Source organism: Cucurbita pepo, chromosome 16 (assembly GCF_057944985.1).
Source record: "Cucurbita pepo subsp. pepo isolate OVF chromosome 16, ASM5794498v1, whole genome shotgun sequence".
In the NCBI taxonomy this organism is placed as follows: Eukaryota; Viridiplantae; Streptophyta; class Magnoliopsida; order Cucurbitales; family Cucurbitaceae; genus Cucurbita; species Cucurbita pepo.
Window position 1 is genome coordinate 2,414,607 of NC_141813.1, and position 72,089 is coordinate 2,486,695.

The 72,089-nt window shown below is 36.6% G+C and overlaps 5 non-coding genes across 5 annotated transcripts; 1 reads left to right on the plus strand and 4 right to left on the minus strand.

Annotated features, from left to right (window-relative positions):
• The first annotated feature begins 18,655 nt into the window (after nt 1–18,655).
• Nucleotides 18,656–18,737, plus strand: TRNAS-GCU (transfer RNA serine (anticodon GCU)). Its single transcript has one exon. It is a non-coding gene; the product is annotated as a tRNA-Ser (tRNA).
• A 27,373-nt stretch (nt 18,738–46,110) lies between these two features.
• TRNAS-GCU (transfer RNA serine (anticodon GCU)) lies at nt 46,111–46,192 on the minus strand. The gene has a single exon. It is a non-coding gene; the product is annotated as a tRNA-Ser (tRNA).
• A 1,405-nt stretch (nt 46,193–47,597) lies between these two features.
• TRNAS-GCU (transfer RNA serine (anticodon GCU)) lies at nt 47,598–47,679 on the minus strand. The gene has a single exon. It is a non-coding gene; the product is annotated as a tRNA-Ser (tRNA).
• Nucleotides 47,680–54,792: 7,113 nt separating this feature from the next.
• TRNAG-CCC (transfer RNA glycine (anticodon CCC)) lies at nt 54,793–54,863 on the minus strand. The gene has a single exon. It is a non-coding gene; the product is annotated as a tRNA-Gly (tRNA).
• Nucleotides 54,864–55,352: 489 nt separating this feature from the next.
• On the minus strand, nt 55,353–55,424 carry TRNAG-ACC (transfer RNA glycine (anticodon ACC)). Its single transcript has one exon. It is a non-coding gene; the product is annotated as a tRNA-Gly (tRNA).
• Nucleotides 55,425–72,089: the final 16,665 nt, after the last annotated feature.

Below are 72,089 nucleotides of genomic sequence, written 5' to 3' on the forward strand. Positions count from 1 at the left end.
CAAAAGGCTCTCTGTGGATTAAAACAATCACCTAGAACATACGTTTAGTCGAAAAGAATCATACTTTATCAAGAAAGGATTCAAAAGCAGTTCCAATGAGCAGACACTCTTCATCAAGAGGAAGGGAGGTAAAATTCTTATCTTAAGCATTTATGTTGTGATCTTTTATTTTGAAAAATTGGAGTTTAAATGTTCCATGAAGAAAGAGTTTGATATGACTGACTTAGGTCAGATGAGATTTTTCCTTGGAATAGAGGTAATACAAAGATTAGATGATATTTTTATATGTGAAAGAAAGTATGGTGCTGAAGTTTTAAATCGATTTGACATAGAAAATTACAATTCTATTTGTAATCCCATTGTTCCAGGACAGTAAATTGGCAAAGATATAAATGGTGCAAAAGTAGATTTAACTTTGTATAAACAAATAGTGGGAAGTCTGGTGTATCTCACAGTTACTCGTCCTAATCTCATGTTTGTTGTAAGTTTGATTAGTCGTCTTTTTTGCAGTAGCTAAAAGGGTTTTAAGTTACTTGAAAGGTACGGTAGATTATGCTGTATTTTATAGAAAGGGAGGAGTTAGTGATTTAATTGATTTACTGATAGTGACTATGCCGGAGACACGGAAGATAACAAGAGTACTTTAGGCTATGCGTTTATGATGAGTCTGCAGTAGCTTAGTCTTCACGTAAGTATCCTATAGTCCCCTTATCAATCATAGACACTAAGTTTGTTGCTGCTAGTGCCTGTGCATGTCAAACTGTTTGGATGAGGAGGATACTCAAAGAGATTGGTCACTCTCAAATAGAAGGAACAAAGCTAATGTGCGATAGATAATACTTCAACTATTAAGCTATCCAAAAATTCAGTTCTACGTGGAAGTTCCAAACACATAAGAGTAAGATTTCACTTTCTTGGAGATCTTACAAAAGAAGGAATCGTTAATTTATTATTTTTTGGTCCTCGAAATCAACTTGCTGATTAGTTGACAAAACCTCTCAATTTAGAAGCATCTCAGTGTGAAGAACTTGGTGTGTAGAGTTGACTTGAACTAATTCTTGACCGAGAAGAATAAATTCAAGGAAGAGATTATTAGAAGAATTTGATTATGTCAAATACGTTCAAATAAAGATAGAATATTAGACAAAGATCTATGTCAGGAAGGCTCCAGCAGCGATAGTTAGAGGGTCTAGACTCTAATACTCCTAGACTAAGAACGACTCGAGGAGTCAAAATAGAGCCGCCAGAAGCATGAAGTCTATGATAAGTAACCTAGTTGCCTTAGGAATCTAGTAGACCTCCTCAGCTCTCAGATATGACTAAGTGAAATTAAAAATTATGGGCTTAGGTGATCGATATGAATATCTCCCTAGCAGCGCCTGCATGAGAGTCAAGATTCGGGTGCTACAATTAGTATGGTTTATATGTTGGCCTTGGTTAGTACATTTTCAGTAGTCCTTGCACCCCAGGACCGTGAGCGATCTGAGGTTTAGATTTGTATAAACCTACAGTTTGGTTTAGCTAGAGAAGCTAACCCCAAACGTCCTAGAAACAATAGAAGGGATTCAACTGCCTAGATGCCACAAAATACGATTAAGTTATATTAAAGAACTTCAAAGCCACTTGGGTTACTATTGAGTGTACAGTTAGGACAAGCCTGGCGCCGTGATCCCGTTAAACCAGTCTCAGAGAGTGACTAGGGACCACACGAGTAGTTAATCAAGACACAACTCCTATTGAATGTAGAAACGAGTCAAGTAAGTTTTTTGGTTCTTAATCTCAAATTAATTAATTTTAATTAATTAATTAATGTTTTTATGATAACAAACCTACACTTAATTATTAACAATTATCAATATTTTGAATTGTGTACCGTGTAAAGTTGGGAATAACGATTTCAACCCATTTTTCAATCACTCAAATTAGAGCTAAAACGAAGAAGTTACAGTCGAAACAAAATGCCTGACCAATTAAAGTAGGACACTTAGAACTTTGGAAGAGTGACAGATGGGGGAGTTTTTAATTACTTTAGAAGCCATGTTTTATACCAACATCATATATCATTTGAATTATAAAAATAAAAAAATAGTTACTCACATTATTTTTATATTATATTATTATTATATTTAAAAAATATATATATATATATAATTTGGAAAAAAACTTTGGTCCCCTTTAATGGTACCATTTTAAGATATGTTTTTTATTCTATTGTGAGGAAATAGTTGTGAGTGATCAAATTGTAAATCTACTCTTTTAGATGGTTATGGTGTGTTCCTACAAAATCCAGATACTTGTAACAATTTGATCTTGAGCCATAGAAAGAATTGAGTTTGCTTTAAACTCGTAAAAAGAGAGGAGTGTAGCGGTTGGGCTCTGATCTAAGAAAAGAGACGAGAAAGGTTTATTCAAATTCTCAAGAGGCGCTTAGGGAGTGGAGTAGGTCGAGTTTAATCAAACTACTATAAAACTACGGTGTTATATTTTCTAACTCTTTCCTGTTTAATCTCGAAATTGTTATTGTGATTTATTGCATGTTCTAAGTTTTTCATAATTGCTTATTGTTATTTCTTGAACTATTTTATTGTATTAATTATCATTCCTACTTTTTTTTTTTAAATCCTAATAAAAAAATTAATCACCTTAACTACTTTTATTGTTAAAAGTCTATTGACCCCTCTAGGGTTGTTATACCCATCCAACAATTGGTATAAGAGTTGCTCTTATAGATTTTTTATGTAAACTTTATTGTTAGAGCTTATGGTAAAACTACGTGTTAATAATGGTTTTTGTGGAAAACAATTAACCTCTAGGCCTCCTATTTGATGGAACAAATTATACTTATTGTAAAGCTAGAATGAAAATTTGTTTGCAATCGGTTGATTATCAATTATGGTTAAATGTTAGTAAAGACCCTTCCATTCCAATAAAAATTGTTAATAATATTGAAGAGCTTAAAATAGAGGATGAATTTGATGAGCATGATATGAAAAAGTGTTATTTTAATACTAGTGCTACAAATGTCTTTATTGTGCCCTAAGTAAGGATGAATTTAATAGAGTATCTAAGTGTTCTTCAGCTTATGAAACTTGAAAATTTGATGAGCATGATATGAAAAAGTGTTATTTTAATACTAGTGCTACAAATGTCTTTATTGTGCCCTAAGTAAGGATGAATTTAATAGAGTATCTAAGTGTTCTTCAGCTTATGAAACTTGAAAAACTCTCCAGGGAACAAATCAAGTTAAAGAAAGAAAGATTAGCATGTTAGTTTATAATTATGAACTATTTAAATGGGATGAAAATGAATATATATGTGATATGTTTACTAGATTTACTCATATTCTAAATGCTTTGAAAAATCTTGGAAAAGTATATTCTTCTTCCGAAAATGTAAGGACAATTCTCAGGTCTCTACCTAAAAGTTGGGAAGCAAAGTGTAACGACCCAGATCCACCGTTAGCAGATATTGTCCTCTTTGGGCTTTCCCTTTCGGGCTTCCCCTCAAGGCTTTAAAATGCGTCTGCTAGGGGAAGGTTTCCACACCCTTTATTTGTTCTCCTCCCCAACCAATGTGGGACATCACAATCCACCCCCCTTCTGGGCCCAGCGTCCTCGCTGGCACTCGTTCCTTTATCCAATCGATGTGGGACTGCCCCAAATCCACCCCCCTTCTGGGCCCAGCGTCCTCGCTGGCACTCGTTCCTTTATCCAATCGATGTGGGACTGCCCCAAATCCACCCCCCTTTGGGGCCTAGCGTCTTTACTGGCACACCGCCTCGTGTCTACCCCCCTTCGAGGAACAGCGAGAAGGCCGGCACATCGTTCGGTGACTGGCTCTGATACCATTTGTAACGACCCAGATCCACCGCTAGCAGATATTGTCCTCTTTGGGCTTTCCCTTTCGGGCTTCCCCTCAAGGCTTTAAAACGCGTCTGCTAGGGAAAGGTTTCCACACCCTTATAAAGGGTGATTTGTTCTCCTCCCCAACCTGTGGGACATCACACAAAGGATCTCACAAAGCTTCCTTTGGCTGAACTTGTTGTTCTCTCCTGACACATGAGATTACCATGAAGGAGCACGTGATAGAGGAATCCAAAAAGAAGAAAAGAATAGCCCTAAAGTCCATCACATTAGAAGTTGACTCCGACGATGAGAATCCCCTGATGAAGATGGTGTTGTCTATTTCACACATAAGTATAAAAAAATTCATCAAAAGGAAGAAACAATTTAAGAAACATTTCACCAACCAAAAAGAGTCAAAAGGTGAAAAGAGGAAAATTTATAAGATAATATGCTATGAATGAAAAAAGTCGGGTCATATAAGAACGGATTGTCCTCTCCTCAAATCATCTGAGAAATCCAAGGAAAAAGCAATGAGGGCTACTTGGGACGATTGTGATGAAAGTGCATGTGGTGAAAAAGTAGCAAATTTTTGCTTCATGGCTCATGGTGACAAAGAGGATGAACAAGATGATGAGGTTGTTTGAAAGCCTCCAAGAAAAACAAGTGGTACTTGGATAGTGGTTGTTCAAGACACATGACGGGAAATCAATCCAAGTTTGTGAATTTTTCCAAGAAGGATGGTGGCTTAGTAACCTTTGGTGATAACAAGGAGGGTAAAATAATTGGTGAGGGTACTGTAGCTAATGACACTTGTACTCTTATTGAAAATGTACTTCAAACTGATGGTTCAAAGCACGACTTACTAAGCATTAGTCAATTATGTGATAAAGGTTTTAGAGTTATATTTGATCAAAATAATTGCATAATTGAAAATGTTAATATAAAAGTTTTATTCATTGGAAATAGAGATAACAATGTGTAAACTAATGGTTTAAATTATTGTCCTACAAGATAAATGTCTTTCGGTTTTGCACGATAACTCTTGGCTATGGCATAGAAGATTTGAACATGGTAGTATGTACTTGATTTCAAATATCTAAAAAAAATTCATTAATTAGAGGTCTTCCTCCATTTAAATTTGAAAAAGATAAAATTTGTGATAAACAAGTTAGGTTTCAAATCTAAAATGTGATTTGTACTAGACCTCTTCAACTATTACATAGACTTATTGGCCCTCCTAAAATAGCTACCTAGGGAGGGAATTATATGCTAGTTGATGATTTTTCGAGATTTACATGGTTTTGATGATAAAACATAAGAATGATTATTTAAAAAAATTTGCTGTAAAAAGAGTTCAAAATGATTATTTTTTTTTTAATTACTAAAATTAGGAGGGACCATGTAAGAGAATTTGATAGTGTAGCATTTGTGAAGATAATGGTTTTTCTCATGACTTCCTCAACAAAATGGTGTGGTTGGAAGGAGCAATGGTACTTTACAAGAATTTGCTAAATTAATGTAATAATATTTCTAATAAGTATGAGATTCGAACTCTCACTGGAAATCCCATGTACTTAGCAGGCACACGCGCTAACCACTCGTCCAAAGCGACTTTTTTTTTTTTTTAAGGAATGAATCTTGAAGAGACACTAGGGACAACAACGGTGAACGATTAATGAGGAATAAATTAGAAATTCGAGACCTACATGGTAGCTTAGAGCGCAATAAAGGGTAAGCCAGAACTTTCTATAGACCAAAGGAAAGTCGTGGAAACCTAGTAGAAGAAGGAAGCAATGAGGGCCTACAAGTAAATTGGTTACTAAGTATATTTTTATACTTACACGTTTCTCCTTTTTTTAGATGCTTGGGAGCTCTACTATCACAGAGGGATGTCGACCCGGAATGTATGTTAGTTGTATTCGACCTGGGACATCAATTAGTTTTATAAAAATTAATCGTAGTTGAATTCTTTTATATCCCAAGCCCTTTTTCCGAAATTTCTTACACAGGTGTTGTATGTTTTTTAAAGTGTGAAATTTTTTTCATCATCCCAAATCCATGGTTGGAGTGGGAAACGTACACGTTTCTCCTTTTTTTAGATGCTTGGGAGCTCTACTATCACAGAGGGATGTCGACCCGGAATGTATGTTAGTTGTATTCGACCTGGGACATCAATTAGTTTTATAAAAATTAATCGTAGTTGAATTCTTTTATATCCCAAGCCCTTTTTCCGAAATTTCTTACACAGGTGTTGTATGTTTTTTAAAGTGTGAAATTTTTTTCATCATCCCAAATCCATGGTTGGAGTGGGAAACGAAGCATTGGGTGAAAGTGGACAATATCTTTTAGCGGTGAACTTTGTCTAGTACAAAAAATTGAACTTTTTTCATTGCTTAAGAGATTTGAACTCTCACGGGGAAACCCTATGTACTAAGCAAGCAAACACCTTAACAACTTAACTAAAGCGACTTTTTTGTTTTAGGAATGAACCTCGAAGAGACACTAGGGACAACAAAGGTAGATGATTAATGAGGAATCAATTAGAACTTCTGGACCTAAACAGTAGCTTAGAGCGCAGTAAAGACTAAGCCCGAACTTCCAAGGTAACAAAAGGAAAGTCGTGGAAACCTAGTAGAAGAAGGAAGCGATGACGGCCTACAAGTAGGATGGTTACTAAGTATATTTTTATACTTACACCTTTCTTCTTTTCTAGTTCAGGTACTGGTCAAGGTGGGGAGATGCTCGAGAGCTCTACTATCATAGAGGGGTGTCGAATCAGAGTGTATGTTAATTGAATTCGACGTGGGACATCAATAAGTGTATAATATTTTGGGTTGATTTTGTTTCCAGTTTGTATATAACTTGAAATTTCTAACACAGGTGTTGTATGTCTTTTAAAGCGTTAAAATTTATCTTTTCCATATCTTTTAGCGATGACCTTTGGCTAGTACAAAAAAAATGAACTTTTTGTCGCCTAAGAGATTCAAACTCTCGCTTGAAAATCCCATGTACTTAGTAGGGACACGCCTTAACCACTTGACCAAAGCGGCTTTTTTGTTTTCTTGGACCGAATCTCGAAAGACACTAGGGACAACAAAGGTAGATGATTAATGAGGAATCAATTAGAACTTCAGGACCTACAAGGCAGCCTAGAGCGCAGTAAAGGGTAAGCCCGAACTTCCTATAGATCAAATGAAAGTCGTGGAAACCTAGTCAAAGAAGCAAGCGATGAGGGCCTACATGTAGGGTTGTTACTAAGTATATTTTTATACTAAATGTTTTTCTTTATCCATGGGCAATGAGTTTTGATGTATTAGGGGTATCCGTCTTTATAGAAGCTTTAATTTTCGTGCTTATCCTAATTGTCGGTTTAGTTTATGCATGGTGAAAAGGAGCATTGGAATGGTCTTAGTTTTTGCTGCAAATATGTCTTATTTAAAAATAAGATATGTATTGGGATATTTCCCTTCAACTCCACGAAATTTTATTAGTTATTTTTCAATAATAGTTGGAGGGAATTCTTAGAGGGTTTAAATTAATCTTTTCAGGAGAATTAGATGGTCTTCCCGAACAAGCCTTTTATTTGGTAAGTAACATCGATGAAGCTACTGCGAAGGCTACGAACTTAGAAATGGAGAGAAAAGTGAGGAAATGACCTTAAATCTCAGTGTCTTGACTCCGAATCGAATTATTTGGGCTTGAGAAGTGAAAGAAATTATTTTAGTTCAATTAGTTGTATAATTTTTTTGGTTGATTTTGAATTCTTTCGTATCCCAAGCCCCTTTTTTCTGCTTGCAAATATCTTGAAATTTCTGACACAGGTGTTGTATGTCTTTTAAAGTGTGCAAAATTTATCTTTTCATCGCAGTTCGATTTCTCGAAACCTCTAAAATGGGGTCATGACAGATCCAACATCGGTTTGAGAGGTGAAAGAAGCAGTCCTTATAACAAGGTAGTTGTATAATTTTTTTGGTTGATTATGAATTCTTTCGTATCCCAAGCCCCTTTTTTTCGGTTTGTAAATATCTTGAAATTTCTGACACAGGTGTTGTATGTCTTTTAAAGTGTGCAAAATTTATCTTTTCATCGTAGTTCGATTTCTCGAAACCTCTAAAATTGGGTCATGACAGATCCAACATCGGTTTGAGAGGTGAACAAAGCAGTCCTTGTAACAAGGTGTGAATACCTGGGCCCAAGTGGGCAACATCTTTTATTGGTTGACTAGTACAAAAAAATGAACTTTTAGTAGCTGGTAGATTCAAACTCTCATGGGAAACCCCATGTACTTGCCTTAACCACTCGGCCAAAGCAACTTTTTTTTTAAGAACGAATCTCGAAGAGGTACTAAGGACAACAAGGGTAGATGATTAGTGAGGAATTAATTAGAACTTCAAGACCCACACGGTAGCTTAGAGCGCAGTAAATGGTAATCCCAAACTTCCTACAGACCAAAGGAATGTCGTGGAAACCTAGTGGAAGGAGGAAGCAATGAGGGCCTACAAGTAGGTTGGTTACTAAGTATATTTTTATACTTACACCTTTCTCTTTTTCTAGTTCAGGTACTGGTCAAGGTGGGGAGATGCTCGGAAGCTCTACTATCACAGAGGGGTGTCGACCTGGAGTTTCCGTATGTAAATAACTTGAAATTTGCGACACAGTAAGTCTTTTAAAGTGGCTAGTACAAAAAAAATGAACTTTTTGTTGCCTAGGAGATTCAAACTCTTGAGAGGAAATTCCATGTACTTAGCATGGCACAATCCTTAACCACTCATCCAAATCAACTTTTTTGTTTTATGAACCAATCTCGAAGGGGCACGAAGGACAACAAAGGTAGATGATTAATGAGGGTTCAATTAGAACTTCGAGACCTACACGGTAGCTTAAAGCGCAATAAAGGATAAGCCTAAACTTCCTATAGACCAAAGGAAAGTCATGGAAACCTAGTAGAAGAAGGAAGCAATGATGGCCTACAAGTAGGTTGGTTACTATTTCAGATACTAGTTAAGGTGAGAAAATTCTCGGGAGCACTACTATCACAAAGGGGTGTCGACCTGGAGTGTATGTTAGTTGTATTCGACTTCGGACATCAATTAGTTGTATAATTTTTTTTTGTTGATTTTAAATTCTTTTGTATGCGAGGCCCACACCTAGCATTCCTTATAATAAGGGTGTGAATCATGAGGTATGAAGTAGAGGGAAACCAAGCATTCCTTATAATAAGGGTGTGAATCATGAGGTATGAGGTAGAGGGAAACCAAGCATTCTTTATAATAAGGGTGTGAATCATGAGGTAACGGGCAAAAGCGTCACCTAAAAGAGTTGAACTCTCGCAATAAAACCCCATATAATTAGCAAACACACGCCTTAACCACTTAGCCAAAGTGACTTTTTTGTTTTAGGAATGAATCTCGAAGAATCACTAGGTATAACAAAGGTAGATGATTAATGAGGATTCAATTAGAACTTCAAGACCTACATGGTAGCTTAGAGTACATGGTAGCTTAGAGTGCAATAAAGGGTAAGCCCGAACTTCCTATAGGCCAAAGGAAAGTCATTGAAACCTATTAGAAAAAGGAAGCGATGAGGGCCTACAAGTTCTCATTTTCTAGTTCAAAGACTGGTCAATGTGGGGAGATTCTCGGGAGCTCTACTATCACAGAGGGGTGTCGACCTGGAGTATATGTTAGTTATATTCGACGTGGGACATCAATTAGTTGTATAATTTTTTGGTTGATTTTGAATTCTTTTGTATCCCATGCCCTTTTTTCCATTTGTAAATAACTTGAAATTTGTAACATAGGTGTTGTATGTCTTTTAAAGCGTGCAAAATTTATCTTTCTGTCGCAGTTCGATTGCTCGAAACCTCTGGGTCATGACAGATCCAACATCGGTTTGAGAGGAGAACGAAGCATTCCTTATATAGGGTGTGTATACCTCTATGAGATCGTGAGGTAATGGGCGAAAGCGGACAATATCTTTTAGCAGTGGTCTTTGGCTAGTACAAGAAAATTGAACTTTTTGTCACATGAGAGATTCGAATTCTCGAGGGGAAACCTCATGTACTTAGCAAGCACATGTCGTAACCACTCGCCCAAAGTGACATCTTTGTGTTAGGAATGAATCTCGAAGAGGCATTAGGGAAAACAAAAGTAGATGATTAATGAGGAATCAATTAGAACTTCGAGACCTACACAGTAGCTTAGAGCCCAGTAAATGGTAAGGCCGAACTTCCTATAGACAAAAGAAAAGTCGTGAAAACCAAGCAGAAGAAGGAAGTGATAAAGGACTACAAGTAGGTTGGTTACTAAGTACATTTTTATACCTAGCCCTTTCTCCTTTTCTAGTTCAGGTACTGGTCAAGGTGGGGAGATGCTTGGGAGCTCTACTATCACAGAGGGGTGTCGACTCGGAGTGTATGTTAGTTGTATTCGACCTGGGACATCAATTAGTTGTATAATTTCTTTTGGTTGATTTTGAATTCTTTCGTATCTCATGCCCTTTTTTCCGTTTGTAAATAACTTGAAATTTGCAACACAGGTGTTGTATGTGTTGTATGTCTTTTAAAGTGTGCAAAATTTTTCCATTCGTCTCTGTTTTATTTCTCGAAACCTCAAAAATTTTATTGTGACAGATTCCTATGTGTTATATGTCTTTAAACTGCACAAAAATTTATGCTTTCGTCGTGGTTTGATTTCTTGAAAACTCAAAAATTTGGTTGTGACAGATCCCTCATCAGTTGGAGAAAGGAATGAAGCATTCCTTATAAAAGTGTGTAAACCTCTACGAGATAGTGAGGTAACGAGCAAAAGTAGACAATATCTTTTAGCGGTTGTGTTTGGCTATTACAAAAAAAATAAAATAAACTTTTCATCGCCTGAGAGATTCAAACGCTCGTGGGGAAACCCCATGTACATAACAATCACACACCTTAACCTCTTGGTCAAAGCGACTTTTTGATTTAGCAACTAGTCTCGAAGAGGCACTAGGGACTACAAAGGTAGATTATTAGTGACAAATCAATTAGAACTTTAAGACCTACACGGTAGCTTACAGCGCACTAAAGTGTAAGCCCGAATCATATAAATCAATGAAAATCGTGGAAACCTATTAGAAGAAGGAAACGATAAAAACCTACACGTAGGTTGGTTACTAAGTATATTTTTATACTTACCCCTTTCTCCTTTTCCATTTTAGGTACGGGTCAAGGTGGGGAGATGCCCGGGAGCTCTATTATCACAGAGGTGTGTCGACTCGGAGTGTCTGTTAGTTGTATTCGACCTCGGACATTAATTAGTTGTATAATTTTTTGGGTTGATTTTGAATTCTTTTTTATCCCATGCCCTTTTTTTTGCGTTTGTAAATAACTTGAAATTTATTACACAAGTGATGTATGTCCTTTAAGGTGTGAAAAATTTTATCTTCTCGGTTCGATTTCTTGAAACCTTTAAAATTGGGTCACGACATATCCAACATCATTTGGAGAGGGAACCAAGACTTCCTTATAATAAGGGTGTGGATACCTCTATGAGATCGTGAGGTAATGGGCCAAAGTGGACAATATCTTTTAGCGATGGTCTTTGGCTAGTACAAAAAGAGGAACATTTCTTCATCTGAGAGATTAAACTCTCGCACGAAAACCCATGTACTTAGCAGGCACATGGCTTAACCACTCGTCCAAAGTAACTCTTATTTTATTAGGAACGAGTCTCTAAAAGGCACTAATGACTACAAAGGTAGATGATTAATGAGGAATCAATTAAAACTTTGAGCCCTACATGGTAGCTTAGAGCTTGGTAAGGGTAAGTCAAAACTTCCTATAGACAAAAGGAAAGTCGTGTAGACCTAGTAGAAGAAGGATGCATGAGAGCCTACAAGTAGGTTGGTTACTAAGTATATTTTTATAGTTACCCCTTTATCCCTTTCCTTTTCAGGTACCAGTGAAGGTGGGGAGGTGCTCGGGAGCTCTACTATCAAAGAGGGGTGTTGACCCAGAGTGTCTGTTAGTTGTATACGACCTAGGATATCAATTAGTTGTATTTTTTTTAGGTTGATTTTGAATTCTTTTGTATCATGTGCCTTTTTTTTGTTTCTAAATAACTTGGAGTTTCTAACACACGTGTGGTATGTCTTTTAAATTGCGCAAAGTTTATCCTTTCGTCGCGGTTCGATTTCTCAAAACCTATAAAATTGTGTTGTGACAGATCCAACATCAGTTGGAGAGGGAAACGAAGCATTTCTTATAATAAGTGTGTGGAAACCTTTATGAGATCGTGAGGTAACGAGCCAAAGCTGATAATATCTTTTAGCAGTGGTCTTTGGCTATTACAAAAAACAAAAATAAATAAAATAAAATAAAAAAAAATCATCTCACGAGAGAATCGGACTCTCACAAGAAAACTCCATGCACTTAGCAGCAACACGTTTTAACCGCTCGGCCAAAGCATCTTTTTTATTTTATGAACATCTCTCAAAGAGACACTCGGGATTAAAAAAGTAGATGGTTAATGAGAATCAATTAGAACTTTTAGATAACTCAGAGCACATTAAAATTTTCATTTATAAATAACTTTAAATTTCTACCCTAATTTTCTTGTCTAATTAGAGACGTCACCACATACATGTCTTTAATAACATATGCGAAAATTTAAAATAAAATATTTTTAAACAAAGCCGTGCAGTTACACTTTAATTTAAAAATATAGAATAAAAATAACTTAATATTTGAATACCAAAATGAAAAGCCACCTATCAACTACTAAATGAAAAGTCAATGCATACTATTGCCCTATCTTGACTTCCATGGTCATTTCAGCATCCATCGTCATCCATGCAGAGAAGTTTTACCTTTACCTGAAAAACAAGGGTATCACGTGCTTGAGTATTTTAAGAAATACTCAGTAAGTCATCGTTAGGGTTAGTAATGCAATTACACCCCTATAATGATGTGACTTATCCTTTAAACCTATCACATGGTCTTGAGCTCTTTCCAATTTAGAGTAGGGTTTGATTTAGAGTAGGGTTTGATGTGTGGTATTTTCCCACACACATAGACCCACTAGGCGGGCTCGTATACGCACCCCTTGGGCTTTTCTTGGTCGGGCACAATGCTAATGCGTCACCAGACACCACAAAAAAGAAAGTCTCACATGATATCATGGCAAACATAAATATCGAAGGTATGCATCCGTACTAATATAGCATAATGGGGAAGTATCCCAATGCACCTCACATACATACATGCATGAGGTACCCGTGATTTACACTCATAACATTAACATCATTTCATTTCTCCTTTCATCCATGACATAGTACATACATACATCAAGTATGCATGGCAGTAGTCACATAATACATCAAATATCTTTACCTGGCAAGATATAACATGACATACATAGTATTTCATTTCATTCACAATATGGCGTAATGGATATCACATGCATACAGAGGCTAACATCATATGTCATTACATAGAACACATTCAAATAGTATAAATAATATGATGCATGTAGGGTCCTTCGAAATCCTTCATGAAAGTTCGATTTTGTCCTTTGAAATCCAACTGAACCTATGTGAGTCATTACCTCAATTTCAAGTTCAAACTTCTACCTCTACATTTTAGAATTACCCTTGTATTAGATTTCATGCTGACATTAGAGAATTTGCATGAGCTGAGTTTTGGAACGTTGGAATGTTTATATATGTTTGTTATATGTGACTAACAGTTTAATTGTTTCCTTATCTTCCATCTCTGATTGTTTCATTTTTTTTAATTTTGTTTGAAGTTATTTTTTTGATATGTTTTAATCCATTCGTACTTTTTTCTAAAAATGGCTACCGATCATGACCTAATTTTCTAAAACAAATAGAAAATTGTTATCATTTAATTTCTAACTCCAACCTATCCAACCTAACTAACTGCAACTAAATTAATGTCATTTGGAAAATGTAACATATGTCTAATGACCTCTCCAAATGAAATCTCTCCTCCTTTTTGTGGAATTAAATCTATGTAAACTTAAAACTCTTTTATTTCGGTTTCTTTTCTTTTCCTTTCTTTTTTTACTTTTTATTTTTAACGGTTGTTAGAGTCAAGTTGCAAGTCAAGCACATTAATGAGTCGTACGCTTTCGGAGGGCCTTGTGGGCTAAAGGTATTGTGATTGGTGGGCCAAATGCGTGCCGTGGATTATGGCTGCTCAAGACATTAGACTAAGTGCACATGCAGTTTGGGTCATGGATGTTGAGGGTTTGTCATTAACCAATTTTCAAAGATTCATAACTTAGGACTGTGATTGAAAAGATGAAAACAAAAACAAAAGCAAAAGCAAATAAAAATAAAAATAAAAGATTAAATCCGATAAAACTTAAATTGAAATAAAGACGACACTCAAGCTAAATACAAAATAAAATCCAAGGCTTGTTCAAGAAGTTTATTATAAAAGGGGAAATAGGTTTGCAATACAATTACAAATCATAAAATACTACAAAACAAAGACAAATTAACGCTCCACCACAATCGACAACTTAAAAACACTTTAAAAAGAAAGGAAAAAGGGGCGAGTATAAAAATATACTCAGTAAGCAACCTACTTGTAGGTTTTCATCGCTTCCTTAACATAGTAGGTATCCACGAGCTTTTCTCTTGGCTCTAGGAAGTCCGGGTATGGTCTCTTGTGCTATCAGAGTATCTGGGGTTCCTCGACGTTTCGAGCATGTTTCTTTTCTAAGTCTTACCCCATTGGAGTCTGTAAAGGTCCTAAAACCTTTCTATTTTTTGACCCTGATAGCTTGCTATATGTAGTGAATGACCGGTGACCTAGGTTGTGGTGCGACCTCATAAAATTCTGATGAGATAATATGGTGAATTCTAGTTTGAACATGATCGAAGGGAGGTTGTTGGTGCATCCATCAGTACCATAGAGACACGTAAGCTTGGAGGATGTGAGATGACTTCTCAAGGATTGTTCTGATGCACCCCATGAGGCACAAGAACGAGGTTCTCCAAAACTTTGTGGAGTGGAAAAAATTGTGGAGAATCGAATAGAGAAAAAATTTGAAAAGCTCAGATCAAAAAACGATGAAGAATACACTTATGACCCATTCCTTAAATTATGTCGAGATGAATGAGTCGTTCGACACTTTATGGTCCCTGATGAGCCACAACAAAATGGAGATATTGAGAGGATGAACCAAGACATTCATATAGAAAGTTTGATGCTTGTTGTCTTAAGAAGTTTGATGCATATAATTCACTTGTGCATTGTTTACCTGTTATAGGAAAAAGAGCAAAAGCTCTGCTTGAGTATGGTCACGAGCTTCTGGAAAAAAAAATTTATGATAATTTGCATGTATTTGGTTGTCCTGTCTTTTATCATGTGACAGATTCAAAGTTAGTGAAAAAAAAAAAAAAAAAACCCAATATTAAGAATGAGAAACAAAAGTTTCAGTGCCTGAGTCAAAGAAGATTGTCAATATTCGGGATGTTACATTCAATGAGTCGAGAATATCTTCGAAGATGATTAAAAATAATTATGAGGCATCGAAACCTATAGAGAAGGCGGTGTTCTCTCCCAAAGTAGTTGTTCCTTATTAAGAATAATGACTCTGATACCATGTTAAGAATGAGAAGCTATGATACTATGATAAGAATAATGGCTCAATACCATGTTAAGAATGAAGCTCTGATACTATGTTAAGAATGAGAAGCTCTGATACCACATTAAGAATGAGAAACAAAAGTCCGAGAAACATAGGTGAGATCGAGCTTCTCATACTTAACACTCCTATTGGAAAACATACTAAGTAGGCAGCGGATAGTCTTGAAGACTTGGAGCAGGAGGAACAAAGCCTAAAAAATGAAATAGTAGAGGAATCTTTGTCCATCACAAGAAATAAACCACGAAGAAAAATACGAAAACCTGCAAAGTTTCATGTTACGATAGTATATGCTCTCTCTATAGTTGATAGAGTTTACAACGGATTACAAAGCTTCTATTCAAAGCTTAGATAGCTTACACTGACAAGAGGCTATCAATAACGAGATGGAGTCCATGGAAATAAATCAAACTTGGGAGTTAGTTCAACTTCAAAAAAGTAAGGAAGACTCTTCTGACATTTGTTATAAGGCTCGACTTGTGGCTAAAGGCTATGAGGGAAGAGATTAATGACTATGAGATTTTCTCACGTAAGACTTCCATTCAAATTTTGTTGGCTTTGATTGCCCAATGTAATCTTGAGCTTGCAAAATAGTCTTTTTTTTTGTTTTTTTGTTTTTTTTGTTTTTTAATGATCTAGATGAAAAAATATACGTGGCACATATAAATGGTTTTTGTATAGCTCGATGACAACATTTGGTATTCAAATTGAAGAAATTTTTGTATGGGCACAATCTCCTTGCCAACCGTATAAGAAGTATGACCACTTCAATGTAGAGTATAAGTATACTCATAGCCAATTTGATCATTGTGTGTATTTCCAGTGTCTTGATGATGGCTCGTTTATATATTTTGCTCTTGTATAATGATTACATGTTGACTGTGGAGATTGACCAGCTCAAATATCAGTTTTCTATAATATTTGAAATAAAAGATTTAGTTGAAGCAAAGATACTTGGAATGGTGATAGAGCGAGATCGACCCAGAGGTATAATTTGTTTGACTCAATCTCAATACGTGTGCAAGGTGGGCACATGGAGGATGTTCCTTATGCGATTGTTGTTGGTGCTTTGATGTATGCTATAGTGTGCACCCAACCTTATCTAAGCATGGTAAGCCGTTATAGATAGTGTGAGACATAAACTTGTAGAAACTTTGGTCATAGTGATTGTCGTTCGTAGGTGTAGGAAAATTTATTCTCTGCAACTTACGTACATCTTTGTCTCTTTGTTTATTTTTATTTGTAGGTATGTGAGTGCGATCGATCTTACTTCCGCTACAACAAACTTTTCATATGTTATTGTGTTTGTTTAATATTAATTTAAACTTAAATTCATACCGAGCATTCTAAATTTAAAACTAAAAGACGGGTAGAATTTTATTAATTTAAACTTAGGTCACATGTTTTGAATCCATACTCCATTTGACGGTAGAATTTTATTATATTAAAAGATGAAATAATTATTTTATCCATTTTATCCAAATTAATTTTTTTTTATTAATAAAAATATCCATAACTTTTGTACTTTATTTCAAGAATAAAAGTTTCAATGATATCTTTTAATTTTTTAAAAACTTTCAAAAACACTTCTAAACTTTAAATAGTTTCGTGGGTACCTTTCAAACTTTTTAAACCATCTTCTATTAGGTTTCGAGATTTTCCTTTGCTCTATAGGAAGTTCAGACTTACCCTTTATTGTAATCTAAACTATTGTGTAGGTCTCGAAGTTCTAACTCATTCCTCATTAAACATCTATCTTCGTTGTCCGTAGTGCCTCTTTGAGATTTGTTCCTAAAACAACAAAGTTGCTTTGGCTGAGTGGTTAAGGTGTGTGCCTACAAAGTACATGGGGTCTCCCTACAAGAGTTCAAATCTCTTAGGTGATGAAAAGTTCATTTTTTTTTGTACTATCCAAACGCAACAGCTAAAAGATATTGTCTGCTTTGGATATTGTCCTCCTTGGCCCGTTACCTCACGAGGTATTCACACCCTTAATTATAAGGAATGCTACGTTCCCCTCTACAACCCATTTTGATTTGTCATGACTTTGGATATTGTCCTCTTTGGCCCGTTACCTCACGAGGTATTCACACCTTTAAATATAAGGAATGTTTCGTTCCCCTCTCCAACCCATCTTGATCTGTCATGACCCAACTTTAGAGAAATGAAAAGAAAAAATTTGCACAACACCTTTGTCACAAATTTGAAGTTATTTACAAATAGAAAAAAGGGCATGAAATACAAAAGAATTCAAAATCAACCCAAAAAATTATAAAACTAATTGATGTCCTAGGTCGAATACAACTAACGTACACACCGGGTCAGCACCCCTCTGTGATAGTAGAGATCCCGATCATCTCCCCACCTTGACTAGTACCTAAACAAGAAAAGGAGAAAGGTGTAAGTATAAAAATATACTTAGTAACCAACCTACTTGTAAGTGTCATCGCTTCCTTCTTCTACTAGGTTTCCACGATTTCCTTTGGTCCATAGGAAGTTCAGACTTACCCTTTACTGTACGATAACCTATCGCATAGGTCTCGAAGTTCTAATTGATTCCTCATTAAATATCTATGTTTGTTGTTCGTAGTGCCTCACGAGGTATTCAGACCCTTATTATAAGAAATGCTTCGTTCCCCTCTCCAACCCATGTTGAATGTGTCATGACCCAATTTTAATTTTAGAGGTTTCGAGATATCGAACTGCGACAAAAAGATAAATTTTGCACAGTTTAAAAGACATACAACACCTTCGTCATAAATTTCAAGTTCTTTACAAACGAAAAAAGGGCATGAGATACAAAAAAAAATTCAAAATCAACCTAAAAAATTAAACGACTAATTGATGTCCCACGTCGAATACATCTAACATACACACCGTGTCGACACCGTTTTGTGATAGTAGAGCTCCAGAGCATCACCCCACCGTGACCAGTAACTGAACAAGGAAAGGAGAAAGGTGTAAGTATAAAAATCTACTTAGTAACCAACCTACTTGTAGTTTCCACGACATTCCTTTGGTCTATAAGAAGTTCGGGCTTACCCTTTACTGTGCTCTAACAATTGTGTAGGTCTCGAAGTTCTAACTGATTCCTCATTAAACATCTACCTTTGTTGTCCGTAGTGCCTCTTCGAGATTTGTTCCTAAAATAAAAAAGTTGCTTTGGTTGAGTGGTTAAAGCGTGTGCCTGCTAAGTACATGGGGTTTCCCCGCGAGAGTTCGAATCTCTCATGCGATGTAAAGAAACAAGAAGTAACTTTAGGGGTAAAACTGTAAATTGACCCAGCTCTAGTTACGAACAAACTGTGAAGGATCGACTTACTAATCATGGTTATATCAAATGGACAGAAATATATCTATAGTGGAGTGTCCTAGTAGTTAACGAATGTTGGTTAACAAGGTTAATGAGTTTAACCGGTTAATCTTAGATCGTTGGAGCCCATGATATATTTAACCGCATTTTTGTTTTATTTACGAATTAAACAAAAAGAGAGAATCTGAGATTGCATTTGATAACTCAAACATGCATGCTTGCCACATAATCCCAAACATTTTAGTGAAATTTTAAGTGTCAAAATTTGGTGATCTCAAATTTACATGAACATGCAAACATGACTCTTTAAATAGAGTGATCATGGTACATGGAAGGTCTTCTTCTTCTTGGTGAAAAACCTCTCACAAACACTCTCTTCACATATACAAAATCCCTCCCAAGTTTAGTCACAATCCCGTTCTAAGGCTGGAGGATAGTGGAGAAGACACTAGTGGTGGTTCGAAACTGGTTTGTGAGGAAAAAGGAGTTTGAACTACAAAAGGTTAGTATCTAAACTCATTAAGTTTTAATACTTATGAACATGCTAGCTATTTACTATAATTGATGTTCTAAATGTGCCTAAGATCCAAATTGCTTCCGCATGTGTTATATTAACACCATCAACTACCTTAATTGACCTCAGCATAGCTCAACAGTATTGTTACGGGAGTAGAAAAGGTAGAGGAGGGTCTGAAGACACGGTTCACACTACTTATAGCCTATAGAGCTAACTTGGTCATACTTGGGTGTCGTGGAGGTTTGCTAGGTTCTTAGGGGCATTAAGGTAGTTTAAATCTCTCTCTCTTTTCCATGATGCTCAAAGTTAACTCCTCTAGGCTAATTCGATCTTTGGGTACTGATATGGAATCAACCCAAGGAAAAGTTTTGAAACAAATTACCTTGATGATCAAGATCAAGAGTAAAGAAAACTCATTTCTAAACTCGTGTTTTGAATCACTCCACAAGAGATTTGATCTATCATTTGAATGACTTTAGCATGCAAGTTCTAAACAATAATTTGTTATGTATCATGTATAATTTTAACAGATATAATCATCTACTTTACATAACTATTTACCGTATATAGTTTTATCCTATATAGCTTTTTATGTATAAGCTATAAATAAGTAACCGGTACAATAACCTAATCTTATGTCTATAAATTTTTAATTTTGTGGCTAATAGATCTCATAATTCAATTTTGTGTCAATTATATCTCTAACCTAGTGAATATTTTAAAAATTTTATATTAAATATACCATTAAATTTACAGTTAATAGATCAAATAATTTCTAAAAATTTTTAACACATCCATGTCTACTAAATACATAGTGAAAGATTGATAGACCAAACATCATCATCATGACGAAGTGGAAACGCAATACACTCTCGCCTCTCCGTTTCGACCTTTATACTTTCAACTTTCAAATTTACCCAATTTGTTCATTAGATTCATTAAACAAAATGCTTATGTATCCGTGCATTTTGCGGCATGATGTATATTTGTATGAAACCCATCTCGATTGCATGCACTCTTAGATGTCGTACATTTGGCGGTATGATGTGTTTGGGAAATCCCTCAAACATGTTGTCTATGTATTGCTCAATGAAGCATGAATGAATGATGTTTCCTCCCATGTTGACCCCATTGTTGCCTCTCTCACACTTTGAGAGGAGGAGACCCCAAATTGGGGTGGCAAGTGGGCAGTAACGTCGTGTTGGAATGCTACCTTGTTGATCCGGCCAGTAATCATATGCTTGTCTTAAAGATTAAGTCATAGCTGTGTAAGTATGAACTAATTTAGACGATAAAACTACGATGACTCATTAAATTAATTAGTTTGTTTGATTGTATTTGCTACTCTGATAACTATAGCAAGAGCTAATACGTGCAACAAATCCCGACTTCTATAAGGGATGCATTTATTAGATAAAAGGTTGATGCAGGCTCTATCCGTTGCTCTAATGATTCATGATAACTCGACCTTGTGCATTGATTCGATAGAGAAATATTCACGGTTTAAGATGTTCGAGCAACTTAGATCAAAAGCAGTTGAAAACAAAAAGCACTATGCAAATGAAGGTTAAATTGGTTAGTCATAAAATAAGTCTTAGGTTCATGCTCATGAGACTTACGTCCTCTTCACTCAACTTTTTTAGGAAAAATTGTTTTTTTTTTTTTTTTTTTTTTGGGTCTCTAAGTTTTTAGGAATAGGTTTATCATTTATTATTTAATAATAGATGTTAAGTTATCTACGGTAATAAAAATGGAAGGTTATTAGTATAATCTGTAATTGAGATACAAGATAATATTGTTCTAATATATTAAAAACCTAAATAGCTTATGGTATATATATGATTGGGTATCTTATCTTGATAACACTATTGATACAGTCTAATTTATAAAAATTATCAATATTTGGGTTCTAATTGTTCACGTAGAGACATATATGAGTGGGAGTATCGTATACAATAAGATTGTATAAGACTTTATTACAAAAAATTTAATCCTTCTTTATAAATCATTTAATTAAGAAAATTAATATTGCACACGATAATCATATTCGAATCGATCTTAACATTGAGTGAGTTATGAACTCCTCATGTGAGTACTTGTCTTTTGATTTGTATGGAGGAAAATGACTTTAGTAGCCCAAAATCTACCAATTTAGTGACTTGACCAAATAGGAATCTCCTTCCCATATAAGGCAGGTAGATGAATAGTTTTCTTAATTATGGATCTTATTACTTGAACAATGGATTCCACCCTTTCACTTAAAAGACTTAGTTTATGATTGGATTATAAATAAATTATTCATTGTAGCTTTACAACAATTATTCATTGTAGCCTATAGATTTGTCCTTCACTAAAGCCATTATTAACATGTATTCATGTGAACCAAGAGACATCAATTATACAGTATACTAAAAAAAAATGCTGTTGAAATTATCAAAAGATATTTTAATTCATGCCACATTGAAGAAAAATGAAGTTTCATTATTATAATTTTTTTGTGGATTACAATTTAGGGTAATTTAGAGTTATTGTATTTCATTAATATATTTTAAGACTTTTTATTTACTTTAGGTTACATTTACATAATGGTTAATTATGACCCTAAAGTATGAATGTTACATAATGGTGAATAGTTTCATTTTGAGGCTATATAAACCCATGTATGTTGTATTTGTAAGAAGACTTGAAAAATATAGTAAAAAAAAGTATTTGACTAAGTTTCTTTGCAATTCTATGTAGTTTAGGTTGCATGTTGAATCATTCAAGCTCGACATGATCAATCGTGCTTGTGGAGTGATTCGAATCTCAAACAAGTGTTCTTGCGTTGAGATATTTGATCAACAAGAATCATTCAAGCTAGACATGATCGATCTTGCTTGTGTAGTGATTCGAATCTCAATCAATGTTCTTGTCTTGAGATATTCAATCAACAAGGTAATCCGAATCTTACTCTTTTTGTAGTGATTTCTTATCACGTATGTTTGTCATAAGCTTTAACTATAAAATTTATATAAAAAAAAATCTATAACAACAATCACTCCGATAACAATTGAAGCAATGAAGTGCATTCAACTTATAATCAATTAATCAATTTTGAAATTGAAGAAAGCGATACAAAATTAATCTAAAATGATTGAAAATAAATATTTTTAGAACATACAAAAGCTAAATATCTTTCTAACATCATAATAAGAGCAATTCGATAAATAATCCTTAAACTATTGTTCTTAAAGTAGAGTAGAATTCATACAAAAGACAAACACTTAAAAATAGTTTTTTAAGTAAAAAATAATAATAAGGAAGTCAAGCTGGGTCGCCAACCATTTAGACCCAAAATGATAGGATTCAAGATTAAGTAATAAAAGGAAGTCAAGCTCACTAGGTTTGGACTGGTCACCTTGGTGCCAAAGCCCTACGCCAAGCTCGAGGGTCAAAACTCTCTGTCAAGCTTTCTCGATGCTCTTTTTCAAAAATCAATCAAGTGATAAGATAATCTTATAGAGAAACAATTTGATATAGGTAATTTCCTTAAAATGAACCAGAGATCTCAAGTTCATAGTACGTTACGTTACCCTATGTCATTTTAGTTAATTTAAGCATTAGACTTTGTTTGGCAGCCGATACCAACGTAGACCGAGACTTTTTTGCGCATCAACACTACTTGTTGATATTTTTACTTTTATCCCTATTTCCCTTTTTCTTTAAAAATGTATACACAAATACAATATTAATTTCTTGTTGTGTGTTATATCAAAGCTATAATTCTAATAATTTTTTAGTTAAAAAATTGAAAGGATAAAAGATTTGAGTTTTTCTTAACCTTAAAAAGGTATTAGTGTTGAGAAAATAGAGCCAAATTTACAACAAACATAAATTTAAAACAATCCTTATTAAGTTAACAAATATACATTTGGAGTTACTTTCTCATCTCTTATCCCTTTTTATTCTCGGTTCTTATAACTTAAATATTTAACTTAAATATTTAGGTAGGTTGTTCTATTTATTTTAACCTTGAGTTTCAATTTTATTTAAAATATTCTAAATAAAACTAAAATTCGATTCAACGGCAACGGCATACATGACATGACTACTATGCATGAAAGAATTCATTTACAACGCATAAAACTTTATAATAAATGCATTAAAACAATATTGTTATGAAGAACATAGGGGAAAATAGATAACATGAGTTTAAGTAATGTCCTGATCTAACCTAAGAATCATTAAAAAATAACATGAATGCAACTACCTTAACCTTGGTTCCTTGGCCTTTAACGCGACATTGTCATCTGTAAATGGGTGTCTTACCTTTACTTGAAAATAAGAGTAGCACATGGTTTGAGTACTTTAATAGATACTCAGTAATTAATCCCACTGTTAGGGCTGGAAAATGAATCACGTGTAATATAGTGGGACCTATCATTTCATAAATGCATTGTGACATGGGTTTGGGCTTTGCTTTTCTGTCCGAGTAGGGTTGGATATGTTGTATTTCCCTACACACGACCCATGAATATGCACATTGACCACCAGGTGCGCTCGTATAAGAGTATTCTGTGGGCTGGCTCGTCGAGCTTGTGCACATTCACACTACCAAATACTATGAAGGGAAAAGACCCGCATAATATCATAAGGAACATAAATATTGTAAGGTATGTGTCTATACTAATCATAACGGGGAAGTATCTCGATGCACCTCCTATTAATAATACATGATTTTCTAATGTCTCATAGTCATATGATACATGAAGGTTCATGCATCAAATAACATCGAAAACATAACATTGTTCTATGACATAACATAATCCTATAATAGTGTATATGATATCATAGCATCACTTGTATGCAACATAATGTATACCATAGCATATACATAACATAGTATATGTCATACAATCATAAAACATGATACGTGTAGGAGCCACAGGTAGATATGTCCATTCCATGTCATCATTCCCACCATCTATTTAATTCTCCATTTTCACAAAATTTTCTATTTATTTGTTGGGGATGAGGGTAAGGAATTCATCCCAAGGAATTCGCGGGGATCAGATTCTCCATGGAGAATTTTTCGTTTATTATTCTTTAAAAAAAAATAGTCATTTTAAATAAATTTGTTAATGTATACCTTTTATTTTTCAATATAAACTATTAATTAGTTTTGATCACTCATGTTATTAGAAATTGGAGTAAAACCACCTTGCTCTCAATTAAACTTATTTCATCTACCTAGTAAACAAAATATAATTTTCAAATCTATGAAAATCCAAAAACACTACAAAAATAGTGATTAGTTTAAATAAACCATAATAACGTTGAATGCAACAAAAATAAAGCAACCCTAATGACATAAATAAATGAGTTCAATTAGAAAAAGAAAAAAAAAAACTAATTCAAATGTAAAAGACGTTTGTTATTACATAAATCAAACAAATGTAGAAAAAGAAAAAAAAAAAAAACTAATCCAAATGTACAAGACATTTGTTATTACATAAATCAAACAAATGAAAGCAAGACATCCAACCCACACGAGCGTGGAAGACATAAAACCCATCCGGAGTTTGGAATAGAAAATATATAGATTTCTTAATCTTTAGAAATATATAAAACTTGGAAATGGAACTTAAAAAATCTTTCTTTGAGATGGGGCGGGAATGAGATGGGTCAAGCGAGTTAGGTGGGGACTAGAATGGAGAATAAATCTCTGTCTCCGGTCCTATTTATGTAATAGGGAAGAATTTCTCCTCACTCTTTCCCTCATTCCCTGTTCAAAGACTACCATGGAGAAATACATTTTGAACACTCAACTGATGAGTGAACCATTTTCGAGAAGAAGCAATAGTGAGTAAGCAACGAAGTGTAGTAAACTTTGTTGTAGGAGAAAATGTCTCTTTGTAATCAATACCTTCAACCTGAGTATATCCCTTTACTACCGGCCAAACTTTATAACGTTCAACAGAACCATCAGAGTTGTATTTAATCTTGTACACCAAACGATAGCCAATAGCTTTGTGGCCAGGTGGTAGAGGAATAAGAGACCAAGTATGATTACGTTCCAAAGTTGCAATTTCAGCATTCATAGTTTGCTGTCATAATGGGTCGCCAATTGCCTCATCATAAGTTTTAAGTTCTGTCTGGCTATAATAAGAGATAGAAAAGCACGTTGAGTAGGAGAAAAACTCGAGAATGAAAGGTAATGATGAAGGGGATGCCTGGTGCCCGTGTTGGGACTTGAGCTGGAGGTTAAATAATTGGCTGCATAAGACATCTCATAATCATTATGCAAAGCTGGAGGCTGTTTGGTACGAGTAGAACATTAGAGTGGAACTGGTGTATCCGGTGGCATAGGATTAGAATTAGTGGTGAATATGGAGAAGGAATAGAATGCGGAGGAGATGACAAAATAGAGGTGGGATAGGATTAGAATAGATGTTTGAGTAGGATGAATCATGAAATGGTAAAACGAGAATCGAAGGAGCTAATGTCAACGTTTGTGAAGCTGATGAAAAAGGAAAATCATCTTCACAAAATTTAACATCACGACAGATAAAGAATTTGTGAGATTGCACGTCATACAACTTGTAACCTTTGTGACCACAAGAATATCCTACGAAAACACAAGGAATTGCCCGAGGTTCAAATTTTTGCTTAGGATGTACTATAGTTGCATAACATTTACATTAAAAAACTTTAAGATGATGAAATGTAGGTGATTGTTTGTAGACTGCTTCAATGGGTGTCTTGTTAGATAAAAATGGTGATGATGTTCTATTTATAAGATAAACAACAATTAAAATGCACTCTCCCCAAAAATTAAGTGGAAGCTGTGATGTGACTGAAAGAGGAGAGACCTAGCAACATTTAGGATATGACGATTCTTACGCTCTACGACTCCATTTTGTTGTGGAGTATAGACACAATTGTGCTTAAATTCAATGCCACAAGAAGTAAAAAATGGTCGTAAAGACAGGAACTCAGTCCCATTGTCTGATCGTACTGTTTTGATAGTAGTATGAAATTGAGTTTAAACGAATTTAACAAAGTTCATTAACAAATGATGTACTTCTGATTTATGTTGCATAAGAAAAACCCAAGTACATCGAGTAAAATCATCAACAATAGTGATAAGAAAACGCAAACTAGAATGACTAGAAACTTTATGAGATCCCCAAACATCAGAATGTAACATATCAAAGGTAGAATGTGTTGTTATTGAGCATCTTGAAAAATAAAAAAAAATAAAAAAAACCTAGTTTGTTTTGCTAACGAGCAAATACTACCGTTATGAGAAAAAGTATCATTATTAAGATGAAATTGATCCGTTAGAAATTTAAAACGAGAAAAAAAAAATGACCTAGGCGTAAATGCCAGAAATTAGATGATTGAGATACTTGATTAGTTGAAGATTTGATTGGAGATTAAGAAATATGACAGAGACCTCCAAATTGTTTACCCAAACCAATCATCTTCTCCGTAGCCAAGTCCTGCATAACACAAGAATCAGGATAGAAGGTTACACAACATTTCAAGTCATTGGTAAGTTTGCTAATGGACAACATGTTTATATTGAATGAAGGCGTATTGTTTAATTTAAGATCAGGATTACAGAAAACATTGACGGTAAGTGACATATGTGTTGTCCCTCTATTAGGCAAGTTTATTGTAGAATGATTGCAGCCTTTGGTTCAATCATAACAAAAGCTTTGAATATTATATGATTCGAAGCTCTAATATTGAGAATCCAAGAATTAGAACTAACAGAGTTAATGGACAATGTAGGTACTAGAAATAATCCATGAATTAGATCGGTCACGACTCAATTTTTGAGGTTTCGAGAAATCGAACCGCGACAAAAAGATAAATTTTGAAAAGACATACAACACCTGTCCGAAGAGAATACAACTAATTGATGTCGTATGTGAAATACAACTAACAGACATTCGGGGTCGACATCCGTTACTAGTGTCTCTTCTAGACTCATTTATAAAACCAAAAAGTCATTTTGGTTGCTAATTACATGGTGTTTCCCTCCAAGAGTGGATCAAAAGTTCCTTTTTTTTATTCTTTGTAACAACCAAAGACCACCCACTACTGAAAAGGATAAATTTTGCCAAAGTTTAAAAGGCATACTAACTCCTATGGTAAGAAATTTAAAGTTATTTATAAATGAAAAATTTAATGTGATCCAAATTGCTGGGTAGGTCTTAAAGTTCTAATTGATTCTCATTAACCATCTACTTTTTTAATCCTTAGTGTCTCTTTGAGAGATATTTATAAAATAAAAAAGATGCTTTGGTCGAGCGATTAAAACGTGTTGCTGCTAAGTGCATGGGGTTTTCCTTTGAGAGTCCGATTCTCTCATGAGATGATTTTTTTTTTTTTGTAATAGCCAAAAACCACTGCTAAAAGATATTATCAGCTTTGGCTTGTTACCTCACGATCTCATAATGGTTTCCACATACTTATTATAAGAAATGCTTCGTTCCCCTCTCCAACTGATGTTGGATCTGCACAACACAATTTTTGAGGTTTCGAGAAATCGAACCGCGACGAAAGGATAAACTTTGCGCAATTTAAAAGACATAAAACAAGTGTGTTAAAAATTCCAAGTTATTTAGGAACAAAAAAAAAAAAAAAGGCACATGATACAAAAGAATTCAGAATCAACCTAAAAAAAAATACAACTAATTGATATCCCAGGTCGTATACAACTAACAAACACTCTAGGTCAACACCTCTCTTTGATAGTAGATCTCCCGAGCACCTCCCCAACTTCACTGGTACTTGAAAAGGAAAGGGATAAAGGGGTAACTATAAAATTATACTTAGTAGCCAACCTACTTGTAGGCTCTCATGCATCCTTCTTCTACTAGGTCTACACGACTTTCCTTTGGTCTATAGGAAGTTTCGACTTACCCTTACCGAGCTCTAAGCTACCGTGTAGGGCTCAAAGTTCTAATTGATTCCTCATTAATCATCTACCTTTGTAGTCATTAGTGTCTTTTAGAGACTCGTTCCTAATAAAATAAGAGTTACTTGGACGAGTGGTTAAGCCATGTGCCTGCTAAGTACATGGGTTTTCGTGCGAGAGTTTGAATCTCTCAGACGAAGAAATGTTCCTCTATTTATACTAGCCAAAGACCATCGCTAAAAGATATTGTCCACTTTGGCCCATTACCTCACGATCTCATAGAGGTATCCACACCCTTATTATAAGGAAGTCTTCGTTCCCTCTCCAAACGATGTTGGATATGTCATGGCCCAATTTTAGAGGTTTCAAGAAATCGAACCGAGAAGATAAATTTTTCACACCTTAAAGGTCATACATCACTTGTGCAATAAATTTCAAGTTATTTACAAACACAAAAAAGGGCATGGGATAAAAAATAATTCAAAATCAACCCAAAAAATTATACAACTAATTGATGTCCGAGGTCGAATACAACTAACAGACACTTCGAGTCGACACACCTCTGTGATAGTAGAGCTCCTGGGCATCTCCCCACCTTGACCAGTACCTGAAATGGAAAAGGAGAAAGGGGTAAGTATAAAAATATACTTAGTAACCAACCTACGTGTAGGTTTTTATCGCTTCCTTCTTCTAATAGGTTTCCATGATTTTCTTTGATTTATATGAAGTTCGGGCTTACACTTTAGTGCGCTGTAAGCTACCGTGTAGGTCTTAAAGTTCTAATTGATTTCTCACTAATAATCTACCTTTGTAGTCCCTAGTGCCTCTTTAAGACTAGTTGCTAAAACAAAAAAATTTGCTTTGACCGAGTGGTTAAGGTGTGTGCTTGTTATGAACATGGGGTTTCCCCACGAGTGTTTGAATCTCACTTTTGCTCGTTACCTCACTATCTCGTAGAGGTTTACACACTTTTATAAGGAATGCTTCATTCCTTTCAACAACTGATGAGGGATCTGTCACAACCAAATTTTTGAGTTTTCGAGAAATCAAACAACGACGAAAGCATAAATTTTTGCGTAGTTTAAAGACATATAATACATAGGGATCTGTCACAATAAAATTCTTGAGGTTTTGAGAAATAAAACAGAGACGAATGGATAGCACACTTTAAAAGACATACAACACCTGTGTTGCAAATTTCAAGTTATTTACAAACGGAAAAAAGGGCATGGGATACAAAAGAATTCAAAATCAACCAAAAAAATTATACAACTAATTGATGTCTCAGGTCGAATACAACTAACATACACTTCGAGTCGACACCCCTCTGTGATAGTAGAGCTCCCGAGCATCTCCCCACCTTGACCAGTACCTGAATTAGAAAAGGAGAAAGGGCTAGGTATAAAAATGTACTTAGTAACCAACCTACTTGTAGTCCTTTATCACTTCCTTCTTCTGCTAGGTTTTCACGACTTTTCTTTTGTCTATAGGAAGTTTGGCCTTACCATTTACTGGGCTCTAAGCTACCGTGTAGGTCTCGAAGTTCTAATTGATTCCTCATTAATCATCTACTTTTGTTTTCCCTAGCGCCTCTTCGAGATTCATTCCTAACACAAAAATGTCACTTTGGGCGAGTGGTTACGACATGTGCTTGCTAAGTACATGAGGTTTCCCTCGAGAATCGAATCTCTCATGTGACAAAAAGTTCAATTTTCTTGTACTAGCCAAAGACCACTGCTAAAAGATATTGTCCGCTTTAGCCCAATACCTCACGATCTCATAGAGGTATTCACACTATATATAAGGAATGCTTCGATCCCCTCTCAAACCGATGTTGGATCTGTCATGATCTAATTTTAGAGGTTTCGAGCAATCGAACTGCGACAGAAAGATAAATTTTGCACGCTTTAAAAGACATACAACACCTGTGTTGAAAATTTCAAGTTATTTACAAACGGAAAAAAGGGCATCGGATACAAAAGAATTCAAAATCAACCAAAAAATTATACAACTAATTGATGTCCCACGTCGAATACAACTAACATACTCTCCGGGTCGACACCCCTCTGTGATAGTAGAGCTCCTGAGCATCTCCCCACGTTGACCAGTCTTTGAACTAGAAAAGCATAACTTGTAGGCCCTCATCACTTCCTTCTTCTAATAGGTTTCAACGACTTTCCTTTGACCTATAGGAAGTTCGGGCTTACCCTTTATTGCACTCTAAGCTACCGTGTAGGTCTTGAAGTTCTAATTGAATCCTCATTAATCATCTACCTTTGGTGTACCTAGTGATTCTTCGAGATTCATTCCTAAAACAAAAAAGTGACTTCGGCTAAGTGGTTAAGGCGTGTGCTTGCTAAGTATATGGAGTTTTATTGCGAGAGTTGAACTCTTTTAGGCCACGAAAAGGTCCTTTTTTTTTTTTTTTTTTTTGTAGTAGCCAAAGGCCACCGCTAAAAGATATTGACCGCTTTTGCCGGTTACCTCATGATTCACACCCTTATTATAAGGAATGCTTGGTTTTCCTTCCCAACAAATGTTGGATCGGTCGAAAAGATCAATTTTGCACACTTTAAAAGACTTACAACACCTGTGTGGGCCTCGCATACAAAAGAATTTAAAATCAACGAAAAAAATTACACAACTAACTGATGTCCCAAGTCGAATACAACTAACATACACTCCAGGTCGCACCCCTTTGTGATAGTAGTGCTCCCGAGAATTTTCTCACCTTAACCAGTATTTGAAATAGTAAACAACCTACTTGTAGGCCATCCTTGCTTCCTTCTTCTACTAGGTTTCCACGACTTTCCTTTGGGCTATAGCAAGTTTGGGCTTATCCTTTACTGCGCTTTAAGCTACCGTGTAGGTCTCGAAGTTCTAATTGAATCCTCATTAATCATCTACCTTTGTTGTCCTTCGTGCGTCTTCGAGATTGGTTCGTAAAAAAAAAAGTTGCTTTGGATGAGTGGTTAAGGCTTGTGCCATGCTAAGTACATGGAATTTCCTCGCAAGAGTTTGAATCTCCTAGTTAACGAAAAGTTCATTTTTTCTGTACTAGCCACTTTAAAAGACATAGAAAACCTGTGTCGCAAATTTCAAGTTATTTACAGACAGAAACTCCAGGTCGACACCCCTCTGTGATAGTAGAGCTTTCGAGCATCTCCCCACCTTGACCAGTACTGAACTAGAAAAGGAGAAAGGTGTAAGTATAAAAATCGACACCCCTCTGTGATAGTAGAGCTTTCGAGCATCTCCTCACCTTGACCAGTACTTGAACTAGAAAAGGAGAAAGGTGTAAGTATAAAAATATACTTAGTAACCAACCTACTTGTAGGCCCTCATTGCTTCTTCCTTCCACTAGGTTTCCACGACATTCCTTTGGTCTGTAGGAAGTTTGGGATTACCCTTTACTACGCTCTAAGCTACCGTGTAGGTCCCGAAGTTCTAATTGATTCCTCACTAATCATCTACTCTTGTTGTCCTTAGTACCTCTTCGATATTCATTCTTAAAAAAAAAGTTGCTTTGGCCGAGTGGTTAAGGTAAGTACATGGGATTTCCTCATGAGAGTTCGAATCTACCAGGCCACTAAAAGTTCATATTTTTGTACTAGCCAAAGGCCACAAATAAAAGATGTTGCCCACTTGGCCCAAGTATTCACACCTTGTTATAAGGACTTCTTCGTTCACCTTATAAATTTTGCACACTTTAAAAGACTTACAAGATAAATTTTGCACACTTTAAAAGACTTACAAGATAAATTTTGCACACTTTAAAAGACTTACAAGATAAATTTTGCACACTTTAAAAGACATACAACACCAATCAACCAAAAAAATTATACAACTAATTGAACTAAAATAATTTCTTTCACTTCTGAAGCCCAATAATTCGATTCGGAGTTAGGAGTTAGGACACTAAGATTTAAGGTCATTTCTTAACTTTGCTCTCCATTTCTAAGTTCGTAGCCTTCGTAGTAGCTTCATCGATGTTACCTACAAAATAAGATGAAGCTACCTACCAAATAAAAGCCTTGTTCGGGAAGACCATCTAATTCTTCGGAAAAAATTAATTTAAACCCTCTAAGAATTCCCTCCAACTATTATTGAAAAATAACTAATAAAATTTCGTGGAGTTGAAGGGAAATATCCCAATACATGTCTTATTTTTCAATAAGACATATTTGCAGCAAAAACTAAGACCATTCCAATGCTCCTTTTCGCCATGCATAAACTAAACCGACAATTAGGATAAACACGAAAATTAAAGCTTCTAAAAGACGGATACCCCTAATACATCAAAACTCATTGCCCATGGATAAAGAAAAACATTTTGCACACTTTAAAAGACATACAACACCTATGTCAGAAATTCCAAGATATTTACAAATGGAAAAAAGGGCTTGGGATAGAAAAGAATACAAAATCAACCAAAAAAATTATATAACTAATTGATGTCCCAGGTCGAATACAACTAACATACACTCTGGGTCGACAACCCTATGTGATAGTAGAGCTTCCGTGCATCTCCCCACCTTGACCAGTACATGATCTAGAAAAGGAGAAAGGTGTAAGTATAAAAATATACTTAGTAACAACCCTACATGTAGGCCCTCATCGCTTGCTTCTTCAACTAGGTTTCCACCACTTTCCTTTGATCTATAGGAAGTTCGGGCTTATCCTTTACTGCGCTCTAGGCTACCTTGTAGGTCCTGAAGTTCTAATTGATTCCTAATTAATCATCTACCTTTGTTGTCCCTAGTGTCTCTTCAAGATTCGTTCCAAAAAACAAAAAAGTCGCTTTAGTCAAGTGGTTAAGGCGTGTGCCTACTAAGTACATAGGATTTTCCCGCGAGAGTTTGAATCTCTTCGGCGACGAAAAGTTCATTTTTTTGTACTAGCCAAAGGTCATCGTTAAAAGATATTGGAAAAGATAAATTTTAACACTTTAAAAGACATACAACACCTATGTCAGAAATTTCAAGTTATTTACAAACCGGAAACAAAATCAACCCAAAAAATTATACAACTTATTGATGTCCCACGTCGAATTCAACTAACATACACTCCGATTCGACACCCCTCTATGATAGTAGAGCTCTCGAGCATCTCCCCACCTTGACCAGTACCTGAACTAGAAAAGAAGAAAGGTGTAAGTATAAAAATATACTTAGTACCATCCTACTTGTAAGCCGTCATCGCTTCCTTCTTCTACTAGGTTTCCACGACTTTCCTTTTGTTATCTTGGAAGTTCGGGCTTAGTCTTTATTGCGCTCTAAGCTACCGTTTAGGTCTAGAAGTTCTAATTGATTCCTCATTAATCATCTACCTTTGTTGTCCCTAGTGTCTCTTCGAGGTTCATTCCTAAAATAAAAAAGTTGCTTTGGTTGAGTGGTTAAGGTGTTTGCTAGCTTAGTACATGGGGTCTCCCCGTGAGAGTTCAAATCTCTTGAGCAACGAAAAGTTCAAAAGCTTACCATGTAGGTCCCAAATTTCTAATTTATTCCTCATTAATCATTCACCTTTGTTGTCCCTAGTGTCTTTTCAAGATTCATTCCTTAAAAAACAAAAAGGTTGCTTTGGTTGAGTGGTTAATGCGTGTGCTTGCTAAGTAAATGAGATTTTTCGTGAGAGTTTGAATCTCTTAGGCGATGAAAAGTTCATTTTTTTGTAATTTTTTTTTACTAGGAACAAGCCACCCCTATGCTTGCTAAGTAAATGAGATTTTTCGTGAGAGTTTGAATCTCTTAGGCGATGAAAAGTTCATTTTTTTGTAATTTTTTTTTACTAGGAACAAGCCACCCCTAAAAGATAATGTCCACTTTGGCCCGTTACCTTACGGTCTCATAGAGGTGTTCACACACTTATATATGGGATGTTTCGTTCCCCTCTCAAACCGATGTTGGATCTGGGATCGACTTGAGATGAAAAGATAAATTTTTTTACACTTAAAAAGACATAAAACACCTGTGTTAGAAATTTCAAGTTATTTACAAACGGGAAAAAGGGCTTGGGATATAAAAGAATTCAAAAATCAACCCAAAAAATTATACAACTAATATATGTCCTAGGTCGAATACAACTAACATACACTCCGGGTCGACACCCCTTTGTGATTGTAGAGCTCCCCAGCATCTCCCCACCTTGACCAGTACCTGAACTAAAAAAATTTGAAAGGTGTAAATATAAAAATATACTTGGTAACCATCCTACTTGTAGGCCCTCATCGCTTCCTTCTTCTACTAGGTCTCCACAACTTTTCTTTGGTCTATAGGAAGTTTGGGATTACCCTTTACTGCGCTCTGAGCTACTGTGTAGGTCCCGAAGTTCTAATTGATTCCTCATTAATTATCTACCTTTGTTGTCCCTAGTGCCTCTTTGATATTCATTCCTTAAAAAAAAGTCACTTTGGTCGAGTGGTTAAGGCATGTGCCTGCTAAGTACATATGGATTCCCTCCGAGAGTTCAAAATTCTTAGGTGACATAACGTTCTATTTTTGTACTAGCCAAAGGCCACCGCTAAAAGATATTGTCCAATTTGGGGCTCGTTACCTCACGATCTCATAGAGGTATTCACACCTTTACATATTTGGAATGCTTCGTTCCCCTCTCAAACCTATGTTGGAGGTCTCATAGAGGTATTCACACCTTTATATATTTGGAATGCTTCGTTCCCCTCTCAAACTGATGTTGAATCTTGGATCCAACTGCAATGAAAAGATAAAATTTTCACACTTTAAAAGATATATAACACCTTTTTTCGAAATTTCTAGTTATTTACAAACACGAAAAAGGGCTTGGGATACAAAAGAATTCAAAATCAACCAAAAAAATTATACAACCAATAGATGTCCCATGTCGAATAAAACTAAAATACACTCCAGGTCGACACCTTGACCAGTACTTGAACTAAAAGAGGAGAAAGGTGGAAGTATAAAAATATACTTAGTAACCAACCTCCTTGTAGGCTCTCATCGCTTCTTTCTTCTACTAGGTTTCCACGACTTTCCTTTGGTCTATAGGAAGTTTGGGCTTACCCTTTATTGCGCCCTAAAGCTACCATGTAGGTCCCGAATTTCTAATTTATTCCTCATTAATCATTTACCTTTGTTGTCCCTAGTGTCTCTTCAAGATTCATTCCTTAAAAAAAAAAGTTGCTATGGCGGAGTGGTTTACGCATGTGCCTGTTAAGTACATGAGATTTCTCCGCGAGAGTTCGAATTTTTCAGGCGACGAAAAGTTCATTTTTTTGTACTAGCCACAGGCAACCGCTAAAAGATAATGTTAGCTTTGGCCCATTACCTCACGATCTCGTAGTGGTATTCACACCCTTATATATGGAATGCTTCGTTCCCCTCTCAAATCGATCTTTGATCTGGGATCGAACGGCGATGAAAAGATAAATTTTTTTACACTTCAAACGACATAGAACACCTATGTCAGAAATTTCGAGTTATTTACAAACGGGAAAAAGGGTTTCGGATACAAAAAAATTCAAAATCAACCAAAAAATTATACAACTAATAGATGTCCTAGGTCGAATACAACTAACATACACTCCGGGTCGACACCCCTTTGTGATACTAGATCTCCCCCAATATCTCCCCACCTTGACGAGTACCTAAACTAAAAAATTTGAAAGGGGTAAGTATAAAAATATACTTAGTAACCATCCTACTTGTAGGCCTTCATTGCTTCCTTCTTCTTCCACAACTTTTCTTTGGTCTATAGGAAGTTCGGGCGTACCCTTTACTGCGCTCTAAGCTACCGTATAGGTTCCGAAGTTCTAATTGATTCCTCATTAATCATCTACCTTTGTTATCCCTAGTGCCTCTTTGAGATTCATTCCTTAGAAAAAAAAAGTTGCTTTGGCCTAGTGTTTAAGATGTGTGCTTGCGAAGTACATGGGGTTTCCCTGCGAGATTTCGAATCTCTCAGGTGACGAAAAGTTCATTTTTTTGTACTAGCCAAAGGCCACCGCTAAAAGATATTGTCAACTTTGGGGCCCGTTACCCCACAGTCTCATAGAGGTATTCACACCCTTATATGTGGAATTCTTCGTTTCTTGAATCTGGGATCGAACTGTGATGAAAAGATAAAATTTTCACACTTTAAAAGACATATAACACCTTTGTCAGAAATTTCAAGTTGTTTACAAACGGAAAAAAGAATTCAAAATCAACCCAAAAAATTATACAACCAATAGATGAGTGATACAAAAGAATTCAAAATCAACCCAAAAAATTATACAACTAATAGATGTCCCAGGTCGAATACAACTAACATACACTTTGGGTCGACACCCCTCTGTGATAGTAGAGCTCCCGAGCATCTCCCCACCTTGACCAGTACGTGAACTAGAAAATGAGAAAGATGTAAGTATAAAAATATACTTAGTAACCAACCTACTTGTAGGCCCTCATCGCTTCCTTCTTCTACTAGGTTTCCACGACTTTCCTTTGGTCTATAGGAAGTTTGGTCTTACCCTTTACTGCGCAATAAGCTACCGTGTAGATCCCGAAGTTCTAATTGATTCCTCATTAATCATCTACCTTTGACAACTTATTCTAATCTAAGACTAGGAATTTAAATATGAGCCTGCCCTATGTACGGTCCACAGTCTCTCTTTGCTCAAATACACCTTGTTCATAGTCTACGGTTTCTCGTACATATTCGGTAGCGCCTTCAACAGATCTGACGTTGTCTTCTCCTTGATGATGTTGAAAGTCACGTTTGTGGATAGCGTCAACCAGATCAACCCTAAGTCATGACGATCTTTGAGCTTCTACTACTCCGTGGTCATGGTGTTCGGCTTCACCCCCAACAGGGATTCATGAAGATCTTTCTGGTACAGATAACTTCAATCTGCATTTTCCAGAAATCGAAATCGGATCCATCGAACTTCTCAACTACAATCTTTGAACTTTCCATCTTCACAGATCGTGGTAAATTTTGCCTAGCTCTGATATGAGTTGTTAGGATCGCACAACGATGCACACACTCGATCAAGATGAACACAAAGAAATAGGATATATATATACATGGTTTCAGTTTACTAAATATAGCTTTAACAGATTTAACTGCCTACAAAATATAATCGACCAAATATATCTTTACCAAATCTTTACGAAATATCTACCATATATATCTGTACCAAATCTTTACGAAATATCTATTTTATATATCTCTACCAGATCTTTTACTAGAAATAAGCATTAGGCCTCATATCCTAATATTCTCTCATTTGTAGACTCATCCAACCAACCAAGAATTTCATTCTAAATCTTCCTTGCACCATACAAATTGAGGCTTTGCCCAACCGTTCCAACATCAACACATTTTGTCAACATGTTTGCTGGATTCTTTGCACCCTTTATCTCTACCAAACACATCACCATCTTCCACTAACCTGCGAGTGAAATGGTATCGCCTTTTGTGTTTTGTCTTTGAATGATAGATCGGGTTCTTCACCAACTGTATGACACACTAACTATCTGTATAAAGAATCTTCTCGTGCTGCTTCTTGTCCAATTCTTCTAGATAGTCTGTCATCCATATCATCTCCTTTTCAGGTTCAGCTATTGCCACGTACTCAGCCTCAATAGTTGGAAGACCAATGCATTTTTGAAGCTTAGACATCCTATCATCCATGGCTTGCTCCCATTTGGTTGTATCCTCCAACTGTAGGGCCTCATCAAAGGGCTCTGGTTCCCCTTCATCAGTCAGCAACATATAGTGTAATGACGGGACATACCTATCTAGTACTCTGATAGCTCTAGATGATCTTTTCAACACCTGCTCAGGTGTCACTTGCTCCGCCTTTGGTTCCTTAGCAACAGACTCAGGAGTTTCTTGAGTATTTGCTACAACATCACTAGGTGAATCTTTCAGCAACTCAACCTTAATCCCACTTGCTTTGTTGTCTTGAAACATTTCTTCTCTTTGTCCTTGTATATGACATTTTCATCAAAAGTCACGTCACAGTATCTCAGGACTTTTTGGTTCTTGTCATCCCAAAATAACATTTCACAGGCTGAGCGTCAAGCTTGTCACTCTTCTCTAGATCAACATGAACATACGCAGTACAACAAAAAGTTCTCAAGTGAGAGTACTTGAGTTCTTTTCTTGTCCATACTTCTTCTGGCAACTTGAACTCAAAGGGTATTGATGACCCTCTATTGGAAATCCATAATGTCTTTGGAAATCCATAATGAACATGAACATTTGCTTAGAACGTCTTTGGAAATCCATAATGAATCCTCATATACTCTTTTGCCACTCATTCAATGTTCTGTTCATTCTTTCAACAACACCATTTTGTCTTGGTTTACCAGGAATTGTCTTCATTAATCGAATTTCCTCAGCTGCACAACATAATTTGAATTCTAACTTGTCGTACTCAACTCCATTACTAGACCTCAGGCATTTGATCTTCAAGCCGGTCTGATTTTCAACTTCAACTTTCCACTTCACTTCTTGAAGGTGGCAAACACATCTAACTTGCGTTTCAAGAAACAAATCCACACATTCCTATTGAAATCATCGATGAATGTGACATAAAACTTTGATGCACCAAGTGATAGAACTGGAGATGGTCCGCAAACGTCTGTATGGACCATTTCCAACCACACTTTCTTCAATTCTCTTGTAGTCTTTGTGAAGCTATCTCATTTCTGTTTGCTCATAATGCAGTTCTCACAAGGACGATTTCAGACCTTCCAAAACTTCTTTCGCAGCCAACATCTTTATTCCTTTGACGTTCATATGTCCAAGTTTATTGTGTCATAGACTTGAGTTTGAAGCACTCTCAGCAACAATAACCATGTTCATACACCCTGCAGTGGTGTATAAGGTTCCAGATTTTGTGCCACGCGCTACCACCATAACACCCTTCACAATCTTCCACGAACTCTTCCCAAACTCTGTTGCATAACCTGTGTTGTCCAACTAACCAATAGAGATCAGGTTCTTATTGAGACTAAGAATGTACCTGACATCCTTTAATGTCCAGTGATTTCCTGCCGAAGTTTTTATGAAGACATCCCCTTTTCCTTCAATCTCCAAATCTTGGCTGTTGGCAAGATACACCTTCTCGAAATTTTCAGACTTGAAATTTGGAAATAGCTCTTTATTTGGTGATGAATGAAAAGATGCACCTGAATCCAAAATTCTAGATTCAGTTAGACTGTCCACGCTGAGGATTAGGGAATCTCCAATGTCTTATGCTGAATCTATAGAATCATCATCATCTTCTAATTTGTGATTCTGCTTCGTTTTTGGTCTTGTACAACGGTCCAAAAGTGACATTTTTCTCCACAATTCCAACATGTTATGTTTGATCTGTTTGGAAAATTTTCATGGTTTGATTTTTATCGATCTTTGTTTAAGTCCTTCAATTTACTTCTTCCCCTTTGGTCAACACTGAGAGCACCACTAGATGAATCCCTAATTTCTCGTTTGTGAATACTTTCGCTGAGAGCTACATCTTGGATTTCAGCGACTTTAGCTTCTCAATCTCTGAGAACTACTGATCGAAGCAACAACAGTATCCCACGACTCGGGTAAACATGACATCAAAATCAGTGCCTTAATTTCATCTTCAAAATTAATTTTCACTAAACTCGATTGACTTACAATCATATTGAATTCGTTTATATGATCAATAACAAATCCACCTTCAGACATTTGTAGATTGAACAATCTCTGCCGCAGTGGTCTTTGGTTGTTACAAAAAAAAAAAAAAAAAAAAAAAAAAAAAAAAAAAAAAAAAAAAAAAAAAAAAAAACTTTTCATCAACTCTGGCGGGGAAACACCATGTAATAGCAAGCACACACTATAACCACTCAATCAAAGTGACCTTTTGGTTTTATGGATGAGTCTTGAAAATACATTAGGGACTACACACAAGGGTGTCAGCCCAAAATGTCTGTTAGTTGTATTGGACGTTTGACATCAATTAGTTCTATTCTTTTTGGGGTTCATTTTGAATTCCTTTGTATCCCATGCCCTTTTCTATTTGTAAATAACTTAGAATTTCGGACAAGTGTTGTATGTCTTTTCAAAATCCATCTTTTCATCGCGGTTTGATTTCTCGAAACCTTAAAAATTGGGTCGTGACAGATCTAATTCATGGATTATTCCCAGTATCTACATTATCCATTAACTCTGCTAGTTCTAATTCATGGATTCTCGATAGTGGAGCTGCGAATCATATAATATATAAAGCTTCTGTTATGAATGAACCAAATACTGCAATCATTTCTACAATAAACTTGCCTAATGAGTGAGAACACATGTGTCACTTACCGTCAATGTTTTCTTTAATCCTCTTTAATCCTGGCCTTAAATTAAACAATATTTTATGTGTGTCTTCATTCAATTTAAACATGTTGTCCATTAGCAAACTTACCAATGACTTAAAATGGTGTGTCACCTTCTATCTTGATTCTTGTGTTATGCAGGACTTGGTTACAGTGAAGATGATTGGCTCAGGTAAACAATTTGGAAATCTCTATCATATTTCTTCATCTTCAATCAAATCTTAAAGTCATCAAGGTATCTCAATCATCCGATTTTTGGCATCTAAGTCTAGGTCATTCTACTTTTCTCGTTTTAAATTTATAGCTGATCAATTTCATGTTAATAAAAGGCACATAAAAAATGAGGTTAGTGAAAGATAAAGAAAAGAAAAATCAGAAAAGAAAAGAAGAGAAAAGAAGGGAAAGGAAAAGAAAAGAAAGTAGAGAGAAGAGATAAAGTTCTAGAGAGACGGAAGTAACCATCGTTTCGGCCATGAGGAGTCCGATTCCGATTGAGCTTTCTTCTTCACAAAATCTCAAAGAGAAGTACCTTGAACCCTTGAATCACACAAAACCATCAAGAAACGAGGAAGATCCGAAGGTAAGTTCTTGAATTTTTATTCTCGAATTTCCTTCAGATCCACAAGAAATATTAGGAGTTATGTTCTGAAATTTAAGTATGTTAATTTAGAGAGTATTGCGCCCATAATGAAAGAAGGAAATTATAGATTGAATTTAACTCATTCATGTGTGCTGATTTTCTTATGGTTAACTCAAAATAGGTCCAGCCTCATGTGAAACTTTTTATTTTATTTTATTTTATTTTATTTAAGGAAAATGAAAGAATAATGAACCAGCAATAATTGTACACTCCTAAAGTAAAATTCTCTTTCATAAAAAATATTTTCTTTCTTTAAAAGAACAAAGAAGAAAATGAGAGAGAGGAGTAGCAAAGCCACTTTTCCATGAAAGAAAAATCCAGCAGCTTCTTCCCAAACATTCTCGAACTCTCATTGGGCTTATGAAATTTTTCAAAGACCCAAAGGTCACTATAGTCAATACTCCGATAAAGTCATATCGACGCAAGCTCATGAAATCAAATATTTAACACCCTTTGTAGCATTTGAAGAGGGAGGGTTCTCTCAGTCACCATGGACCCCAGTCCTAAGCATAAGGGATATGGGGAAGGTGACCGAGCCTGGGCAATTAGGAAACTAAACTATATAGGAAGGGATAGTAGTGGCTCGCTACTCGTTTTGCTTTAGCTATTAGCTCTTGCTTGTACTTCATAACATTTCAATATATCATTTATTATTTAATAATAGTTTTGATTATATTTATTTCCAATGTTAAGTTATCTACCGTAATAAAGGTTATTAGCATAAGCTTGAACAATATGTGAATGAAATATGAGATAATATTGTTCTAATATATCAATAACTTAAATAGTCTATAGTATATAGATATGATTGAGTGTCTTATCTTGATAATACTATTGATACTACCTAATTTGTAAAAATTACCAATAGTTTGATTCAAATTTTTCACCTAGAGACATGAGAGTGAAAGTATCGTATACAATAAGTTTGTATAAGACTTGATCACAAAAAAATTAATCCTTCCTTATAAATCATTTAATTAAAAAAATTAATATTGCACAAAATAATTATATGCGACTCGATTTTAAAAACACCCAATTGGATGAAGTCCATTCAAGTAAAAACACTCAATTGGATGGGCTTTGATGATATTAGAGGAGATCGATGTGCGTCAAATGAGAAGTGATCCATAATCAATACAAATTTCTATTACATCACATAACGGGTTTGAAGTTCTAATGGACGTGATCAATGGAAACAACTTACCATAAATTCGTCCCAGTAAATATTGATACGTCTATTGTACAATTGCACTCTTGCAGCAACGTTATAGCAATTGTGTGACACTTGTTCTAATCCAATGAACAAGTCAACCGTGAGAATTTTGGACTTCGTGGATACATCGGTGTATGCTCGAGTTTCGAGTCACGTTTGAGAGATGTTCTCGAAAACATGAGCGAGGAAATACATTAAAATTTTTTTGAAAGAAAGCAATGTTATAAGCTAAAAGCAATTAGACAACAACAACAACTTTGATAGCATATAACCCGAGTAAGAATAAGTGACGATTAGTCATATCTCTCTATAGTACATTTTGGGGCATTTTAGCCCTGACAAGTGTAGAAATGATTTTTTTGAACAACATGAAGTGGTAAAGGTCTATCTAAGATGAAAGCATGTAAAAGGGGTTTGTAATGGGCATGCAACCATGGACAACACGTCCCGAACAAATATGACGCGGACATTCGACATGCAGCCATAAACAACACGCCTTGGACAAGCATGACCATGACAGATCAAAGTTTTCCAAATTTGTTCCCTCATGAGTTATTTCAAGAGTTTTTCAAATTTCATATGCCCAAGAACACATGGATACTCTATTAAATTCATCGTTAATTAGTGCACAATAAAGATAATTTATAGCACTACCATTAAAAGAACTTTTTTTCAGATCCTACTCATCAAATTCCCCCTCTATTTTAGGTATCTCAATATTATTAACTTGTCTTTACTCCCCCAAGTTAAGTGTCTCAAGTTGGAGAGTGTAGGTCAATAACACCCAACTTGTGTTTTAGATAATTAAATTGTTGTCTTCCCAATAGTGAAAATATGTGTCAAGTTAACTCTAAACAGTATTTTTGCTCAGACACATCGGCTTGCTTTTTAGACTTCCAATAAATAAATGAACTTCAGAGGAATATACAAAAGTTGAAACATTGGTTTTCTTTTTTAGACTTCCAAAAAATAATTGAATTTTCGAAAACATTGGTTTGCTTTTTAGACTTCCAATAAATAATTGAACTTACCAATAAGATTTAAAACCGAAATGATTTGGACCCATTGGTTTGCTTTTTAGACTTTCAAGGACTTATTGATTTACCATAAGATGCAAAACCGAGATGATCTATACACATTGGTTTGCTTTTTAGACTTTCAATAAATTATTGAATTTCCCAACAAAAAATGCAAAACCTAGAAATAGACCGAGTTTGATTGGTTTGCTGTTTAGACTTTCAATAAATTATTGAATTCCCGAGAAAGATGCAAAATCCAAAATAGACTACTTTTTATGTATCTCAGAACTTGAAGAGCTGATTCTTGGTTTATACCTAAATGATTTACTCCACGATTGTTAATTTATCCCATTTAATTTGATTGGAACAAAGTGAATATCCTTGTTGAATAGAGCGAAAAAAAAAAGGATGTACTAAATAAAAATTCGAAGTTTTGAAGCTCGATTTGGCTGATACCGTCATAAAGGTAATTTTAACATTAAAGAACACAAACATCGATGCTCTGATTTCTTAAAAGAACTATCAGAGGATTACACGAACAAGGATATCTCATCACTTTGGCCAGTGTCTTACAACAACTTTTTTTGTTTTAGGAACAAATCTCGAAGAGGCACTACGGACAACAAAGGACCTACACAATTGCTTAGAGCACAGTAAAGGGCAAGCCCGAACTTCTTATAGACCAAAGGAAAGTCGAGGAAACCTAGTAGAAGAATGAAGCGACGACATCCTACAAGTAGGTTGGTAAATAAGTAGATTTTTATACTTACACCTTTCTTCTTTCCTTGTTCAATTACTGGTCAAGGTGGGGTGATGATCTGGAGCTCTACTATCACAAAACGGTGTCGACACGGTGTGTATGATAGATGTATTCAACCTGGGACAACAATTAGTCGTTTAATTTTTTAGGTTGATTTTGAATTCTTTTTGTATCCCATGCCCTTTTTCCGTTTGTAAAGAACTTGAAATTTATGACGAAGGTGTTGTATGTCTTTTAAAGTGTGCAAAATTTATCTTTTTGTCGCAATTCGATATCTCGAAACCTCTAAAAATTAAAATTGGGTCATGACACATTCAACATGGGTTGGAGAGGGGAACGAAGCATTCCTTATAATAAGGACCTGAATAGAGGTAACGGGCCAACGAGGACAATGTCTTTTAGCGGTGGCCTTTGGCTAGTACAAAAAAAAATAAAATTTACGTCGCCTGAGAGATTCCAACTCTCGCGGGGAAACCCCATGTACTTAACAGGCACACGCCTTAACCACTCGACCAAAGCGAATTTTTTATTTGAGGAACAAATCTCGAAGAGGCACTACGGACAACAAAGGTAGATGTTTATTGAGGAATCAGTTAGAACTTTGAGACCTACACAATTGTTAGAGCACAGTAAAGGGTAAGACCGAACTTCTTATAGACCAAAGGAAAGTCGTGGAAACCCAGTAGAAGAATGAAGCGACGACAGCCTACAAGAAGGTTGGTTACTAAGTAGATTTTTATACTTACACCATTCTCCTTTCCAGGTTCAGTTACTGGTCAAGGTGGGGTGATGCTCTTGAGCTCTACTATCACAAAACGGTGTCGACACGGTGTGTATGTTAGATGTATTCGACCTGGGACATCAATTAGTCGTTTAATTTTTTAGGTTGATTTTGAATTCTTTTTGTATCCCATGCCCTTTTTCCGTTTGTAAAGAACTTGAAATTTATGACGAAGGTGTTGTATGTCTTTTAAAGTGTGCAAAATTTATCTTTTTGTCGCAATTCGATATCTCGAAACCTCTAAAAATTAAAATTGGGTCATGACACATTCAACATGGGTTGGAGAGGGGAACGAAGCATTCCTTATAATAAGGACCTGAATAGAGGTAACGGGCCAACGAGGACAATGTCTTTTAGCGGTGGCCTTTGGCTAGTACAAAAAAAAATAAAATTTACGTCGCCTGAGAGATTCCAACTCTCGCGGGGAAACCCCATGTACTTAACAGGCACACGCCTTAACCACTCGACCAAAGCGAATTTTTTATTTGAGGAACAAATCTCGAAGAGGCACTACGGACAACAAAGGTAGATGTTTATTGAGGAATCAGTTAGAACTTTGAGACCTACACAATTGTTAGAGCACAGTAAAGGGTAAGACCGAACTTCTTATAGACCAAAGGAAAGTCGTGGAAACCCAGTAGAAGAATGAAGCGACGACAGCCTACAAGAAGGTTGGTTACTAAGTAGATTTTTATACTTACACCATTCTCCTTTCCAGGTTCAGTTACTGGTCAAGGTGGGGTGATGCTCTTGAGCTCTACTATCACAAAACGGTGTCGACACGGTGTGTATGTTAGATGTATTCGACCTGGGACATCAATTAGTCGTTTAATTTTTTAGGTTGATTTTGAATTCTTTTTGTATCCCATGCCCTTTTTCCGTTTGTAAAGAACTTGAAATTTATGACGAAGGTGTTGTATGTCTTTTAAAGTGTGCAAAATTTATCTTTTTGTCGCAGTTCGATATCTCGAAACCTCTAAAAATTAAAATTGGGTCATGACACATGGGTTGGAGAGGGGAACGAAGCATTCCTTATAAGGAGGGCCTGAATACCTGGTGAGGTAATGGGCCAACGAGGACAGGACAATGTCTTTTAGCGGTTGCCTTTGGCTAGTACAGAAAAATAAATGAACTTTACGTCGCATGAGAGTTTCGAACTCTCGCGGGAAAATCCCATGTACTTAGCAGGCACACGCCTTAACCACTCGGCCAAAGCGACTTTTTTATTTTAGGAACAAATCTCGAAGAGGCACTATGGACAACAAAGGTAGATGTTTAATGAGGAATCAGTTAGAACTTCGAGACCTACACAATTGTTAGAGCACAGTAAAGGGTAAGCCCGAACTTCTTATAGACCAAAGGAAAGTCGAGGAAACCCAGTAGAAGAATGAAGCGACGACAGCCTACAAGTAGGTTGGTTACTAAGTAGATTTTTATACTTACACCTTTCTCCTTTCCTTGTTCAGTTACTGGTCAAGGTGGGGTGATGCTCTGGAGCTCTACTATCACAAAACGGTGTCGACACGGTGTGTATGTTAGATGTATTCGACCTGGGACATCAATTAGTCGTTTAATTTTTTAGGTTGATTTTGAATTCTTTTTGTATCCCATGCCCTTTTTCCGTTTGTAAAGAACTTGAAATTTATGACGAAGGTGTTGTATGTCTTTTAAAGTGTGCAAAATTTATCTTTTTGTCGCAGTTCGATATCTCGAAACCACTAAAAATTAAAATTGGGTCATGACACATCCAACATGGGTTGGAGAGGAGAACGAAGCATTTCTTATAATAAGGGCCTGAATACCTGGTGAGGTAACGGGCCAACGAGGGCAATGTCTTTTAGCGTTGGCCTTTGGCTAGTACAAAAAAAAATATGAACCTTACGTCACCTGAGAGATTCCAACTCTTGCGGGGTAACCCCATGTACTTAGCAGGCACACGCCTTAACCACTCGGCCAAAGCGACTTTTTTAATTTAGGAACAAAAATCGAAGAGGCACTACGAACAACAAAGGTAGATGTTTAATGAGGAATCAGTTAGAACTTCGAGACCTACACAATTGTTAGAGCACAGTAAAGGGTAAGCCCGAACTTCTTATAGACCAAAGGAAAGTCGTGGAAACCCAGTAGAAGAATGAAGCTACGGCAGCCTACAAGTAGGTTGGTTACTAAGTAGATTTTTATACTTACACCTTTCTCCTTTCCTTGTTCAGTTACTGGTCAAGGTGGGGTGATGCTCTGGAGCTCTACTATCACAAAACAGTGTCGACACGGTGTGTATGTTAGATGTATTCGACCTGGGACATCAATTAGTCGTTTAATTTTTTAGGTTGATTTTGAATTCTTTTTGTATCCCATGCCCTTTTTCCGTTTGTAAAGAACTTGAAATTTATGACGAAGGTGTTGTATGTCTTTTAAAGTGTGCAAAATTTATCTTTTTGTCGCAATTCGATATCTCGAAACCTCTAAAATTAAAATTGGGTCATGACACATCCAACATGGGTTGGAGACGGGAACGAAGCATTTCTTATAATAAGGGCCTGAATACCTGGTGAGGTAATGGGCCAACGAGGACAATGTCTTTTAGCGGGTGCCTTTGGCTAGTACAGAAAAATAAATGAACTTTACGTCGCATGAGAGTTTCGAACTCTCACGGGAAAATCCCATGTACTTAGCAGGCACACGCCTTAACCACTCGGCCAAAGCGACTTTTTTATTTTAGGAACAAATCTCGAAGAGGCACTACGGACAACAAAGGTAGATGTTTAATGAGGAATCAGTTAGAACTTCGAGACCTACACAATTGTTAGAGCATAGTAAAGGGTAAGCCCGAACTTCTTATAGACCAAAGGAAAGTCGAGGAAACCCAGTAGAAGAATGAAGCGACGACAGCCTACAAGTAGGTTGGTTACTAAGTAGATTTTTATACTTACACCTTTCTCCTTTCCTTGTTCAGTTACTGGTCAAGGTGGGGTGATGCTCTTGAGCTCTACTATCACAAAACGGTGTCGACACGGTGTGTATGTTAGATGTATTCGACCTGGGACATCAATTAGTCGTTTAATTTTTTAGGTTGATTTTGAATTCTTTTTGTATCCCATGCCCTTTTTCCGTTTGTAAAGAACTTGAAATTTATGACGAAGGTGTTGTATGTCTTTTAAAGTGTGCAAAATTTATCTTTTTGTCGCAGTTCGATATCTCGAAACCTCTAAAAATTAAAATTGGGTCATGACACATCCAACATGGGTTGGAGAGGAGAACGAAGCATTTCTTATAATAAGGGCCTGAATACCTGGTGAGGTAACGGGCCAACGAGGGCAATGTCTTTTAGCGGTGGCCTTTGGCTAGTACAAAAAAAAAATATGAACCTTACGTCACCTGAGAGATTCCAACTCTTGCGGGGTAACCCCATGTACTTAGCAGGCACACGCCTTAACCACTCGGCCAAAGCGACTTTTTTAATTTAGGAACAAAAATCGAAGAGGCACTACGAACAACAAAGGTAGATGTTTAATGAGGAATCAGTTAGAACTTCGAGACCTACACAATTGTTAGAGCACAGTAAAGGGTAAGCCCGAACTTCTTATAGACCAAAGGAAAGTCGTGGAAATCCAGTAGAAGAATGAAGCTACGGCAGCCTACAAGTAGGTTGGTTACTAAGTAGATTTTTATACTTACACCTTTCTCCTTTCCTTGTTCAGTTACTGGTCAAGGTGGGGTGATGCTCTGGAGCTCTACTATCACAAAACGGTGTCGACACGGTGTGTATGTTAGATGTATTCGACCTGGGACATCAATTAGTCGTTTAATTTTTTAGGTTGATTTTGAATTCTTTTTGTATCCCATGCCCTTTTTCCGTTTGTAAAGAACTTGAAATTTATGACGAAGGTGTTGTATGTCTTTTAAAGTGTGCAAAATTTATCTTTTTGTCGCAATTCGATATCTCGAAACCTCTAAAATTAAAATTGGGTCATGACACTTCCAACATGGGTTGGAGACGGGAACGAAGCATTCCTTATAATAAGGGCCTGAATACCTGGTGAGGTAATGGGCCAACGAGGACAATGTCTTTTAGCGGTTGCCTTTGGCTAGTACAGAAAAATAAATGATCTTCACGTCGCATGAGAGTTTCGAACTCTCGCGGGGAAATCCCATGTACTTAGCAGGCACACGCCTTAACCACTCAAACAAAGCAAACTTTTTTATTTTAGGAACAAATCTTGAAGAGGCACTACGGACAACAAAGGTAGATGTTTAATGAGGAATCAGTTAGAACTTCGAGACCTACACAATTGTTAGAGCACAGTAAAGGGTAAGCCCGAACTTCTTATAGACCAAAGGAAAGTCGTGGAAACCCAGTAGAAGAATGAAGCGACGGTAGCCTACAAGTAGGTTGGTTACTAAGTAGATTTTTACACTTACACCATTCTCCTTTCATTGTTCAGTTACTGGTCAAGGTGGGGTGATGCTCTTGAGCTCTACTATCACAAAACGGTGTCGACAAGGTGTGTATGTTAGATGTATTCGACCTGGGACATCAATTAGTCGTTTAATTTTTTAGGTTGATTTTGAATTCTTTTTGTATCCCATGCCCTTTTTCCGTTTGTAAAGAACTTGAAATTTATGACGAAGATGTTGTATGTCTTTTAAAGTGTGCAAAATTTATCTTTTTGTCGCAGTTCGATATCTCGAAACCGATAAAAATTAAAATTGGGTCATGACACATCCAACATGGGTTGGAGAGGAGAACGAAGCATTTCTTATAATAAGGGCCTGAATACCTGGTGAGGTAACGGGCCAACGAGGGCAATGTCTTTTAGCGGTGGCCTTTGGCTAGTACAAAAAAAAATATGAACCTTACGTCGCCTGAGAGATTCCAACTCTTGTGGGGTAACCCCATGTACTTAGCAGGCACACGCCTTAACCACTCGGCCAAAGCGACTTTTTTAATTTAGGAACAAAAATCGAAGAGGCACTACGAACAACAAAGGTAGATGTTTAATGAGGAATCAGTTAGAACTTCGAGACCTACACAATTGTTAGAGCACAGTAAAGGGTAAGCCCGAACTTCTTATAGACCAAAGGAAAGTCGTGGAAACCCAGTAGAAGAATGAAGCGACGGTAGCCTACAAGTAGGTTGGTTACTAAGTAGATTTTTACACTTACACCATTCTCCTTTCATTGTTCAGTTACTGGTCAAGGTGGGGTGATGCTCTTGAGCTCTACTATCACAAAACGGTGTCGACAAGGTGTGTATGTTAGATGTATTCGACCTGGGACATCAATTAGTCGTTTAATTTTTTAGGTTGATTTTGAATTCTTTTTGTATCCCATGCCCTTTTTCCGTTTGTAAAGAACTTGAAATTTATGACGAAGATGTTGTATGTCTTTTAAAGTGTGCAAAATTTATCTTTTTGTCGCAGTTCGATATCTCGAAACCGATAAAAATTAAAATTGGGTCATGACACATCCAACATGGGTTGGAGAGGAGAACGAAGCATTTCTTATAATAAGGGCCTGAATACCTGGTGAGGTAACGGGCCAACGAGGGCAATGTCTTTTAGCGGTGGCCTTTGGCTAGTACAAAAAAAAATATGAACCTTACGTCGCCTGAGAGATTCCAACTCTTGTGGGGTAACCCCATGTACTTAGCAGGCACACGCCTTAACCACTCGGCCAAAGCGACTTTTTTAATTTAGGAACAAAAATCGAAGAGGCACTACGAACAACAAAGGTAGATGTTTAATGAGGAATCAGTTAGAACTTCGAGACCTACACAATTGTTAGAGCACAGTAAAGGGTAAGCCCGAACTTCTTATAGACCAAAGGAAAGTCGTGGAAACCCAGTAGAAGAATGAAGCTACGGCAGCCTACAAGTAGGTTGGTTACTAAGTAGATTTTTATACTTACACCTTTCTCCTTTCCTTGTTCAGTTACTGGTCAAGGTGGGGTGATGCTCTGGAGCTCTACTATCACAAAACGGTGTCGACACGGTGTGTATGTTAGATGTATTCGACCTGGGACATCAATTAGTCGTTTAATTTTTTAGGTTGATTTTGAATTCTTTTTGTATCCCATGCCCTTTTTCCTGTGTAAAGAACTTGAAATTTATGACGAAGGTGTGGTATGTCTTTTTAAGTGTGCAAAATTTATCTTTTTGTCGCAGTTCGATATCTCGAAACCTCTAAAAATTAAAACACATCCAACATGGGTTGGAGAGGGGAACGAAGCATTTCTTATAATAAGGGCCTGAATACCTGGTGAGGTAACGGGCCAACGAGGACAATGTCTTTTAGCGGTGGCCTTTGGCTAGTACAAAAAAAATTATGAACCATACGTCGCCTAAGAGATTCGAACTCTAGCTGGGAAACCCGATGTACTTAGCAGGCACACGCCTTAACCACTCGGCCAAAGTAACTTTTTTATTTTAGGAACAAATCTCGAAGAGGCACTACGGACAACAAAGGTAGATTTTTAATGAGGAATCAGTTAGAACTTCGAGACCTACACAATTGTTAGAGCGCAGTAAAGGGTAAGCCCGAACTTCTTATAGACAAAAGGAAAGTTGTGGAAACCCAGTAGAAGAACGAAGCGACGGCAGCCTACAAGTAGGTTGGTTACTATTCTACCATTAGACCACTGGTGCTTCTAACTTTAGGCATATCCATAACGTACTCGTATTTTGGTCATGCAGTTCTTCTGAAGCCCTTAACTTTTCGTTCACCTCTCAGTTTAAAAATAAAAAATAAAAAAGAAAAGCACGATAGTGCCTCGTGTCATCTATAAATTTAATAACTGTTATTGTGGCAAACCGAAGTTTTCAAATTATGCACTAACATCTTAGCTAATCTTTTGGATGCACCAGCCGGGAATAGAACTCGGGTCTGTACCGTGGCAGGGTACTATTCTATCACTAGACCACTGGTGCTTCTAAATTTAGTCATATCCATAACTTACTCTTATTTTGGTCATGCAGTTCTTCCGAAGCCCTTAACTTTTCGTTCACCTCTCGATTTAAAAAAAAAACAGAAAATCTCGATAGTGCTACTCGTGTCTTCTATAAATTTAACTGATATTATGGCAAACCCTAGTTTTCAAATTAAGCACTAATATCATCAGAGCTAATCTTCGGGGATGCACTAGTCGAGAATTGGACTCGGGTCTGTACCGTGGTAGGGTACTATTCCATTAGACCATTGGTGCTTCTAAATTTAGTCATATTCATAACTTACTCGTATTTTGGTCATGCAGTTCTTCCGAAGCCCTTAACTTTTCGTTCATCTCTCGATTAAAAAAAAAAACACAGAAAATCTCGATAGTGCACTCGTGTCATCTATAAATTTAACTGATATTGTGGCAAAACCTAGTTTTCAAATTATGCACTAATATCATCAGAACTAATCTTCGGGGATGCACTAGTCGAGAATTGGACTCGGGTCTGTACCGTGGTAGGGTACTATTCTACCATTAGACCACTGGTGCTTCTAACTTTAGTCATATCCATAACTTACTCGTATTTTGGTCATGCAGTTCTTCCGAAGCCCTTAACTTTTCGTTCACCTCTCGATTTAAAAAAAAAAAACAGAAAATCTCTTTAGTGCTACTCCTGTCATCTATAAATTTAACTAATATTGTGGCAAACGCTAGTTTACAAATTATGCACTAATATCATCAGAGCTAATCTTCGGGGATGCACTAGTCGAGAATTGGACTCGGGTCTGTACCGTGGTAGGGTACGATTCTACCATTAGACCACTAGTGCTTCTAACTTTACGCATATCCATAACGTACTCGTATTTTGATAATGCAGTTCTTCCGAAGCCCTTAACTTTTCGTTCACCTCTAGGTTTAAAAATAAAAAAGAAAAAAGAAAAGCACGATATTACTACTCGTGTCATCTTTAAATTTAATGCACTAATATCATCATAACTAATCTTCGGGATGCACCAGTCGAGAATCGAACTCAGGTCTGTACCGTGGCAAGGTACTATTCTACCACTAGACCACTAGTGCTTCTTAATTTAGTCATATCCATAACTTACTCGTATTGTGGTCATGCAGTTCTTCTGAAGCCCTTAACTTTTCGTTCACCTCTCTATTTAAAAAAATAAAAACAAAAAATCTCGATAGTGCTACTCCTGTCATCTATAAATTTAACTGATATTGTGGCAACCCCTAGTTTTCAAATTATGCACTAATATCATCATAGGTAATCTTCCTTCGGGATGCACCAGCCGAGAATCGAACTCGGGTCTATATCGTAGCAGGGTACTATTCTACCACTAGACCATTGGTGCTTCTAAATTTAGTCATATCCATAACTTACTCGTATTTTGGTTATGCAGTTCTTTCGAAGCCCTTAACTTTTCGTTCAAATTATGCACTAATATCATAAGAGCTAATCTTCGGGATGCACCAGCCGAGAATCGAACTCTAGTCTGTAACGTGGCAGTGTACTATTCTTCCATTAGACAACTGGTGCTTTTAAATTTAGTATTATCCATAACTTACTCGTATTTTGGTCATGCAGTTCTTCCGAAGCCCTTAACTTTTCGTTCACCTCTCGATTTAAAACAAAAAACAGAAAATCTCGATAGTGCTACTCGTGTCATCTATAAATTTAACTGATATTGTGGCAAACCCTAGTTTTCAAACTATGCACTAATATCATGAGAGCTAATCTTTGGGGATTCACTAGTCGAGAATTGGACTCGGGTCTGTACCGTGGCAGGGTACTATTCTACCACTAGACCACTTGTGCTTCTAAATTTAGTCATATCCATAACTTACTCGTATTTTGGTCATGCAGTTCTTTCGAAGCCCTTAACTTTTCGTTCACCTCTCTTTTTAAAAAAAAAAACACAGAAAATCTCGATAGTGCTACTCGTGTCTTCTATAAATTTAACTGATATTGTGGCAGACCCTAGTTTTCAAATTATGCACTAATATCATCAGAACTAATCTTCGGGGATGCACTAGTCGAGAATTGGACTCGGGTCTGTACCGTGGTAGGGTACTATTCTACCATTAGACCACTGGTGCTTCTAACTTTAGGCATATCCATAACGTACTCGTATTTTGGTCATGCAGATCTTCCGAAGCCCTTAACTTTTCGTTCACCTCTCAGTTTAAAAATAAAAAATAAAAAAGAAAAGAACAATAGTGCCTCGTGTCATCTATAAATTTAATAACTAATATTGTGGCAAACCAAAGTTTTCAAATTATGCACTAATATCATCATAGCTAATCTTCGAGATGCACCAGCCGAGAATTGAACTAGGGTCTATACCGTGGCGGGGTACTATTTTACCACTAGACCACTGCTGCTTCTAAAGTTAGTCATATCCATAACTTACTCGTATTTTGGTCATGCAGTTCTTCCGAAGCCCTTAACTTTTCGTTCACCTCTCGATTTAAAAAAAAAAATAGAAAATCTCGATAGTGCTACTCGTGTCATCTATAAATTTAACTGATTTTGTGGCAAACCCTAGTTTACAAATTATGCACTAATATCATCATTGCTAATCTTCGGGGATGCACTAGTCGAGAATTGGACTCGGGTCTGTACCGTGGTAGGGTACGATTCTACCATTAGACCACTGGTGCTTCTAACTTTAGGCATATCCATAACGTACTCGTATTTTGATCATGCAGTTCTTCCGAAGCCCTTAACTTTTCGTTCACCTCTCAGTTTAAAAATAAAAAAGAAAAAAGAAAAGCACGATATTACTACTCGTGTCATTTATAAATTTTATAACTGATTTTGTGGCAAACCGAAGTTTTCAAATTATGCACTAATATCATCATAGCTAATCTTCAGGATGCACCAGCCGAGAATCGAACTCGGGTCTGTACTGTGGGAGGGTACTATTCTACCACTAGACCACTGGTGCTTCTAAATTTGGTCATATCCATAACTTACTCGTATTTTGGTCATGCAGTTCGTCCGAAGCCCTTAACTTTTCGTTCACCTCTCGATTTAAAAAAATAAAAACAAAAAATCTCGATAGTGCTACTCGTGTCATGTATAAATTCAACTAATATTGTGGCAAACACTAGTTTTCAAATTATGCACTAATATCATCATAGCTAATGTTCGGGTTGCAACAGCAGAGAATCGAACTCGGGTCTGTACCGTGGTAGGGTACTATTCTACCACTAGACCAATTGTGCTTCTAAATTTAGTCATATCCATAACTTACTCGTATTTTGGTCATGCAGTTCTTCCGAAGCCCTTAACTTTTCGTTCACCTCTCGATTTAAAACAAAAAACATAAAATCTCGATAGTGTTACTCGTGTCATCTATAAATTTAACTGATATTGTGGCAAACCCTAGTTTTAAAATTATGCGCACTAATATCATCATAGCTAATCTTGGGGATGCACCTGCCGAGAATCGAACTCGGGGTCTATACAGTGGTAGGGTACTATTCTACCACTAAACCACTGGTGCTTCTAAATTTAGTCATATCCATAACTTACTCGTATTTTGGTCATGCAGTTCTTTCGAAGCCCTTAACTTTTCGTTCACCTCTCGATTTAAAACAAAAAACAAAAAATCTCGATAGTGCTACTCGTGTCTTCTATAAATTTAACTGATATTGTGGCAAAACCCTAGTTTTCAAATTATGCACTAATATCATGAGAGCTAATCTTCGGGGATGCACTAGTGGAGAATTGGACTCGGGTCTGTACCGTGGTAGGGTACTATTCTACCATTAGATCACTGGTGCTTCTAACTTTAGGCATATCCATAACGTACTCGTATTTTGGTCATGCAGTTCTTCCGAAACCCTTAACTTTTCGTTCACCTCTCAGTTTAAAAGTAAAAAAAACAGAAAATCTCGATAGTGCTACTCGTGTCATCTATAAAATTAACTAATATTGTGGCAATCCCTAGTTTTCAAATTATGCGTCCTAATATCATCATAGCTAATCTTCCTTCGGTATGCACCAGCCGAGAATCAAACTCAGGTCTGTACCGTGGCAGGGTACTATTCTACCACTAGACCACTGGTGCTTATAAATTCATTCATATCCATAACTTACTCGTATTTTGGTCATGCAGTTCTTTCGAAGCTCTTAACTTTTCGTTCACCTCTCGATTTAAAAAAAAAAAACACAGAAAATCTCGTTAGTGCTACTCGTGTCATCTATTATAAAATTTAACTGATATTGTGGCAAACCCTAGTTTTCAAATTATGCGCACTAATCATCATAGCTAATCTTCGGGATGCACCTAAGCCTTGAATCGAACTTGGGTCTGTATCGTGGCAAGGTACTATTCTTCCCCTAGACCACTAGTGCTTCTAAATTTAGTCATATCCATAACTTACTCGTAATTTGGTCATGCAGTTCTTCCAAAGCCCTTAACTTTTCGTTCACCTCTCAGTTTAAAAATAAAAAAAACAGAAAATCTCGATAGTGCTACTCGTGTCATCTATAAATTTAACTGATATTGTGGCAAACCCTAGTTTTCAAATTATGCACTAATATAATCATAGCTAATCTTCCTTCAGGATGCACCAGCCGATAATCGAACTCGGGTTTGTACCGTGGCAGGGTACTATTACTATTCCTAGACAACTAGTGCTTCTAAATTTAGTCATATCCATAACTTACTCGTATTTTGGTCATGCGGTTCTTCCGAAGCCCTTAACTTTTCGTTCACCTCTCGATTTAAAAAAATAAAAACAGAAAATCTCGATAGTGCTACACACGTGTCATCTAATAAATTTAACTGATATTGTGGCATTATCGCACTAATATCATCATAGCTAATCTTCGTAATGCACCAGCAGAGAATCGAACTCGGGTCTGTACCGTGGCAGGGTACTATTTTACCACTAGACCACTAGTGCTTCTAACTTTAGGCATATCCATAACGTACTCGTATTTCGGTCATGCAGTTCTTCCGAAGCCCTTAACTTTTCGTTCACCTCTCGATTTAAAACCAAAAACAGAAAATCTCGATAGTGCTACTCGTGTCTTCCATAAATTTAACTGATATTGTGGCAAACCCTAGTTTTCAAATTGTGCACTAATATCATCAGAGCTAATCTTCGGGGATGCACTAGTCGAGAATTGGACTCGGGTCTGTACCGTGGTAGGGTACTGTTCTACCATTAGACCACTGGTGCTTCTAACTTTAGGCATATCCATAACGTACTCGTATTTTGGTCATGCAGTTCTTCCGAAGCCCTTAACTTTTCGTTCACCTCCCAGTTTAAAAATAAAAAATAAAAAAGAAAAGCACGATAGTGCCTCGTGGCATCTATAAATTTAATGCACTAATATCATCTTGGATAATCTTCGGGATGCACCAGCCGAGAATCGAACTCGGGTCTGTACCGTGGCAGGGTACTATTCTTCCACTAGACCACGGGTGCTTCTAAATTTAGTCATATCCATAACTTACTCGTATTTTGGTCATGCAGTTCTTCCGAAGCCCTCTTCGTTCACCTCTCGATTTAAAAAAATGAAAATAGAAAATCTCAATAGTGCTACACGTGTCATCTATAAATTTAACTCATATTGTGGCAAACCCTAAGTTTCAAATTATGCGCACCAATATCATCATAGCTAATCTTCGGGATGCACCAGTCGAGAATCGAACTCGGGTCTGTACCGTGGCAGGGTACAATTCTACCACTAGACCACTGCTGCTTCTAAAGTTAGTCATATCCATAACTTACTCGTATTTTGGTCATGCAGTTCTTCCGAAGCCCTTAACTTTTCGTTCACCTCTCGATTTAAAAAAAAAAAAAAAAAAATCTTGATAGTGCTACTCGTGTCTTCTATAAATTTAACTGATATTGTGGCAAACCCTAGTTTTCAAATTATGCACTAATATCATCAGAGCTAATCTTCGGGGATGCACTAGTCGAGAATTGGACTCGGGTCTGTACCGTGGTAGGGTACTATTCTACCATTAGACCACTGGTGCTTCTAACTTTAGGCATATCCATAACGTACTCGTATTTTGGTCATCCAGTTCTTCCGAAGCCCTTAACATTTCGTTCACCTCTCAGTTTAAAAAAAAAAAAAAAAAAAAAGCACGATAGTGCCTTGTGTCATCTATAAATTTAATAACTGATATAGTGGCAAATCGAAGTTTTCAAATTATGCACTAGTATCATCATAGCTAAACTTCAGGATGCACCAGCCGAGAATCGAACTCGGGTCTGTACCGTGGCAGGGTACTATTCTACCGCTAGACCACTGGTGCTTCTAAATTTAATCATATCCATAACTTACTCATATTTTGGCTATGCAGTTCTTCCGAAGCCTTGAACGCTCGATATAAAAAAATAAAAACAGAAAATCTCGATAGTGCTACTCCTGTCATCTATAAATTTAACTGATATTGTGGCAAACCCTAGTTTTCAAATTATGCACTAATATCATAATAGCTAATCTTCCTTCAGGTTCCACCAGCCGATAATCGAACTCGGGTCTGTACCGTGGCAGGGTACTATTACTATTCCTAGACCACTAGTGCTTCTAAATTTAGTCATATCCATAACTTACTCGTATTTTGGTCATGCGGTTCTTCCGAAGCCCTTAACTTTTCGTTCACCTCTGGATTTAAAAAAATAAAAACAGAAAATCTCGATAGTGCTACTCGTGTCTTCTATAAATTTAACTGATATTGTGGCAAACCGAAGTTTTCAAATTATGCACTAATATCATCATAGCTAATCTTCGGGATGCACCAGCCGAGAAGCAAACTCGGGTCTGTACCGTGGCAGGGTACTATTCTACCACTAGACCACTGGTGCTTCTAAATTTAGTCATATCCATAACAATACTCGTATTTGGTCAAGCAGTTCTTCCGAAGCCCTTAACTTTTCGTTCACCTCTCGATTTAAAAAAATGAAAACAGAAAATCTCGATCGTGCTACTCGTGTCATCTATAAATTTAACTGATATTGTGGCAAACACTAGTTTTCAAATTATGCGCACTAATATCATCATAGATTATCTTTGGGATGCACCAGCCGAGAATCAAACTCGGGTCTGTACCGTGGCAAGGTACAATTTTACCACTAGACCACTGGTGCTTCTAAATTTTTTCATATTCATAACTTACTCGTATTTTGGTCAGGCAGTTCTTCCGAAGCCCTTAACTTTTCGTTCACCTCTCAGTTTAAATATAAAAAATAAAAAAGAAAAGCACGATAGTACTACTCGTGTCATCTATAAATTTAATAACTGATAATGTGGCAAACCGAAGTTTTCAAATTATGCACTACTAATATCATCATAGCTAATCTTCCGGATGCACCAGCCGAGAATCGAAATCGGGTCTGTACCGTGGTAGGGTACTATTCTACCACTAGACCACTAGTGCTTCTAAATTTAGTCATATCCATAACTTACTCGTATTTTGGTGATGTAGTTCTTCCGAAGCCCTTAACTTTTCGTTCACCTCTCAGTTTAAAAATAAAAAAAAAAATAGAAAATCTCGATAGTGCTACTCGTGTCATCTATAAATTTAACTGATATTGTGGCAAACCCTAGTTTTCAAATTATGCACTAATATCATCATAGCTAATCTTCCTTCGGGATGCACCAGCCGAGAATCGAACATGGGTCGTACCGTGGCAGGGTACTATTCTACCACTAGACCACTGTTGCTTCTAAATTTAGTCATATCCATAACGTATTCGTATTTTGGTCATGCAGTTCTTCTAAAGCCCTTAACTTTTCGTTCACAACACAGTTTAAAAAAAAACAGAAAATCTCGATAGTGCTACTCGTGTCATCTATAAATTTAACTTATATTGTGGCAAACCCTAGTTTTCAAATTATGCACTAATATCATAAGAGCTAATCTTCGGGGATGCACTAGTCAAAATTGAACTTGTGTACCGAGGTAGGGTACTATTCTACCACTAGACCACTAGTGCTTCTAAATTTTGTCATATCCATAACTTACTCGTATTTTGGTCATGCAGTTCTTCCGGAGCCCTTAACTTTTCGTTCACCTCTCGATTTAAAAAAATGAAAATAGAAAATCTCAATAGTGCTACACGTGTCATCTATAAATTTAACTGATATTGTGGCAACCCCTAAGTTTCAAATTATGCGCACCAATATCATCATAGCTAATCTTCGGGATGCACCAGCCGAGAATCGAACTCGGGTCTGTACTGTGGCAGGGTACTATTCTACCACTAGACCACTGGTGCTTCTAAATTTAGTCATATCCATAACTTACTCCTATTTTGGTCATGCAGTTCTTCCGAAGCCCTTAACTTTTCGTTCACCTCTCGATTTAAAAAAATGAAAACAGAAAATCTCGATAGTGCTACACGTGTCATGTTTAAATTTAACTGATATTGTGGCAAACCCAAGTTTTCAAATTATGCAATAATATCATCATTGCTAATCTTCGGGATGCACCTAAGCCTTAAATCGAACTTGGGTCTGTATCGTGGCAGGGTACTATTCAACCACTTGACCACTGGTGCTTCTAAATTTAGTCATATCCATAACGTACTCGTATTTTGGTCATGCAGTTCTTCCGAAGCCCTTAACTTTTCGTTTCACCTCTTAGTTTAAAAAAAAAAAAGAAAAGCTCGATAGTGCTACTCGTGTCTTCTATAAATTTAACTGATATTGTGGCAAACCCCCTAGTTTTCATATTATGCACTAATATCATCATAGCTAATCTTCGGGATGACCAGCCGCGAATCAAACTCGGGTTAGTACCGTGGCCGAGTACTATTCTACCACTAGACCACTGGTGCTTCTAACTTTAGTCATATCCATAACGTACTCGTATTTTGGTCATGCAGTTCTTCAAAGCCCTTAACTTTTCGTTCACCTATCAATTAAAACAAAAAAAAAAAACAGAAAAGCTCGATAGTGATACTCCGTGTCATCTATAAATTTAACTGATATTATCGCAAACCCAACTTTTCAAATTATGCACTATTATCATCATAGCTAATCTTCGGGATGCACCAACCGAGAATCAAACTCGGGTCTGTACGTTAGCAGGGTACTATTCTACCACTAGAAAACCGGTGCTTCTAAATTTAGTCATATCCTTAACGTACTCGTATTTTGGTCATGCAGTTCTTCCGAAGCCCTTAACTTTTCGTTCACCTCTCGATTTAAAAAAAAATGGAAAATCTCGATAGAGCTACTCGTGTCATCTATAAATTTAACTAATATTGTGGCAAACCCAAGTTTTCAAATTAGGAACTTATATCATCATAGCCAATCTTAGGGATGCACCAGCCGAGAATTGAACTCGGGTATGTACCGTGGTAGGGTACTATTCTACTATTAAACCGCTGGTGCTTCTAACTTTAGGCATATCCATAACGTACTCGTATTTTGGTCATGCAGTTCTTCCGAAGCCCTTAACTTTTCATTCACCTCTCACTTTAAAAATAAAAAATAAAAAAGAATATCTCGATAGAGCTACTTGTGTCATCTATAAATTTAACTGATATTGTAGCAAACCCAAGTTTTCAAATTATGCACTAATATCATCATAGCCAATCTTCGGGATGCACCAGCCGAGAATTGAACTCGGGTGTATACAGTGGTAAGGTACTATTCTACCATTAGACCACGGTGCTTCTAACTTTAGGCATATCCATAACGTACTCTATTTTTGTCATGCAGTTCTTCCGAAGCCCTTAACTTTTCGTTCATCTCTAGTATAAAAAAAAAAAAAAAAAAAAAAAAGAGAAAATCTCGATAGAGCTACTCGTGTCATCTATAAATTCAATTAATATTGTTGCAAACCAAAGTTTTCAAATTATGCACTAATATCATCATAGCTAATCTTTGGGATGCACCAGTCAAGAATTGAACTCAAGTCTGTACCATGGCCAGGTACTATTCTACCACTAAACCACTGGTGCTTCTAACTTAAGATATCCATAACGTACTCGTAATTTTTTCATGCAGTTATTCCGAAGCCATTAACTTTTCGTTCAGAAAAGCTCGATATAGTTCTACTCGTGTTCTTTATAAATTTAACTAATATTGTGGAAAACCCTAGTTTTCAAATTATGCACTAATATCATCATAGCTAATCTTCGGGGATGCACTAGTCGAGAATCGAACTCGGGTCTGTACCGTGGCAGGGTACTATTCTACCACTAGACCACTGGTGCTTCTAAATTTAGTCATATCCATAACGTACTCGTATTTTGGTCATGTAGTTCTTCCGAAGCCCTTAACTTTTCGTTCAACTCTCGATTTAAAAAAATGAAAACAGAAAATCTCGATAGTGCTACACGTGTCATCTATAAATTTAACTGATATTGTGGCAAACCCTAAGTTTCAAATTATGCGCACTAATATCATCATAGCTAATCTTCGGGATGCACCCAGCCGAGAATCGAACTCGGGTCTGTACCGTGGCAGGGTACTATTCTACCACTAGACCACTAGTGCTTCTAACTTTAGGCATATCCATAACGTACTCGTATTTCGGTCATGCAGTTCTTCCGAAGCCCTTAACTTTTCGTTCACCTCTCCGTTTAATAAAAAAAAAATAATAATAAAAAAAGCAGATAGTGGTACTCATGTCATCTATAAATTTAACTGATATTGTGGTAAATCCAAGTTTTCAATTTATGCACTAATATCATCATAGCTAATCTTCGGGATGCACCAGCCGAGAATCAAACTCGGGTCAGTATCGTGGGAGGTACTATTCTACCACTAGACCACTGGTGCTTCTAAATTTAGTCATATCCATAACATACTCTTGTTTTGGTCATGTCGTTCTTCCGAAGCCCTTAACTCTCGGGTCAGTACCGTGGCAGGTACTATTCTACCACTAGACCACTGGTGCTTCTAAATTTAGTCATATCCATAACGTACTCGTATTTTGGTCATGCAGCTCTTCCGAAGCCCTTAACTTTTCGTTTCACCTCTCGATTTAAAAATACAAAAAGAAAAGCACGATGGTGTTACTCGTGTCATCTATAAATTTAACAAATATTGTGACAAACCCCAAGTTTTCAAATTATGCACTAATATCATCATAACTAATCTTTGGGGATACACTAGCCGAGAATCGAATTTGGGTCTATACCGTGGCAGGGTACTATTCTACCACTAGACCACTAGTACTTCTAACTTTAGGCATATGCATAACGTACTCGTATTTCGGTCATGCAGTTCTTCCGAAGCCCTTAACTTTTCGTTCACCTCTCAGTTTAAAAAAAAAAAAACAGAAAATCTCGATAGTGCTACTCGTGTCATCTATAAATTTAACTGATATTGTGGCAAACCCAAAATTTTAAATTATGCACAAATATCATCATAGCTAATCTTCGCGATGTTCCAGCCGAGAATCGAACTCGGGTCTGTACCGTGGCAAGGAACTATTCTACCTTTAGACCACTGGTTCTTCTAAATTTAGTCATATCCATAACGTACTCGTATTTTGGTCATGCAGTTCTTCTGAAGCCCTTAACTTTTCGTTTCACCTCTCGATTTAAAAATACAAAAAGAAAAGCACGATAGTGCTACTCGTGTCATCTATAAATTTAAATAATATTGTGACAAACCCCAAGTTTTCAAATTATGCACTAATATCATCATAGCTAATCTTCGGGGATGCACCAGCCGAGAATCGAACTCGGGTCAGTACCGTGGCAGGGTACTATTTGTTAGGTTATGGAGCCTGATGCTTATTTATAGCCTTGTCAACGGTTATATCCGGTAAAGCTATATTTGGTAAAGCTATATCCGGTAAATCTATATATGGTATATAGCTATATGTAGTAGATGGTTAAGTCGGGTAAAGCTATATATAGTAAATAGCTATATATAGTAGATGGTTAAATCTGGTAAAGCTATATATAGTAAACTGAACTATATATATATCTCGTCCAGTAGAGCTCTAAAATGTACTTTCTATTTTCGGTACTCTTTCTTGTTGTACATACCTGAAGTCATCAATAAAAAAATCATTTTAGCCAGAGTTCTCCTTGCAATTTTCTCTATCCCATTCTTTGTGTTCATCTAGATCGAGCGTGTGCGTTGTTGTGCGATCCTAACAACTGGTATCAGAGCCAGGTTACGATCCTGTGACCTGTGGGTTATGGGCCCACCAACCTCAGGAGTTTGTTGAGTATCTGCTACAAGATCACTTGGTGATTTTCTCCGCAACTCAACCTCAACTCCCACTTGCTTTGTTGTCTTGGAACCTTGCTCCACATCTAGTTCCTCAGCCGTAGTCTCAGGAGTTTCTTGAGTATCTGCTACAACATCACTAGGTGAATTTCCCTGCAACTCAAGCTCAACTCCCACTTGTTTCGTGGTCTTGGAACCTTGCTCCACATCTGGTTCCATTTCCAACCGCACTTTCTTCAATTCTCTGGCGGTCCTTGTGAAGCTAACTCGTTTCTGCTTGCTCATAACGACGTTCTCACAATGACCCACATCAACAGATTTCAGACCTTCTAAAACTTCTTTCGCAGCCAGCCTCTTCATTCCTTTCGCGCTCATAGGTTCAAGTCTATTGTGCCATAGACTTGAATTTGAAGCACTCTCAGCAACAGCAGCTATGTTCATACACCCTGCAGTGGTGTATAGGGTTCCAGATTTTGAGCCGCGTGCTACCACCGTAGCACCCTTCATAATCTTCCACGAACCCTTCCCTAACTTTGTTGCATAACTTGTGCTATCCAACTGACCAATAGAGATCAGGTTCCTTTTGAGACCAGGAATATATCTGACATCTTTTAATGTCCACTGATTTCCTGCTGGAGTTTTTATGAACACATCTCATTTTCCTTTAATCTCCAAATCTTTGTTGTCGGCAAGATACACCTTCTCGAAATTTCCAGACTTGAAATTCTGGAACAACTCTTTATTTGGAGACAAATGAAAAGATGCACCTGAATCCAAAATCCAAGATTCAATCGAATTGTCCGCGCTGAGGATTAGAGCATCCCCAATGTCTTCTGCTGAATTTATAGAATTAACATCATCTCCAAATTTGTGATTCTGCTTCCTCTTTGATCGTGTACAACCTATCCGAAAGTGAAATTTTTCTCCACAATTCCAACACGTTACGTTTGGTCTATTTGGAGATTTTTCTCGGTTCTTTGATTTTGATCGCCCTTTGTTTGGGCCCTTCGGTTTACTTCTTCCCATTCGATCAACACTGAGAGCATTGCCTGATGAATCTCCAGTTTCTCGTTTGCGAATACTTTTGCTGAGAACGACATCTCAAATTTCATCAAACTTCAGTTTATCAGATCCTCGGGAACTGCTGATTGCGGCAACAACAGTATCACATGACTCGGGTAAGGATGACATCAAAATCAACGCTTTAATTTCATCTTCGAAATTAATTTCCACCGAACTCAGTTGACTTATGATCATATTGAATTCATTTATATGATCAGCAACACGTCCACCTTTAGACATCTGTAGATTGAACAATCTACGCATCAAATACACCTTGTTCATAGCCGACATTTTTTCGTACATATTCAACAGCGCCTTCATCAGATCTGACGTTGTCTTCTCCTTGATAATGTTGAACGCCACGTTTCTGGATAGTGTCAACCGGATCATCCCTAAGGCTTGTCGATCCTTGAGCTTCCACTGTTTCGTGGTCATGGTATCGGCTTCACCCTCAACAGAGGTTCGTGAAGATCTTTCTGGTACAGATAATCTTCAATCTGCATCTTCCAGAAACCGAAATCGGATCCATTGAACTTCTCAATTCCAATCTTTGAACTTTTCATCTTCACAGATCGTGGTGAATTTCGCCTAGCTCTGATACTAGTTGTTAGGATACAACCAAGTGGGAGCAAGCCATGGATGATGAGACGTCTAGGCTTCAAAAATGCGTTGTACTGAGATTGAGAACGTGGCAATAGTTGAAGCTGGAAAGAAGACGATATGGATGACTGACTATCTGGAAGAATGGGCAAGAAATAGCACGAAGATATTCTTTACAGAGATAGTCAAAGTGTCAAACAGTTGGCGAAGGAACCCGATCTATCATTTCAAGAGAAAACACAGAAGACGATACCATTTCACTTGCAGGTTAGTGGAAGATGGTGATGTGTTTGGAGAAGATAGAGGGTGCGAAGAATCCAGCAAACATGTTGACAAAATGTGTTGATGTTGGAATATTGAGGTTGTGCAAAGCCTCAATTTATATGGTGCCATGAAGACCATGAAGATGCTCATGGTCGTTTGAGAATGAAATTCTTGGTTGACTAGATCAGTCTCCAAGTGGGAGAACTGTTAGGTTATGGAGCCTGATGCTTATTTATAGCTTGGTCAACTGTTATATCCGGTAAAGCTATATTTGGTAAAGCTATATCCGGTAAAGCTATATATGGTAAATAGCTATATATAGTAGATGGTTAAATCGAGTAAAGCTATATATAGTAAATAACTATATATAGTAGATGGTTAAATCTAGTAAAGCTATATATAGTAAACTGAACTATATATATATACCGTCAAGTAGAGCTTCTTCCTATTCTCTAACTTTTTTGTTTTACGAATGAATCTCGAAGAGGCACTTTGGACAAGAAAGGTAGATGATTAATGACGAATCAATTAGAACTTCGGGACATCCACGGTAGATTAGAGCGCAGTAAAGGGTGAGCCCAACGTCCTATAGAGCAAAGGAAAGTCCTGGAAACCTAGTAGAATAAGGAAGCGATGAGGGCCTACAAGTAGGTTGGTTACTAAGTATATTTTTATACTTACACCTTTCTTCGTTTCTAGTGTACTGGTCAAGGTGGGGAGATGCTTGGGAGCTCTAATATCACAAAGGGGTGTCGACCCGGAGTGTTGTTAGTTGTGTTCGACCTGGGCCATGAATTAGTTGTATAATTTTTTGGGTTTATTTTGAATTCTTTTGTATCCCATGCCCTTTTTCCGTTGTAAATAACTTGAAATTTCTGACACAGGTGTTGTATGCCATTTAAAGTGTAAAAAAATTATCTTTTTATTGCTTTCATCCCAGATCCAAGGTTTGAGAGGGGAACAAAACATTCCATATATAAGGGTGTGAATACCTCTATGAGATCGCATGTTTTAGCGGTGGCCTTTGGTAAGTACAAAAAAATGAACTTTTCGTCGCCTAAGAGATTCAAACTCTCATGGGAAAAACCCATGTACTTAGCAGGCACACGCCTTAACCACTCGGCCAAAGCGACTTTTTTGTTTTAGGAACGAATCTCGAAGAGGCACTAGGGACAACAAAGGTAGATGATTAATGAGGAATCAATTAGAACTTCGGGACATACACGGTAGCTTAGAGCGTAGTAAAGGGTAAGCCCAATGTCCTATAGACCAAAAAAAAGTCGTGGAAACCTAGTAGAAGAAGGAAGCGATGAGGGCCTACAAGTAGGTTTGTTACTCAGTATATTTTTATACTTACACCTTTCTCCTTTTCTAGTGTACTGGTCAAGGTGGGGAGATGCTCGGGAGCTCTACTATCACAAAGGGGTGTCGCCCCGGAGTGTTGTTAGTTGTATTTGACCTGAGCCATGAATTAGTTGTATAATTTTTTTGGTTGATTTGTAATTCTTTTGTATCCCAAGCCCTTTTTCGCATTTGTAAATAACTTGAAATTTCTGACACACTTGTTCTATGTCTTTTAAAGTGTAAAAAATTTATCTTTTCATCACTTCCATCCTAGATCCAACATTGGTGTGAGAGGAGAACGGTGTTGTATGTCTTTTAAAGTGTAAAAAATTTATCTTTTCATCGCTTCCATCCCAGATCCAACATCGGTTTGAGAGGGAAATGGTGTTGTATGTCTTTTAAAGTGTAAAAAATTTATCTTTTATCGCTTCCATCCCAGATCCAACATCGGTTTGAGAGGGTAACGGTGTTGTATGTATTTTAAAGTGTAAAAAATTTATCTTTTCATCGCTTCCATCCCAGATCCAACATCCGTTTAAGAGGGGAATGGTGTTGTATGTCTTTTAAAGTGTAAAAAATTTATCTTTTCATCGCTTCCATCCCATATCCAATATCGGTTTGAGAGGTAACGGGCCAAAGTGGACAACATGTTTTAGCGGTGACCTTTGGCTAGTACAAAAAAATAAACTTATCATCGCCTGAGAGATTCGAACTCTTGCTGGGAAACCCCATGTACTGTTGACTGTTAAAAAGTTATGGATTATGTTGACTGTTGACTGTTTATGCTATGAAAAGATTGTTGATCTGCTAGTATTATATGCCATGAAAATGTTGATCGATGGCATGAGATGCTTATGGAACTTGAATGTATTTTCATGTTATGTAATATGTCATGTAATGTAAGTTATGTGACATGTCATGTAATGTTAGCAATGCTTATGTAACGTCATGTTAGGTATGTTAAGGGACCTCATGCATATATGTATGTCCCTTGCATCGAGATACTTCCCATTTATGTTAGGAAAGAATGAAATACGATATTTATGTTCGCCATGATATCATGCGGGCCCTTTTCTGTTCTGCGGCGTCCGGCAATGTGTATTACGTTGTGCCCGACCAAGCCAGGCCCATGGGGTACGTATACGAGCCCAACTGGTGGTCCATGTGCACGTACATGGGCCGTGTGTGAAGGAGTACCACACATCCAACCCTACCCAAAATAGAAAAGCGCCCAAGGCCAGGTAAAGTTTATGAAAAGGTAGGCCCCGCTCATATGTTGCATGTGTTTGCATTTCTAACTCCAACAGTGGGGTGACTTACTTAGTATTTCATAAATTACTCAAGCCACGTGCTACCTACATTTTTTAGGTAAAGGCAAGGCTCCAATGTACAGTTGACGGTGGAGATGAGGACACCATGGAAGAGGATGAGGAGCATTTTTAGTAGTTTATGTTTATTTGATTATTTTTAATTTTGAGGTTTATGAATTCAGTTAATGAAAGATTTATTTTGAGAGATATGTTTGTTTAGAATTTTGGACCTTTATGAGAGAATTGGACTCTCACAGAGAAACCATGTACTTCGCAGAAAGACATTTTAACGGCTCGGCCAAAGCATCTTTTTTATTTTACAAACATCTCTCAAAGAGACATTAGGGACTAAAAAGGTAGATGGTTAATGAGAATCAATTAGAACTTTAAGACCTACGCTCTAGCTTAGAGAGCATTAAATTTTTCGTTTATAAATAACTTTAAATATCTTACCTAAGTGTTATGACTTTGGCAAAGTGATCTTTGGTTGTTAAAAAAAAAAAAAAAACTTTTGGTCAACTCTTGGAGGGAAACACGGTGTGATTAGCAAGCACACACCTTGACCACTAAATCAAAATGACTTTATAGTTTTATGAATGAGTCTTGAAGAGACACTAGTAACTACACAGAGGGGTGTCGACCCAGAAATGTCTGTTACTTGTATTTCACGTGGGATTTCACGTGGGACATCAATTAGTTGTTTTCTCTTCGAACAGGTGTTGTATGTCTTTTCAAAATTTATCTTTTCGTCACGGTTCGATTTCTAGAAACCTCAAAAATTGGGTCATCACATTCATGGATTATTTCTAGCATTTACATTATCCATTAACTCTGTTATTTCTAATTCATGGATTCTCAATAGGGGAGGTTCGAATCATATAATATCAAAAGCTTTTGTTATGACTAAACCAAAGACTCCAATCATTCTACAATAAAATTACCTAATGGAGGAACAACACATGTGTCACTTACGGTCAATGTTTTCTTTAATCCTGACCTTAAATTAAACAATATTTTATGTGTGCCTTCATTCAATTTAAACATGTTGTCCATTAGCAAACTTACCAATGATTTGAAATGCTGTGTCACCTTCTATCCTGATTCTTGTGTTATGCAGGACTTGGCTACGGAGAAGATGATTGGTTCGGGTGAACAATTTGGAGGTCTCTATCATATTTCTTCATCTCCAATCAAATCTTCAACTAATCAAATATCTCAATCATCTAATTTGTGGCATTTACGCCTAGGTCATTCTATTTTTTTTTTCTCGTTTTAAATTTCTAACTGATTAATTTCATCTTAATAATGCTACTTTTTCTCATAACTGTAGTATTTGCCGGTTAGCAAAACAAACTAGGTTGTTTTTTTCTCAAGAAGCTCAATAACAACACATTCTACCTTTGATATGTTACATTGTGATGTTTGGGGATCTCATAAAATTCCTACCCATTCCTGTTTGCGTTTTCTTCTCACTATTATTGATGATTTTACTCGATGTACTTGGGTTTTTCTTATACAACATAAATTAGAAGTACATAGTTTGTTAATGAACTTTGTTAAATTCGTTCAAACTCAATTTCATACTACTATCAAGATAGTACGATCAGACAATGGGACTGAGTTTCTGTCTTTACAACCATTTTTTACTTCTTGTGGCATTGAATTTCAGCGCACTTGTGTCTATACTCCAAAACAAAATGGAGTCGTAGAGGGTAAGCATCATCATATCATAAATGTAGCTAGGTCTCTCCTCTTTCAGTCACACGTTTCACTTAATTTTTTGGAAGAGTGCATTTTAATTGCTGTTTATCTTATAAATAGAACACCATCATCATTTTTATCTAACAAGACACCCTTTGAAGCACTCTACAATCAACCACCTACATTTCATCATCTTAAAGTTTTTTAATGTAAATGTTATGCAACTGTAGTACATCCTAAGCAAAAATTTGAATATCGGGCAATTCCTTGTGTTTTCGTAGGATATCCTTGTGGTTACAAAGGTTACAAGTTGTATGACATGCAATCTCACAAATTATTTATCCGCCGTGATGTTAAATTTTGTGAAGATGGTTTTCCTTTTTCACCAGCTTCACAAACTGACATTAGTTCCTTCGACTCTCGGTTTACCACTTCATGATTCATCCTACTCAAACATCTATTCTAATCCTATCCCACCTTCTATTTTGTCATCTCCTCCACCTTCCATTCCTTCTCCAGATTTACCCACTAATTATAATCCTATCCAACCTGATACACCAGTTCCACTCTGACGTTCTACTCGTACCAAACAGCCTCCAGCTTGGCATAATGATTATGAGATGTCTTATGTAGCCAATTATTTAACCTCTAGCTCAAGTCCCAACATGGGCACAGGCATCCCCTTCATCATTACCTTTCATTCTCTAGTTTTTTCTCCTACTCGATGTGCTTTTCTATCTCTTATTACAGCCAGACATAACTTAAAACTTATGATGAGGTAGTTGGCGACCCATTATGGTAGCAGGTTATGAATGCTGAAATTGCAACTTTGGAACGTAATCATACTTGGTCTCTCGTTCCTCTACCACCTGGCCATAAAGCTATTGGCTATCGTTTGGTGTACAAGATTAAATACAACTCTGATGGTTCTGTTGAACGTTATAAAGTTTATCCGGTAGTAAAGGGGTATACTCAGGTTGAAGGTATTGATTACAAAGAGACATTTTCTCCTACACCAAAGTTTACTACACTTCGTTGCTTACTCACTATTGCTTCTTCTCGAAAATGGTTCACTCATTAGTTGAGTGTTCAAAATGTATTTCTCCATGGTAATCTTTAAACAGGGAATGAGGGAAGGAGTGAGGAGAAATTTTTCCTATTACATAAATAGGACCGGAGACAGAGCTTATATTCTCCATTCGTATCCCCACCTAACTCCCTTGACCCGTCTCGTACCCGCCCGCCTCAAAGAGAGATTTTTTAAGATCCATTTCTGAGTTTTATATATTTCTAAAGATGAAGAAATCTATATATTTTTCATTCCAAAACTCCAATGGATTTTATGTCTTCCCTTCCGTGGGTTGAATGTCTTGCTTTCATGTGTTCGATTTATGTAATAACAAATGTCTTTTACATTTAGTTTTTTTTTTCTTTTTTCTTTTCTAATTGAACTCATTTATTTATGTCATTAGGTTTGCTTTATTTTTGTCGCATACCTGGTCATTATTGTTGATTCAACTATGACTTCCGAGAAAACTAATCACTATTTTTGTGGTGTTTTTCTTAGATTTGAAAATTATGTTATCAAATTTTGTGTTTATAATTTAGGCATAGATTAAGTTTATATTTTGTTTACAAGTGTAGATAGTTTAATTTAGAGCAAGGTGGTTCTACTTCAATTTCTAATAACATGAGTGGATCAAAACCAATAGATAGTTTAT